Raw genomic sequence first — 71,826 nt, forward strand, 5'->3', positions numbered from 1 at the left:
GATGGATGCTTATTTGCTTTTCTGTTGTACAGCCAAGGTATGCATTGGAAGAAACCTCAGTGTCCTTCGTTCTGGTTTTCTGATTTCTACTGGGTGATCACATTAGAGCTACTTATTCAAAAATTTTAATGTCTTCCATGAAGATATGAAATGTGGCTCCTTGAACCAAATTATGCTTAGGAGGAGTTTGAGGGCTAAAGCAAGCTTTGCTTCTTCTCTTATCTCCTTTGTAACTTGTGTGTACAATTCAGATGCTGCCTGAGACGCTTCAATAAATGCACCCAGGTGTGGTAGTAAAGAAATGGTTTTAGAAGTAACAGTTGACTTACATAGCCGTAGCATGAGTTCTGAAAAATAAATGTTTTTACATAGTTATAATTTGAACATAAAGCAAAGATAACGATTCACTTTTTTTTTTCTTCTGTAACTACATTAAACAACTTGTACTCATTAAAAAGATTCTGAAGTATTCGTTTCCTGGTACACAGTTATTCTGTTACTATCCAAACATAGGAATTTAAAAGTTCAACTATACAGCATCACATTCGTTTAAAAACCAGTGTGACTGGGCTGGGGCAGGGGGTGTCAGAAAGGCTTAAAATAATGTGGAGTTTTGAAGAATCGGATAGAAATGTTTCTTCCCCGTATTCCCAGAATGCAGGGCTGCTCAGTGAAGTTAATAGGTGGTAAGATTCAGGGCCAGGCAGAGGAAGTACTTTGTATGATGGATAATTAAATATGGAAATTCACTGCCACATAATGCAAAGGTGGCAAGCCACTCAAGAGGCTTTAAAAGGAGGCTGGACACATTGGTGGCAGATAAGGCTTCCCAGCATCTGTTAATGAAATGATTGTGGGCAGACACAACGCTTAAAATCAGTTGCACAGCAGTATGAGGACAGAAGGAGCAGACTTATTCTGTTTGCTGGAGTCATCGAAGTACAGTGAACCATTAGTGGGAACACATTAAATCAGCAGTTTTCAGACTTGATCCATTCCTAAGTTTCCTGTATCTTGCAGGACCCATTTGCAGAGTGACGCTACTTTCTCCCCTCCCCGACTGAACCTGCAAGAACCTATCACGTGCTTACCTATCCCACGCTTGGCCAGGGCTGACCACTGTACTTTTATCCCGTCCTGAAGTACTCTTAGCGGCATAGTGGTTCTTCCCTCTCTGTTTTCAATCCATTTCAATACCTTTATTGGCATCCCTTCGAGCAATCAAACGGAGTGTAACCTAGCCACTGTACATCATTTCACCTCGCCTCTTAATTACGGCACCAAGAAATTTAGCCCCTCTCTGTTTTATCCTGTACTGTTTTATTGCAATGAGGTAGGTTGGGAAGGCCGAGAGAGTGCCTAGAGTTCTCAACGGAGTTCTCCACCCTGGGTGCCTGGCTGGGTCTTGTCTACCAATGCTGTGATCCAGGAGGTGATTGTACTAGGCTATGGTGCATCTTCTCTTAGGCAGCCAGCACGGATCGATCCTGTACAATGGTGCTTGTGTGGAAGGCTGAGCCATTCCGAGGGAATAAACAGGAGTCAAAGTGGTGGTGCTGCCTTCTCTTTTCCTGCCATTGTGCTAAGCAGGCCCACGCCTTCATTGTTCCCCTCTGAGTGAAAGGTTGTAAGCCATCCTGCACTACTTCCCCCAATATATTGTATTTTTTGGTAACCCCCAATATAAGGACCACGGTGTTGAAGACTTAACAAACTTGCTGTGGTTTAGGTGTTTGCGCCAGATGTCATTTTGTGAGAGGTGTGAGATTTTGCTGCAGAAGATAGGTGTACGGACCCACGGAAGAAGGGTATTTAGGGCAAAAGGTGTAGTGAGGTGACTAAGGCCCAGCTGCCGAAAAGATAATGGTGCACTAGGTGGCTGAGCAGAGATGAAAATGCAGTCAGAATAGATGTGAAGCCCAGTGGTTGTTGCTGGACATAGCCTGGATGAGTCCTTCAAAAACCAAAACAGCCCTGGAAATGTCCCTGCCTCCTCTCCCTACCTTTTACGGACAGAAACAAAGGCTTGAATGCTGGCAATAATGTGGTTGCTGAAGCATCTACTTTACATGCAGCCTAGCATCTCCCAGTTTTAGTGTTAATGGGGATCTAATACCCTTCTGTTGCCATGCTATAGGGTTAAAACCACTACAAATTAAAATACTGTTTTGTTTTGTTTGGGGGGTGTTGGTATTATGGACCATATGCATCAAATACATGCATATTTCAGAATTATACATACGTGCTGTACTCCCCCTTACATGCAACATGCTTAAGGCAATGGTTAAATAAATAGGCTTGCTCAGGTACTTCATTTGTCTAGCTGCAGCTGTGTACAATAGGATGAGTTCTAGGAAAGCTGGATTATAGAACAAAGTATTTTGGCCTTTAAAAAAACCCAGTACATAATACCAAGAGCCTGCAGTCAAATGAGGTCACCTATTGAATATTTCATGTATTCAAGCACAGAAGATGCTGAGAATTATATAAATTCTGGTGCTCATGACTCCAGAACTTGGCAGAGGAGAGAATCCACAGAGAGGAGGTTCGGTTGTACAAAGCCAAAGATATCTGATGTGCAAAGCATTTCACTGCTACTTACTTAGTGTGGATAACTGTATGCACATTTTAATGAAAAGATGCCTTTAAGACTGGGCTTTTGGCTTTGTCATGGGGAGCATTCCTCAGGAAAAAGGGAACATGCTAACCATGCTTGTGTGACAATTATGCTGCTGGACTATACCACTTCAGAATGCAAGTGGGGATATGAATGCTTTATTTTTAAAGAAAAGCTCCCCCTGTTCAATCAGGATACTTACATGAACCTGGAGGAAACATTTTACATAACAAAATAAAAATCTGCTTGGATAGCACTTGTAATTTTCAGAGCAAACCTGAAGGGGCCCCCGAAAGGGGATTGGAGGCTTGACCCCTGTCCTGGCATCAGTGCTACCTGCCCCGGCTAAATTGGCATTAATGCTGGTGCAGGGCCACTGATGCCAGCACCGGGGAGCCACACAGCAGCACCCCACATGGGCACTGGTTAGGGTTGCCAGGTCCCTCTTTGCCACCGGCGGGAGGTTTTGGGGGTGAAGCCTGAGGAGGGCGGGGTTTGGGGAGGTTAGTGACTTCAATGCCATAGAGTCCAATTGGCAAAGTGGCTGTTTTCTCCAGGTGAACTGATCTCTGTTGGCTGGAGATCCGTTGTAATAGCAGGAGATCTCCAGCTACTACCTGGGGCTTGGCAACCCTGGTGCAGGTGCATTCGGGGCATTCCCGAGAGCAGGACTTACTTTTGTCAGCTCCCTGAAGCCTTTCATCCCAGGAATGCCCCCTTTTTTGCCAGTGCAAACTTGCTCCTGCAAAAAGGGAGGTATAGCCCTGTGAAACTCAATGGAGGAATTTCATGGGGTTTTCTTAAAATTTCATTTTTGGCTTGCTGCACCAAGGCGGCAAGCCGCTCAGGAGGCAGCGCAGCTGTGCCATCCCCAGGCTTGCCCCAACTACCCCCCACCAGATTGCTCCGTAAGAGTCCCTTGTCCTCCTCAGGATGTGCCAGCAGTGCAGCCAGTGGCAAAGGAGGGCCCTATATAATTATCCATGGAGATATGAAGACCACTGAAGAAGTGACCATCCTCATGTCCTATGCCAGCCTAGTTCAGTGGTTGGCATATCAGACTAGGATCTGGGAGAACCAGGTTCTAATCCATACACTTCCATAAAAGTTTGCTGGGGTCACCATAAATCAGTTGGGACTTGACGGTATGTACATATATATCTTAGGTTGGGTTGCCAACCTCCAGGTAGTAGCTGGAGATCTCCTACTATTACAACTGATCTCCAGCCGATACAGATCAGTTCACCTGACGAAAATAGCCACTTTGGCAGTTGGACTATATGTAGGGTTGCCAGGTCCCTCTTCGCAACTGGTGGGAGGTTTTGGGGCGGAGCCGAAGGAGGGTGGGGTTGAAGAGGGGAGGGACTTCCATACCATAGAGTCCAATTGCCAAAGCAGCCATTTTCTCCAGGTGAACTGATCTCTATCGGCTGGAGATCAGTTGTAATAGCAGGAGATTCCAGCTAGAACCTGGGGGTTGGCAACCCTACTTGGTGGGTGACCTTGGGCCAGCCACATACACTCACTCTGCCTAACCTACCTCACAGAGTTGTTGTAAGGAGAAAACGAACGAGAGGAGAAGATGCAAGGCGTTCTTGGTCCCCAATGGAGAGAAAAATAGTATATAGATGTTATTGTTATTGATATTTATTACGGTCAATGACCAGCACAGGTAAACAGTATATAGATGAAGTAAATAAATATGCAATAAAGATCTCCATCTCATGCCCAGCTCAGCATTTGCTAAGGACAGTGACTAAGAATTTGAAATATGCTGTTGAGCTCTGCCACACAGGTCTAGTGCTTGGGAATTTGAGGAAATAAATCTTATCCAAACGTCACGATGTTCCTTAAAAAAAAATCAAATCTGTGTTTCCATTCTGTTAAAATTCTCCTTGTCATCTTGTTTGAGAACAAAGTCTGCAAAGCCCTCAAAAACAGCATTGCTTACAGATGCCCAGATCCAGATTCCCCCCCTCTCCCCATATCTTGGTTTTAAAGAAAGATGGACCGCAGCTGTTCATCCTGAGAGCGTTCTAAATTGCCATCTTCCCGGGCACTATGACAACGGCTGCAGCATAAGAACAGAAGCGCAGTCTGAGGGTCCAGGATTGACAGCAGCGGAAAGCGTGTGCAGAGGAGCAGCCTGCAGCAGAGTGTGCGATGAATAGGACTCCCTCGCTGGCTGTGACAGGGGTAGGAGGGCCTCTTTCCCGGCTCTTAGCAACGCCCCTGCTTTGACCCTCCTCATCTGTGGGGAAAAAATCAAATCAAATCAATACACCCTCCTTCAAATCACGATGCTTCTGCAGCAGCAGTACCGAGAGCAGCAGCACGTTGCAGCAGCCTTGATCTCGTCTTAAATTTTAGCCAACCTTCCTGGCTTCGATGGTCCCTGCATTTCCAGACCTCGATCACTGCTGAGAGAAGCTCACTGCGTCACTGAAAGGATATCTTAAGTCCTCCTGTATAGTCTTTTTTTCCGGTTCTTTAAACCCCCCAAAAATTATACTTCTGGATTTGCAATGTTAACCTGAAATGCTTACATCTCTTCCTAGCAACTGTAGGAACATCGCTTCCAACTTCTGCTAAGCGTTGAGGGGTTTATATATAAACTTAAAAATCTTTGGCATCACGTTAAAAGAAATAATCCTGAGTTGTTGTTGTTTTTTACGCTTGCGACATTTTTGAAAGCTTTTGGGGGCGCTTTAGAATCTTTTTTTCCCAGAGTGTTCTGAATAGATGCTGCATAATGTGCTCCTTACAAATTAAATCAAGTGGTTTTTCTTCTTCCTAGAGATGGCCAACAGGGGACCAAGCTATGGTTTAAGCCGAGAAGTCCAGGAGAAGATTGAACAGAAGTATGACCCCGAATTGGAAAGTCGGTTGGTGGACTGGATTATTGTACAGTGTGGTGAAAATACAGAGCAGCCCCCTCCTGGAAGGCAACATTTTCAGAAATGGCTAATGGATGGAACAGTAAGTAACATCTGATGTTCCAAATGTTTCAAATAGTAATATTTGTATACAATAACACTTGGTCCTTAACTTTCCCCCCTCTTTATTTACACTGGGTAAAGCTAATCAATTAACTCAAGTACTGTACTCCTAAACACATCCCTTGGAAGCAAGAAATATTAGCCCATTCACTTCAGTGGACTTAGAATGGTCCTACATGGATCCTACATAAGATTGCATGGTAAATTATATTTTCAGGAATGGGATATAAACTCAAATTATGCTGCATTGTTGTGAATTTACTCATTCGGTTTTTAGGAATGGGATATAAACTCAAATTATGCTGTATTATTGTGAATTTATTCGTTCGGTTTCTTAACCCTGTATCTCTTATGAGGACTCCAAGCAGACAACAGTTAAAACGTTTAAAACTATGATGTATCATGATCTGGAGATCTTCACAAGAGCAGCAAACATATGCTTCCAGAGACAGATGGATGATTATGTAATATGGTAACTACAGATTACCATTTCTCTGACAATTAGGGCAGATTTTCTTTCAAAAAAAAAACTAAGCTTTTTAATACCAGGCTTATCTTTTTTTGAAACCAATTAATGATATTTATTTAAAAAAAAACATAAGAAAATTGTGCGTGTAATATAGTCCTGATCCAATTTTGGAGACAACAACCATTATAAAGACTTTAAATCATAGTTCATCTGTTTGCCAAATAAGTACCACGATGCAAAGAGTATTCCATTGTGTTTTTTTAAAACAGCAAACCAAGTGATAGTACTTAAGTTGAACTTAGACTAATTTTTGCTCTCCCATGCAACTGTCAATTCTTATGTAACCTTTAGCAAATGATTTGATTTTCTAAGCTCAAGTGCATCCATGCATGTTTTGTCCAGCTGTGGATACAAAAGCTCGGGCTGGGAGTTTTTAACAGGCTTGCTGGAATTATTCTCAATTATATACATTTCTGTTTTTTTATTGTTTTAATTAAAAATTTACTGCTACTAGCGGCATCCGAGTGCCCACTGAGCATAAATTAAAGAACATACATTTGGTCTTCTGTCAACTGGAACTAATTGATTGTTTTTCCCCTTTCAATTCTGCTTCTACCTTCAATGTTCCAGCTGCTGTGCAAGTTAATAAACAGTTTACATCCGAGGGGAAAAGAACCCATTCCAAAGATCTCAGAATCAAAGATGGCTTTCAAACAAATGGAGCAAATTTCTCAGTTCTTGAAAGCTGCAGAAATTTACGGAGTAAGAACAACAGATATTTTCCAGACGGTGGATTTATGGGAAGGTACACCTCTTTGTATATATGAGCCGTCACTGATGTGACAGTTGCATTCTTTGTCTTACGCTACACAGATGGGTGTTAATCATGCATTTCTCTAAGGGGAAAAATTCCCTAATGTCATTATCTTTTTCTCTTGTTTGCCTTGCCTCACTACCATGTTTTTCTAAGTGATTTGTTATCTTCTGTGAAGTATTTTAATTCCCCCCCCCAGTACTTAATAGAATATTTTGTGCTAATTCATGATTAAATTTGATCAGTTTGACAGGAATACACAAAAACCAAGAAGATGGCTGCTGTTGTCTAAATAATTGCTTTGGCATAAACAGCAAAATGTGATAATATGAAAAGTCTGTTTCCAAGGGCTAATGGTTTCTCCTGCGCTCAAGTGGGGCCAATTTGTGCCCATAGTTGGGGAAGGAAAAAAAGGGAATCCATGCACCGATGTCTCCTTTCCTTCTGGGTTGAGTGCCATCTCTATTTGGCCTTATTCCACCTTTTGGGCCTGCATCACAGTTTGATGGTCATAGGATTTCCTGGTTGGGGAGGATACCCTTGGTCCACCTTGGGCTTTTAAAAAGAGGAGTGAGACTTGTGTTCATGTTGTTTTTACACTGCTTTATGTTACTGTTTGTTGTCACAACTGATGCTTTGCTTTGGGTAGGAACTCACCTGTGTCATGCTTAGGTAGGGTTGCCAACCTCCAGGTAGTAGCTGGACATCTCCTGCTGTGACAACTGATCTCCAGCCGATAGAGATCAGTTCACCTGGAGAAAACGGCTGCTTTGGCAATTGGACTCTATGGCATTGAAGTCCCTCCCCAAACCCTGCCCTCCTCAGGCTCCACCTTGAAAACCTCCTGCCGGTTGCAAAGAAGGACCTGGCAGCCCTATGTTTAGGGTTGCCAACCTCCAGGTGGTGGCTGGCGATCTCCAGCTATTACAACTGATCTCCAGCCAACAGAGATCAGGTCACCTGGAGAAAATGGCCACTTTGGAAGGTGGACTCTCTGGCATTGAAGTCCCTCCCCTCCCCAAACCCTGCCCTCCTCAGGCTCCGCCCCCAAAAATCTCCAGATGTATCCCAACCTGGAGCTGGCTACTCTAGTCATTCTTCTGTTGCCAGTTATTCCTCCAACACATGCAGCAGATAAACTGGGGTGGTGTGCAGGCTGCCCTGCAGCTGTTGGGTTCGGCAGATTATGCCTACGTTTCTGCCACTGTACAACATAACGACTGGAAAGATGGTCATTGTGGCCTGCTTATTTGCACAGTTCTCTGTGTTGGCTCCCTTATTTCTTCTACCATTTCAAAAGTGGGCACCAAAATGTGATGTCATTTTAAGGACAAGTAGCCCTGTTCAACTAATGGCTTCCATCTGTGTATCCATTCCTACGCCCTTGTAAAATTTTGTGTTTGTAGAAAACTTTTTTGCTAACCTTCTGCCAGTGTTCACAAGCCTATTTCTAGCAAAACCTATAGGCAACCATAATTAGATGTTGGAACCTTAGCTTATTTAGACTTTAAACCGTCCTAATGGATCCTGTTAGGAGCCCCGTGGCGCAGAGTGGTAAGCTGCAGTACTGCAGTCCAAGCTCTGTTCACGACCTGAGTTCGATCCCAACGGAGGTTGGTTTCAGGTAGCCGGCTCAAGGTTGACTCAGCCTGCCATCCTTCTGAGGTCGGTAAAATGAGGACCCAGCTTGCTGGGGGTTAAGGGAAGATGGCTGGGGAAGGCACTGGCAAATCACCCTGTAAACAAAGTCTGCCTAGTAAAAGTCGGGATTAGGGCTGTCGATTCGGTTCGGCCCGAACCGAAAAACAGCCGAATTTCCCCTGATTCGGCGGTTTTTAGTTCGGGACGAACTGAACTCAAAAATGGCGGGAAAAGGGGGAGCCGAATTCAGCGAGTTCGGGAGTTCACGAATAAATTCGGCAAATTCAGGGCTCAGCAGCATAACCGTCAGTAAGCAGCATTCTCCCCCGGCCAATCAGTGGCCAAGCTGGGTCTTCTTCTGGCCAATCAGTCAGGATTGAGTACTGGAGGAATCAGCTGCTGTGCAGCCTGGCCAGGGAGAGAAAGAGAGAGAAATCTTCGTGGGGGGGGGGTGCGTGTGCACATTCGCTCCTTTCCGTGGCTGCAGGGGGCGCATTTTTGGGGGTAGAGACCCCAAACTCTCAGCAGAGCTTTAGACGAGCCTTCTTAAGAGACCCCACAATTTTTGTAAACATTGGGTCAGGGGGTCCCGAGATATGGGCTCCACCCCTTTTCCCTCCCCCTTTTTCCATTTCCATGGCTGCAGGGAGTGCTTTTTGGGGGGTGCAATTCCCAAACTTTCAGCATAGCTTCAGACAAGACTTCTTAAGAGACCCCACAAGTTTTGTAAAGATGGGTTCAGTGGGGGCAGAAATATGGGCTCCCACCTTTTCTCTTTCCGTGGCTGCAGGGGGCGCATTTTTGGGGGTGCAGCCCCCAAACATTCAGCATAGCTTCAGACGAGCCTTCTAAAGAGACCCCCCAAGTTTTGTAAACATTGGGTCAGGGGGTCCTGAGATATGGGCTCCATCCCTTTTCCCTCCCCCTTTTCCATTTCCGTGGCTGCAGGGGGTGCTTTTTTGGGGGTGCAGCCACCAAACTTTCAGCATAGCTTCAGATGAGCCTTCTTAAGAAACCTCCCAAGTTTTGTAAAGATGGGTTCAGTGGGGGCAGAAATATGGGCTCCCCCCTTTTCTCTTTCCGTGGCTGCAGGGGGCGCATTTTGGGGGTGCAGCCCCCAAACATTCAGCATAGCTTCAGACGAGCCTTCTTAAGAGATCCCCCAAGTTTTGTAAACGTTGGGTCAGGGGGTCCCGAGATATGGGCTTTCCCTTTTTCCCTATTGGGATGAATGGATCACCCGATCCTGTATGCATCTCCAGAGCAGCAAATCCAAGGCAAAACCTCCCGTGCTTAAATAGAATCGTATTGGATTACCCAGTCCTCCCAGCCCCTCCTGATGGAACAGAAGACAGCCACAGTAAGACCCCTTTGGGGGCTTTAATCTATAATTTTTCTCCTGTGTGTGTGTGTGTGTGGGGGAAAGCAGAGTCTGTGTGTGTGTGGGGAGGGAGCAGTTTCTGTGGGTGGGTGGGGGGAAGCCAAAGGGGGCTTTCGCCCGTTCTGCCTGGGGTGTGTGTGCCCCCTTGAGTCTCTCTCTCCCTGGTTTGAGGGGGGGGCTTCAGTTGTGTGTCCTCAGGTTTTCCCTCATTCATAAGATCGGTTAGGTCTATTTTGATGCTTGCTCAAAACTGGTTTTCAAATGGTGACTTAAAGAATGCATTTGCCTGGTCCCGACTCAAGTCTGATGCAAAAGGGGAAATTCCACCCCCTCCTGCTCATTATGCATAGCTAGCTGCCTCTGTCCCTTTCCATGGTTTGCAAACTCCCAGGTGTCAGGTGTTGCTTTGCATGGTTGCAAACGTGTTGCTTTGCATGGTTGTGTTGCTTTGCAGTTGTGTTGCTTTGCAAACTTCTTCGCACCTGCCCCGCCCTTGCTCCCCGCAGCTCAGCTGTTTGTCGGGGCTGGGAGCTTTGTGCGTGGGTGCTCAGAGCTGCACATTAAGGGTGGGGGACCCCTTTCAGGGCCCATATCTCAGCCCCCCCTGACCCAATCTTTACAAAACTTGGGGGGTCTTGCAAGAAGGGTCCTTTGAAGCTCTGCTGAAAGTTTGGGACCTCTACCCCAAAAAATGCCCCCCCTGGAGCCGTGGAAAGGCGCAGTTGTGTTTTTAATGGCTTTATTCGGCCGAATTTTTTTCCCGAACTTTGAATTCGCGCCAGATTGCACGGACCCAAAACGGGGGAGTTCAGACTTCGGCATATCCCGAATCCAGAAGGGCCGAATTCGGCCAAATCCGAACTATACCGAATTTTTTTTCAACAGCTCTAGTCGGGATGTGACGTCACCCCATGGGTCAGGAATGACCTGGTGCTTGCACAGGGGACCTTTACCTTTAATGGATCCTGTATGTGAATGCTGTACTTAATGTTGGGAAAAACCTGGGGATTTTGAGGTTGGAGCCTGAGGAGGGCAGGATTTGGAGAGGAGAGGGACTTCAATGCCACAGAGTCCAACTGCCAAAGCGGCCATTTTCTCCAGGCAAAATGATCTCGGTCGCCTGGAGATTAGTTGTAATAGCAGAAGATCTCCAGTCACTACCTGTAGGTTGTTATAAATATATCAAGAAAGTGTAACAAGACACAGCTTGTATACAAAATACAATTATATACGAAATACAAAAGTACAAAAATACAAAATGTCCACGGAATATGATCCTTTTAGTTCACAGTGTGAACCTGGTAAAGGTGCCTGCAAGACTATCCACTTTGTTTGCTATGTAGCATTAATTCTTGGACATAAAGAGCTGCTGTAGAGTTCCCTTGACCTGTATCAAGAGTGTAGGAATACAGGGATCCGGTAATCTTCCTGTTTCGATGATTACCGGTAATCTTCCTCAGAATAGGCTATATATTAAGGGAACATAGCATAAGGACTACTATGTAACATGTAGTCTGCCAAAGAAAAATTTTTAACACCAGAAGATTTTTAACACAAATTATTTTATCATATTAAGTATATTTTAAACATTTTTAGATATAAAAAGTTCATTTGACAACAGTGTTATTGTATATTAGTATATATTTAAAAGATAATACTAACACGTGGACTGCTCAGTGGCTAGTTAACACGTCAGAATGAGAGAAGTTCTCTAATACAATTTTGTGGAGGGACTAGAAATAGCATTGAAGTACAGTAACAGCTGAAGGTGCTTATTGGATGTTAATTACCAGTAGGGGTAAGTTAAAGGAATAATACCTAAATAAAACAAGATAAGTCCCAAGATGTATTTAATCCTTTGGGGTATTAAGACTGAAAAATATGGACAAACTTCGCTTCCTGCTGGAGGAGTAGTCTGTCAACATCAACCTGATTATATCTATGTTTTTCATACCTCCAAATGACAAAAAAGTCATATCTCCAAATTTTACATCTCCAGTTAATTTTTCCAGCTCAACCCAAAACACCTACTTGTTTGTAGAACATTTCCTAGCAAAGTGTATGTAGTGCGATGTATGTTTATATATTGCAATGGTCAGGCTGTTTTACCTAACTGTTGCACCATGGGTAGTGAGAATGTATCCAACATACTCCTGTGACTACACATTGCAGGGAAGTATCAATAGTGGTGGGCTAACAGTCTTCCACAAGCTCATCTGCCATTACAGATCTCCTCAATGAGTAACCTATGATAAGCTTTCAAGGATTCCCAGGGTTGTTGAGATAGACGATGAAAACCATTGATCTAAAGCATTCACTTCCCCAACAGATTCATGCCCAGTTGCCCAATTGCCTTCAATACATTTTGTCAATTTGCTGCTCTGCAGTATTTCCACCTTGTCCATATATTTCTGAAATAAGGAATATCCATTTATTTCTACATCTGTGTTGTGATACAGAATGAAACACATTCCATGAAGGACATCTATCATGCTTCTAGAGACATCTGGTAACCCTGAATGGAAGCCAAAATATCCACATTGGAAATGGCAACTGTCAAAATACAGGCCTTCTTTCAACATCTTATGGATGGGCCACTTAGCTCTGTTCCTGGCATTATGAGTTAACAGGAATAGAGCTAAGTGGCCCATCCATAAGAGGTTATTTAAGTCCAGTATGTTTTGAGGGTTCACAATGCCTATCCAATAAATTATCACATTATAATTCAGAAAATCATAGCCAAACTGGACATGGTAGGGGAATCCACATATTTATTCACGAGTCTATTTGTTCATGTATATAGTAGGGGTTGGTAGTGTATTTTTCAATTAAAATGGTGCCATCAGGTAAGGAACACTGAACTCAGCCCCATTCCCCTCGTCCTTACGATCAGTGCAAACCTAAACAGAGTTAACTTTTCTAAGCCCATTGCCTTCAATGAACTTGGAAGGGTGTAACTCTGCTTAACATTGCACTGAATGTTTTAGTTTGAAGCATTTTTCTCCCAGCCTGTCTCCACCACCGTCAGTCAAGCTAGATGAAAAATGCCTAAAACAACAGAGTGCGAATAGCTAAGAAGGGACGGAGGAAAGGATTCGTTTTCTTCATCTTCATGCTCCATTTTCTGTTAAAAATAGACAGCAACCCTGCTTATACAGGAATAGGCAGACACGTAAATAAATATAAACAGATATCTCCCTGCAACATTTACCTTGGTCATCAGGGAGTGGTAAAGGATAGAAATTGTACGTGGCCTTGTTCTGTAGTTTAGGAAGAATCCTTGTCCACCTTCCAAAGCAGCCATTTTCTCCAGGTGAACTGATCTCTGATGGCTGGAGATCAGCTATAAAAGCGGAAGATCTCCAGCCACTGCCTGGAGGTTTGCAATCCTATTCTTTGTGGCTGCTTTTTAAAGATAATGTGAGGATGTCCAAATGCAGATTCTCCTACTTAACTTGATGTGTGGCCATTTGGTTTGAATGGGGCTATGGCTCAGTGGTAAAGTATCTGCTTCACCAAGTTCAGTCCCCAGCATCTGCAGTTAAAAGGATCAGGTAGTGAGTGATGTGAAAGGCCTCTGTTTAAGATGCTGGAGATATGCTGCCAATCAGAGCAGACAATACTACCCTCTGATAGACCAATAGTATTACTTAGTGTAAGGCAGCTGTATGGGTATGGTGAAATGCTGAACTGAGGGAAGAAGGAATTGAGAATAAAACTGCTGATATCATACTGCCCTTGTACAAATCTATGGTGAGACCACACGTGGAATACTGTGTACAATTCTTGTCACCACACCTAAAAAAGGATATTACAGAGATTGAGAAGGTGCAGAAAAGAGCAACCAAAATGATTAGAGGACTAGAGCAACTGCCCTATGAGGAGCGGTTAAAACGCTTAGGGCTGTTTAGCTTGGAAAGAAGGCAGCTGAGGGGAGACATGATAGAGGTCTATAAAATTATGCATGGTTTGGAGAGAGTGGACAGGGAGACGTTTTTCTCCCTCTCCCATAATACTAGAACACGGGGCCATCTGCTGAAGCTGGAGGGTGACAGATTAAAAACAGATCAAAGGAAGTATTTCTTCACACAATGCATAGTTAAATTGTGGAACTCCCTGCCCCAAAATGTGGTGATGGCTGCCAACTTGGAAGGCTTTAAGAGGGGAGTGGACATGTTCATGGAGGAAAGGGGTATTCATGGCTACTAGTTAAAATGGATACTAGTCATGATGCATACCTATTATCTCCAGGATCAGAGGAGCATGCCTATTATCTTAGGTGCTGTGGAACACAGGCAGGATGGTGCTGCTGCAGCCGTCTTGTTTGTGGGCTTCTTAGAGGCACCTGGTTGGCCACTGTGTGAACAGACTGCTGGACTTGATGGGCCTTGGTCTGATCCAGCAGGGCTTTTCTTATGTTCTTATGTTCTTAACAGAAAAGAGCAAGAGTCCAGTAGCACCTTAAAGACTTACAAAATATCTGGCAGGGTATGAGCTTTGGTGAGCCACAGCTTACTTCTTCAGATACCCGAGGAAAGAATAAACATTCAGGGTATTTTGTATTTCAGTTGGTATTCTTTCTTGTTTGGTTTTCTGAAAACAAGTCTGCAGCATCTTTCATTTTCAAAATACTCTACTGGTACAATCCTATTTGGACAATCAGCCAGACGATATGGTGTCTCACTTTATCTTTAATTTGGTTTCCTGTGTTGGCCTTTCCCCTCCCTTCACCATTATGTAGGGTCAAATTACACAATCATTTTAATCCACTGCATGGTGAATTATTTCAAATACCCTGTACTGAATAGTTATGAACATCTTTCAGAAAAGTAGCCACATTAAGGCCCATTTCACGCATGACATTTTTCTCACACCCCACTAATCTCCATGTAGAGGAAAAGCATGTGTGCAGCAGCTGTCTAATCTGTGTAGTTGAGTCAGAATAAACTCTTGCAGCCCACCACAAAACAAAAACTAGCTCCTATAGCCCATGCAAGCCCTCTTCCTTATTTGTGATTATTTTCTATTCTTATTTTTGCCCAGTGTTCAGTTTAGTATCTTCCTCACTCTTCCTGTCTAATTTTGCGTTTTAAATTAGACTGTCAGCCTGTGGGCTTGTTCGTTCACTTATCTTCATGTCTTGTACAGTTTAGTCACTTTTGCAGATATTCAATTATGATGGGCATGGAGGAGCGAGAGAGTTCTAGCCAAAGGCTTCATGCCTCAGCAGGTGTGAAACAACCTCTCCTTCCTCACGAAAATAATGTCTGCTTTGCCCCCATGGAGCGGTTGAGGCAGGAGATGAATCAGTAATCCTCAGGGAAACAAGAAATGCTGCTCAATAACTGCTCCATGGAGGAAAAGAACAAGCAGAAATAGCAGATGTTTGATATACCGATTCACTTTCATTTGATTAGGAGTTTTGAGTTTGTGGATTGGAATGAAGCAAACAACACTGATAGCCATTTTCAACTGTCAGAGATGGTTGTGCTGTGCTGTATGTTATATAAAAGAGGTGGGAAACTAGAGTTAGGAATTATCTTTGCCTGTTACCTTGACCAGCAAGTCTCCAGCACAGACAGGACTGGGCCCAATTTACCCAGTATAAGGAAGATGCTTATATTAGATTGCATGACCTGGATGGTGATGGCTTTGTCAATAATAGGGAGAAGGCCAAGGTCATCCATAATATGTTGAAGGACCCCACTTAGGAAAATAAGAATTCATTTTAACACCGTGTTTGGCATTTCTAGAGTACTTTTACAGTGCAGTCCTAAACCCATCGAAAAGAAGTGTAGCTCTGCTTGGGATTGTACTGGTAGAACAGTTAAAACGCTTAGGGCTGTTTCAGATTGGAAAGAAGGTGGTTAAGGGGAGACATGATAGAGGTCTATAAAATTATGCATGGTTTGGAGAGGGTGGACAGGGAGAAGCTTTTCTCCCTCTCTCATAATACTAGAATGCGGGGTCATCTGCTGAAGCTGGAGGGTGACAGATTCAAAACTGATAAAAGGAAGTATTTCTTCACATAGCACATAGTTAAACTGTGGAACTCCCTGCCCCAGGATGTGGTGATGGCTGCCAACTTGGAAGGCTTTAAGAGGGGAGTGGACATGTTCATGATGGATAGGGCTATCCATGGCTACTAGTCAATGATGCATACCTAATCTCTTTAAGATCAGAGGAGCATGCATATAATATTAGGTGCTGTGGAACACAGGCAGGATGCTTCTGCAGTCGTCTTGTTTGTGGGCTTTCTAGAGGCACCTGGTTGGCTCCTGGACTTGATGGGCCTTGGTCTGATCCAGCACGGTTTTTCTTGTGTACTTATTTTGATTTTGAGATTGTTGCACTGTTTATTAGTGTACTTGAAGTAATCTTTCTCCCAGCCGGAAAAATAGCAAATGTAAGGTGTGGTCTGAAGTCAGGAAAACAGCATCAGGGAAAAGAGACAAATTACCGTGTTCTCTTCCCCATGTCATATATCTGACCTATATTAACCCCTAGTGGAAGCTATGTAGCTATAAAAATGCTTGTGAATGCCAATCAGAGATCTAGTGTTCTTCCTATTTTGACTCTAAACCTAACTATACATTACATTTTTCCCAGGTCCACGTATTGTATTGCTCATCAGGGACACCTAGTTTACCTCCTCAATGCATGTGGAGCCCCTAGGGCTGCCAAATCCCTCTTTGCCACCAGTGGGAGATTTGGGGGGGGGGGGGAAGCCTGAGGAGGGCGGGGTTTGGGGAGGAACTTCCAGGCCATAGCAGCTATTTTCTCCAGGTGAACTGGTCTCTATCGGCTGGAGATCAGTTATAATAGCAGGAGATCTCTAGCTAGTACCTGGAGGTTGGCAACCCTAGGAGCCCCCAGTGGGGCAAATAGCTCCCTGGGATCATTTCAGGTTGGCAGAACTGCACAGGGAAGAAGACATAAGCAACCTCTCCCTGTGCACCATGGTCCCAATCCAAATCAGGACTGTCGATTTCAGGTTCCTAGCATGGAACCAGGAGTACTTTGACAGCTTTGCATAGATTAGCATTTGTATTGTGGTAGCTAATAAAAATACCTTGCTATTTAGGAAACAAAGGGGAACAAGGAAATAATGGAGAACCATTATAAACTGATGTTATAGATAGCACAAAGGAGCATGCAGTCTTAGAGGTAGTGGAAGAATGTTTATTGGGCCTGAAGCAGGAGGCAGGGAACTTTTGCAACAGTCCTTTATGACCCAAAGACCAGGGATCACTGAAGAGTGTAACAATGGGCAGTCATGGACCTGCGTAATTTTAATTGACTTATCTCTTTACCTGTTTTCTCCCTGCGGGTTATGCTGGTTGCTTTATGCCCAGTTATTATGGTGATTTCCACTGCTAGTTTAACTGGTTGCTGTTTCAAAATTTTGAGGCTATATTTTATTGCTGATGGTTTGAATGCTTTTGTTTATATATATACAAATATTTCAAATAAGACAATAGGCGATACAGAAGGGTTGCTAGCTCCAGGTTGAGAAAAACCTGGAGGTTTTGGGGGTGGAGCCTGAGGAAGGTGGGGTTTGGAGAGGAGAGGGACTTCAATAGCATATAATTGTGAGGGGCTGTGGCTCAGTGGTAGAGCTTCATACAGTATGTGGCATACAGAAGGTCCTACATTCAATCCCCGGCATCTCCAGTTAAAGGGACTAGGCAGGTATTTGTATTGTGTATTTGTATTCTGTTGCCCCAGAAGGTCGGACCAGAACCAATGGGTTGAAATTAAATCAAAAGAGTTTCTGTCTAGACATTAAGAAGAATTTTCTAACAGTTAGAGCGGTTCCTCAGTGTAACAGGCTTTCTCGGGAGGTGGTAAGCACTCCTTCCCTGGAGGTTTATAAGCAGAAGCTAGATGGCCATCTGTCAGCAATGCTGATTCTATGACCTTAGGCAGATCATGAGAGGGAGGGCATCTTGGCCATCTTCTGGACATGGAGTAGGAGTCACTGGGTGTGTGTGTGGGAGGTAGTTGTGAATTTCCTGCATTGTGCAGTGGGTTGGACTAGATGACCCTTGTGGTCTCTTCCAACTCTATGATTCTAGGTAGGTGACGTGAAAGACCCCTGCCTGAGGCCCTGGAGAGCCGCTGCCGATCTGAGTAGACAGTACTGACTTTGATGGACCAAGGGTCTGATTCAGTATAAGGCAGGTTCATATGTTCATAATTTCTTCAGGGAACTGTTCTCTGTCACCTGGAGATCTTTTGTAACAGTGGGAGATCTCCAGCTACCACCTGAATGTTGGCAACCCTAAGATACAGGCAGGGGGCTTTCATGCCTGCCACCTGTGTTGGTCTGGCCCTTTAAGGAGACACATTTTGTCTCCGATGCCAGCTTGAGGATGGGCCATCCAGCCCACATTTGGCCTCTTGCAGAGGCTGGTCCCCACTGTGAGGGACAGGCTTGCCCTACTGGGCAGGTGTGTCTACAGAGTTGGACTTATAAGAGGCCAGCAAGAGAAGGGGAAGCTAAACTCTGTCATTTCAGGAGGGCCTAGAGAAAGAGAAGTGGCAGCCTAGGATGAGTGAAAAACTCTGAGGCCACCTGAAGGCCTGAGGCTAGAGCATGGTGCTGAAGGGCACGCTGGCCCAGATCCCCAAAGCTGAGGCCCTAGCCCCACAAAACAGGATATACAATTTTAAACAAAATGATTACAATTGGGAACCGATTTCAATGGAGAGAGCCAAGAGCAAGGAGATGTGGCAAACATAGGGTTGCCAACCTCCAGGTACTAGCTGGAGATCTGCTATTACAACTTATCTCCAGTTAATAGAGATTAGTTCACCTGGAGATAGGGCTGCCAACCTCCAGGTACTAGCTGGAGATCTACTGCTATTACAACTGATCTCCAGCCGATAGAGATCAGTTCACCTGGAGAAAATGGCCACTTTGGCAATTGGACTCTATGGCATTGAAGTCCCTCCCCTCCCCAAACCCTGCCTTCCTCAGGCTCCACCCTAAAAACCTCCTGCCGGTTGCAAAGGGGGACCTGGCAACCCTACCTGGAGAAAATGGCCACTCTGCCAATTGGATTCAATGGCATTGAAGTCTCTCCCCTCCCCAAACCATGCCTTCCTCAGGTTCCGCCCCAAAAACCTCCCGTCGGTGGCAAAGAGGGACCTGGCAACCCTAGGCAAACAGCTCAGTTTCCCAAATGCCCTGACACTGTCTGCTTCGCCAGCTTCAGGGGCACCATGTGACTCCGGGAAAACAATGGAGTGCTTTGCCAGGTTGAGGTGGGAAATGTGGCTGTGGGCTAAGAGCTTCCTGATGTTGCACTTCAAGATACAGAAAATAAAGAAGTGAAAAGCTTTGGGATTAAATTGACATTCACAGTACTGCTGAATATAGAACTGAATAATTTAAAAGTCAACAATGTATTTTTATACATTTGCAGGAAAAGACATGGCGGCTGTGCAAAGAACTTTACTGGCTTTGGGCAGTGAGGCTGTAACGAGGGATGATGGATGTTATAGAGGGGATCCATCCTGGTTTCACAGGTAAGGATCATACCTTTCCATTCCCTGATAACAGTTTTAGGACACATGTTAAAGATGTTATTTTAAAGAAATTGGTTTCAACCTTATGGCACAAAGTGGATTTAGGACATTTTGCCAGGAATATTTTCAGATATTGTCTAAGTGTCCTAGATGCTCTATTTAAAACAGATTTAATGAGATGCAGTGGTTTGTTTCTAGATATTTTCAAGATTAAAATGGGGAAAACCCCAAATCAATCTATTTTGAAAACATTTGGTGTAATTATTTTTGTTTTTACATATGTGAAACACTCACCTTAACAAAAAGCATTAAAAAGATTTGTACCACATGTTTAGTTACTCTTCTACCTCCTTTAGTATCACCTATGGTTACCATTTGCTCCATGGCAGTGGGCAATCTCCTACCCCCCTCTCACCTTATCCTTGATCACTTGAGGAGCAGGGGAAAAAATGGGGGAAAGGTGTGGTCAATAGTGCCACTCTAGAAATTTACCCAATCTCTGTAATAAAGACAATAGAGATTGAGGAGAATCCTAGAACATTACCCAGACATCCATCAACCCTTCCCCCAGAAGTGATGTCACATCCTCCAAACTACTCTCAGAATTTTCCAATCACTGTTGGAAAGACCATAATGATTGTGGAAATTCTTAGAGCATCACCTGGAAATGCTATAACATTGCCCTGAAACTCCACTGACTCCAGGCTCTGCCCCCCAAACCTCCCAGCATTTGCTGATGAAGGGCTGGCATCACTAGTATCATCCTGATTTCCTGTAGCACATCCTGAGCCTGTATGCCTTTATGACTAGACTCTTAATACCAACCAGTGTGTTCATTTATCATTTAAACTATAGTGGTAAGCATCAATCTTGAGGACAAATCAGTTGTCTGAACTGGGAGAGAATAACTATGAACCAAAGTGAGTTTGCTAGCTACTTAGATCCCACAGAGTTTTTTTTCTTTTTTGCCAGAGTCACAGCTTATGGTGACCCTACAGGGTTTTCAAGGCAAACGACGTGCGGAGGTGGTTTGCCGTTGCCTGCTTCCTCATCAAGATTCTGGTATTCCTTGGAGGTCTCCCATCCAAATGGGCTGAGCATGTGTGACGGGCCCAAGGTCACCCAGCAAGCTTCCAGGGTGCGAGTGGGGATTTGAACCTGGGATTCCCAAGTCTGACACCTTAACCACTATACCATGCTGGCTCTCCTAGAGTTATTTACAGCACTCTATATCTCATGTGAAAAAGATTCTAAGCAATGGGAAGATTTATCATTTTGTTCTTCTCTAAACGTTTTAAGCTGAGTGAAAACTTTACAGATGTGGGCATGAATATTTCCTGGGCTTGTTTCAAAGGGCCTTTCAAAGTATGTGCCCTCTGCACTTAAGCTTTTGCATATTAATGTCAATTTCTTTTTAGTGGAGAACAGGAAATGAGAAGGGAAAATCAGTGACAGAGCACATGTTTTCATGCAGAGGTTTCCAGGTTACCTTCCTGGTGCTGCCTTCTTCTTCTTCTTTTGCCATTCAGGCAAGCAGCAAACTGAAGGCTATTGTGGCCACTGTTTATTAAGGAAATTGTGCTGGAGATCCAATCATGGTTTTTCTAGCACCTTGCCTGTTTTGACCCATATTCCACTATGATTTCAAAGTTTCAAGAGGTTAAGGATTTTTATGACAAGATGAAGTTTTTCAAAGGATGAGAAAAATGTTGGAAATTGGCATATGTGACCGGAAGCCACTAAATGGTACCAGCAGGCTTTGTGATGTGGTTAAGAGTGGTGGTTTGGAGTGGTGGACTCTGATCTGGAGAACCGGGTTTGATTCCCCACTCATCCACCTGAGCGGTGGAGGCTAATTCAGTGAACTGGATTTGTTTCCCCACTCCTGCACACGAAGCCAGCTGGGTGACCTTGGACTTGTCACACTCTCTCAGCCTCACCTACCTCACAGGGTGTCTGTTGTGGGGAGGGGAAGGGAAGGAGATTGTAAGCTGGTTTGATTCTCCCTTAAGTGATAAAGTTGGCATATAAAAACCAACTCTTCTTCTTCTCTTCTGCCATTGGCTCAAAATAAAGCAGCAGCCACTAGCCATCAAATGGCCTCCTTTATAATCCTTTGGATTCAGAGCCATCTCTTTACAGAGCCTACACATTTCAAAACCTTTCTTTGCAACCGTTAAACCTAAGGAAGTATCCTCTCTACCCACACTGAATGAAAATGAGAAAAGATCCAGAGTGCTGTGGCAGGCTTTGGGGTCTGTGGACACGAATGGAAAACTGGAAATTCAAGTGATGAAACTATTTTCTTAGGCAAAATCCAACAAGCCATTTACATTCATCTAGGATTCTTCAAAGAAGCCTTGTATCCAACACAGTTATTGTATGTGTTGATTTTAAAAGCAGAGCCCCTCCACAATGGGATACTCTGTTATCTGACTGGAATACATTGTCTCTAAAGAATACAAACCCTGGAATAAGAGGAATATAGCTCAATTTTTTGTGCTGGTTATTTTATGATGGTAAAAGATCAGTTTCTAGAACAATGGTGTTCAGTCTTGCACATTCTCGTCTTAATCTAGCAGATCATTTGGGCAGCCATTTAAGTGTTTTGCTGGATGGTAGCCAGACTACATAAGACCTCAGCCCCTGGAAAAGCTTTCTATCGATTTGACTATAATAAAAGAGCATTTCTCCCTCTATTTTGTGGGTCTGTCTAATGTATCAACAATAGCATTCCAAGGTGATCTGATATTCTGATCTTTTGAATGGGTGGGAACCATTCCTGAAAGAGATCAGAACATTACTGAATTGCCGGGGAAGTTTTACTTGTCCTTGCATTCGGGTAATGGGGAATAACCATGAGCATAGAACTACAAATGGTCAAGTTACAGCATAGTACTTATGTATTTGCATAACAGGCCAATTTCCCTCCAAATTCACCAGATTATCAGGGTGAGGGGAGCACATAGCCTGAAAATGGTCAGGAATCTTTTTGTGACTAAAAGAGGTATTTTGCTTTATTTAATTTTTATATCATTTTAGTTGCTTGTACAAATGTGCTGAGCACTCAAAGCAATACAGAAAGATTTTAAGTAATAATATACACGTTACCTGTATGAGAGTCAGCGTGCTGTAGTGGCTAAGAACAGTGGTTTGGAGCAGTGGACTCTGATCTGGAGAACCAGGTTTGATTCCCCACTCCTCCACATAAGTGGCAGACTCTAGTCTGGTGAACCGGGTTGGTTTCCCCACTCCTCCACATGAAGCCAGCTGGGTGACCTCGGGCTAGTAGTCACACTCTCTCAGACTCACCAACCTCACACGGTGTCTGTTGTGGGGAGGGTAATGGAAGGTGATTGTAAGCCAGGTTGATTCTTCCTTAAGTGGTAGAGAAAGTCAGCATATAAAAACCAACTCTTCTTCTTCTTTACAGGAAAGCACAGAAGTACCGGCGAGGGTTTTCAGAAGAGCAACTTCGTCAAGGACAAAATGTCATTGGCCTGCAAATGGGGAGCAACAAGGGAGCCTCTCAATCTGGGATGACAGGATATGGCATGCCAAGACAGATCATATAACTCAGTCCTCACGCGCACACAAGGCACACAACAGCATGGCCTGACTGGGAAAAATTAGCTAGTTACCGTTCATGCTAAACTCTGCTTCTAAATTTCACCATTTGAGATTTTTGGATATATTTTTTCAGCTGCAACCTTTTGGTCTCAAATGTGGATCTGTGTGTTTGTTGTGTGCCAGTTCACACAGCACACTGGTGCCACACGATGTTCAGTTTTGAACTATGCAAATACACTGATTTTCTGTATTTATTTGCAATTTGTTACCTTCTGTATATGTGTCTGATTGGACTTGCTTTTGTCTCCTTGATTATCTTGTTCTCCACTCTAATTATGATATCTGTTCTTCTAAAAATAAAAAATCAATTTAAAAAGAGCCACAAAGGTGTATTCTGTACACAACCCTTGCTGAGAAGCAAGCATACTCTGAATAAGTTGTTCTGTAAGGGAAAATTGAATAAGAAGAACACACCTCACCAGACTTGATAGAGGATTTAGTCCATTCATTGCCACCTATCCACAAAGAACAAGCAAGAGTATAATGTTAAAAGATTTAAATCAGGTGAATTGTATCAGCAAAAAATCATATTTAAATAAGAGTCCACTCAATGCCAACCATAAACACACATGACCAAATGAAGCTGCCTTATACCGAATCAGACCCTTGGTCCATCGAAGTCAGTATTGTCTACTCCAGGGGTCGGCAAAGTGTGGCTCCCGAGTCGCAAGTGGCTCTTTGGGCCCCTGAGTGCGGCTCTTCCCACGTGGGGGCGCGCAGGTCACGAATGTCGGTCGAGACGGGGGGTGGGGGGGAACGAGACGAATACCAGCATGGCAGTACCAAAAGGGGGCGGGAGAGAGTCTACACAGGAGGCTCTCGCATGACAAAAGAGCGACAACGTGCTGCTGATGCTGGTGGGCCTGCTGTGGGGAGACAGTCTGTGCAGGAGGAACTCGTGTGATGAAGCAGCGACCGCATGCCGCTGATGCTGGCAGGCCTTCTGTGGGGATTGGGGTTTTTTAAAGCAGCGGAGGGAGCGGCCGCCGTGTCAATATTTGTACGGTAAGCCCAAGTTTTCTTTTGGGATTGGGAGGGGTTGTGACGGAGCATCCCAGCCTCTAATTCGCATTGCGCCAAAGGACGCGCGTTGCCCGGACGAGGAAGCTCTGCGCGGCTCCTTTCTCTCCACTCTTGAGGCTGCCTGCAGCCCGGAGGGGAGGGGGAGGCAGAGAGCGAGCTGCCCCGGCGGCCGCCACCTCCCCTTTTCCTGCCGCGCGGGCCCTCCTTCCTCCCGGGCTGGCAAGGGGAGCGCCAGGGTGCGGCGCTCCCTTCAGTGTAGAGGGGGGCTTGCCAATGATGGAGGGGCCTAAGCCCCGAAGCGCCCTCCCTGGCCCCTCGGCCAGTTCACAGCACAAGTGGTCTGCTTTGAAAGACCTGGAGAAGGAAGACATGTTGATTTTTAACACCTGGAATAGTATTCTTGACTCATATGATCAGTTGAAAAAACTAGCGTTTGCTGTTCTTTCCCTTTTCAGTTCTACATATTCATGCGAGCAAGCTTTTTCAAGCATGAACCTTATCAAGAGTAAATTGAGAAGTCGTCTGATTGATGAGAACCTGGAATTGTGCCTAAAATTAAAAACAATAACATACAAACCTGACTTACCCAAACTTTCCAAGGAGATGCAAGGCCATTGTTCACATTAAGTGTTTGTCAGTCATTGTCATGATTTAATTTTTATCAATAAATAAGATCATTATTAAGTATGATGTCAAGTTTTATTCAGTGTACCTATAGTTTAATTAAGACTTAAAACTTTAATTAAAGTTTATTAAGTTAATAAACAGTGTACCTACCTATATATTTAAAGTTTAAAAAATTTGGCTCTCAAAAGAGGACGCTCTTAAACAGGCCTGCTCATAACCTTGCTGAAGTCAACTCAATCAGGCTTACTTCCAGGAAAGGGTTCTTAGGATGGCACTGCTAGACTTGATAAAATGTGAACATCCAAACAAGCACAAATCAAGAGAGACTGAATGAAAAGTCAGCTGCTGTCTCATGCACTCTCATTGCAGTCCCCTGCAATGCAGCATAAAAAAACATAATTACACCATACCTGAAGAGAGCCATACACCAAACAATATCTCAAGAGAGCGAGAGAAGGGAACCACACACCAAACCAGGAGAGGCCAGGATGCCCTTTCAGTAGCCTTTCTCACTCCCTGCTGTATCCTGGGACCATTGTCGAGAGAAGACTATCATTATGCTGTATCTCAAGAGAGCTGGGAGGGAATCAAAATTGCATGTTAAAGCGAGAGGCCTAATTGCGAGATACGATTAACTCTCAAAGGGAATAACAGTTTCCTAAATGCTCCTGCTTGTAGATTTATTGCCACGTTGCAGCCTGGAGAATTCTTGTCTCTTCTTAGCATCCTAGCAGCCATGAAGAAGAAAGTTATTTTCCAGTTGTAAGTATCCATACCTACCAGATGAAAAAGGTTATAGCCAGAACTTAATATCCAATTACGTTTTTATTTACTGTTTGCATCTCATGAATGTGGGGGGCTACATTAAAACTTTATCATTTCTATATTGTACATATTTCCCTGATCTGCTATGCATAATTAGCTGCAAGTAAATCAATGATATAGGATTACAACCACATTGCTATTATTTCATGTTTATTTCCATTGATCTGGGAGACCAATTAGTGTGAGAGAACAGTGATTTGCCCAAGGGTGAAGCTTAGCAGTAATCTGAATGTGGGTCGCCCATATCTAAACATCCTATTCTATATATTACACCATACTTGATCTAACTTTGTAAGAGTTCATACTTCTTCCAAGCACTGATATGGTGCCATAATGAGAAGTGCAGAGGAAAGCTGAAAACTTTAGCTAGAAGTGGTGTATTTCTATGGATGCCAGCTTCCAGGTGGGACCTGGGGATCTCTTGGAATTACAGCTCATCTCTGGACTAAAGAGAGAGTTTCTCCTGTAGAAAATGGCTGCTTTGGAAGATGGGTTCTATGGCATTGTACCCCATTGAGGTCCCTGTCCTCCCCAGGCTCCATCCCCAAATCCCTAGGAGTTTCCCAACTTGGCTCTACCTCCCTACCCCACTATATCCCACCGGTGGCCTGTGGGGGGGAGGGAACCTGGCAACCCTATGTATTTCTTATGCTTTTGCTAAATGTGCATTTCAGTATGTCCCTCACTGATCACTTATAAAGTAATAGACAGAATATCCTACGCAGAACGTCGCATGTTGTCTAAAGACTGTAGCTCTGTAATTTAGCTATGGTCAGAGGGCATTTTCCAGCAAGAACAAACACTGACACTGCTTTGCTTGGACTGCTCTGAGCTGAATGCATTAGCTCAAGTTTAGCGCTAATAGCAGGAAATATAATAAACAAACTCAGGGTATCCATTTTAGTCATCACAATTGAATTAGTGTTCAAGGACATTAGGCTAATACACTATAACAAGCTTTACGTGACAAACAAAGAGAAAACACTCCACACAGCAGGAGCTGGTCATTAGTAAATGTGGCTGGTTGGTTGTGAAACTCAGTTGTTTCTCTCTTTCACTGTTATTAAAGAAGTGAGAGAATGCAAGTATTAAAATAAACATCTCCGGGCATTTCTCATTCACTGCATAGCACCTCATCTCCTTCCCTCGCCATCCCATCTTAGCATATATGGTAAATTTTATCCTGATGGCCAAGAAGCCTTCCCAGATTTTAGACTTTCATTCAAGATTCTAAGACAGCAGCGTATTGCTGATGCCAGGGAGCTGATAGTTCCGAGTTCTATTGACCATTATCATTTTATAAGGTTGCATAGTAGTCTGCTCAACTAAATGAACAGCTTTCCTTTGGTGAAAAGAGCTTTCCTCCAGAGGAAGACCCCTTGTTCTAGGGCTGTCGATTTGGTTCGGCCCGAACTGAAAAACAGCCAAATTTCCCCTGATTCGGCGGTTTTTAGTTCGGGACGAACTGAACTCAAAAATGGCGGGAAACCGGGGAAGCCGAATTCAGCGAGTTTGGGAGTTCACGAATAAATTCGGCAAATTCGGGGCGTCAGTAAGCAGCATAACCGTCAGTAAGCAGCATTCTCCTCCCCCGGCCAATCGGTGGCCAAGCTGGGTGGTCTTCTGGCCAATCAGGATTGAGTACTGGAGGAATCAGCTGCTGCGCGGCCCGGCCGGGGAGAGAGAGAGAGTGAGAGAAATCCTCGTGGGGGGGTGCTTGTGCATATTAGCTCCTTTCCGTGGCTGCAGGGGGCGCATTTTTTGGGGTAGAAACCCCAAACTTTCAGAGGAGCTTCAGACGAGCCTTCTTAAGAGACCCCCCAAGTTTTGTAAGCATTGGGTCAGGGCCCCCCGAGATATGGGCTCCACCCTTTTTCCCTCCACCCTTTTCCATTTCCGTGGCTGCAGGGGGTGCTTTTTTGGGGGTGCAGCCCCCAAAAATTCAGCATAGCTTCAGACGAGCCTTCTTAAGAGACCCCCCCCAAGTTTTGTAAAGATGGGTTCAGTGGGGGCAGAAATATGGGCTCCCCCCCTTTTCTCTTTCCGTGGCTGCAGGGGGTGCATTTTTGGGGGTGCAGCCCCCAAACATTCAGCATAGCTTCAGACGAGCCTTCTTAAGAGACCCTCCAAGTTTTGTAAACATTGGGTCAGGGGGTCCCGAGATATGGACTTTCCCCTTTTCCCTATTGGGATGAATGGATCACCCGATCCTGTATGCATCTCCAGAGCGGCAAATCCAAGGCAAACCTCCCGTGCTTAAATAGAATCATATTGGATTACCCAGTCCTCCCAGCCCCTCCTGATGGAACAGAAGACAGCCACAGTAAGACCCCTTTGGGGGCTTTAATCTATAATTTTTCTCCTGTGTGTGTGTGGGGGGAGGGAGCAGTTTCTGTGGGTGGGGGGGAAAGCCAAAGGGGGCTTTCGCCCGTTCTGTCTGGGGTGTGTGTGCCCCCTCGAGTCTCTCTCTCCCTGGTTTGAGGGGGGGCTTCAGTTGTGTGTCCTCAGGTTTTCCCTCAGGTGACTTAAAGAATGCATTTTCCTGGTCCTGAGTCCTATGCAAAAGGGGAAATTCCACCCCCTCCTGCTCATTATGCATAGCTAGCTGCCTCTGTCCCTTTCCATGGTTTGCAAACTCCCAGGTGTCAGGTGTTGCTTTGCATGTTTGCAAAGGTGTTGCTTTGCAGTTGTGTTTCTTTGCAGTGTTGCTTTGCAGTTGTGTTGCTTTGCAAACTTCTTAGCACCTGCCCCGCCCTTTGCATGTTTGCAAAGGTGTTGCTTTGCAGTTGTGTTGTTTTGCAGTTGTGTTGCTTTGCAGTTGTGTTGCTTTGCAAACTTCTTCGCACCTGCCCCGCCCTTGCTCCTCGCAGCTCAGCTCTTTGTTGGGGCTGGGAGCTTTGTGCGTGGGCGGCAAGCTCTGCTCAGAGAAGCACATTAAGGGGGGGACCCCTTTCAGGGCCCATATCTCAGCTCCCCCGACCCAATCTTTACAAAACTTGGGGGGTCTTGCAAGAAGGGTCCTTTGAAGCTCCGCTGAAAGTTTGGGACCTCTACCCCCAAAAATGCCCCCTGGAGCTGCGGAAAGGCGTGGTTGTGTTTTTAATGGCTTTATTCGGCCGAATTTTCCCCCCGAACTTTGAATTCAAGAATTGCACGGACCCGAAGCGAGGGAGTTCGGACTTCGGCATATCCCGAATCCAGACGGGCCGAATTCGGCTGAATCCGAACTAGACCGAATTTTTTTCCCCAACAGCCCTACCTTGTTCTGCCAGAGGAAGACTGCACATACATGGAACAGCGTTGTAGTATTAGAAAAGAGTAAGATCCCAAAAGCACCTTAAAGGTAGTTTATGCATGGGAGTTTTACCTGAGATTCGTTTCTCGCTTCACCCACACCTTTCTGTTGGGAATCTATGCACTAGCAGTCTCCAAGCTCAAATCAAGTCCCCGCCCCTTTAAATGCTTTAAATTTCATAAGTCACAGCTCACTTCTTCAGATACAGCTAGAATGGACTACTAAAGGATAGTAGAAAAGAGTGAATTAGCTGTGATATGCAGAGGGGTAGTAGGTGTAGTATAGTACTCATTATCTATTGTTTCTGTTGCTTCAGTGTATAGTTTTGTTGAATTGTAACCCACCTTGGTCCAACACATGGAGAATGGAATTGATAACTTTTTACCTGATGTGAGCGTAGGTTTGCCAACCTCCAGTTACTAGCTGGAGATCTCCTGCTATTACAACTTATCTCCAGCTGATAGAGATCAGTTCCCTCCCCAAACCCCGCCCTCCTCAGACTCCACCCCAAAAACCTCCTGCCGGTTGCAAAGAGGGACCTGGCAACCCTGTGTTAGCAGGAAGGATGGGTTTCAATGAAAATATAGCTCTGTGCCTTTCAAATCTGCTTTATTCTATAGGAACACTAGAGATATACCAAACCTCAGGTAGGATAACAAGTTGCAGCCATCTTGGGCCACAGATGAGTATGTCATGGGCCATGTTCAAAATGGCAGCAGCCCTGGAAGCCTTGAGAATGAGATGTTCAAGAGTCTCCTATTTGCCTAAATCAGATGAGATTTTATTTTTGTGAGAATCCATCACATGTTTTATTCAGAGGGGCAAAACAGATAATATACACTGGCTATTAGCTTCTCAGAATACTTATTTGAAGGATGGAAATAAATATTTTAGCACTTAAAATCTAAATGATCAGAGAAGAGAAAATAGCTTCACACTCTTGTGCATATTGAAAATGACATTTTCTTTTCCCCTTTATGTACCTATGCAAAAATGCATCAGTGGGAACTAAGCCAGTTATCTATTATTCTATGAGAAAAATTCTAATATAGCTACTCAATTTCAAAAGATGTCTTAGATTTCCATGCTTTGGAAAATTCTTATCTAAGATTGTAGCCAGCCTTAGCATGACGGGGAACAAGCATATGCTTAGCCATAGATATTTTTACTAGACCCAGTCTACTAGGTAAACAGGAAAGACAGTTTAGAAAGGAAAACCAGCTAGCCTGTGTTCCGCTGTATAAATGGAAACACTAAAAAGTTTTAAGAACATCTCTAGCTATAGATGTTCCTCTCTGCCACTCCCACTGTAGCTGATTAGTGTTGTAGTCTCTGTCTTTGTAAATACATCATCTGTAAGTTGTAACCTTAAATAAAATTGTAAAATAAAGACCTAATGCTGAGTCAGAGCAGCAGTAATAAATACAGCTGCAGTTTTAATTAATGTAATAGTCTATGCTGGTTACATGACCTTTGTTTCTGATGAGATTTCTTGGAATGACTCCCTTGATATAACTTCTCTCTAGCTGCTGTATGATGTATAAGTAGCAGATGAGGCCTGTAACAATAATGCAGGCAGACTAACAAAGACTACAGTCAACAATATCCATGCAGATTAGCTTTGGATTTCACACATTAACAGATCACTTCAGGATACAATGGTTCCATATTAACATACCACACCCTCATTAGCACATTACCTTTGTTACTTTTTGCAGGACAATGATTCAGCTCAAACCCAACCCCTTTCTGACTATATATTACTCTTCCTACACACTTGACACTGAGAGACACTGTACTTCAGTGTTACTCCTCTGAAGATGCCGGCCACAGCTGCTGGCGAAACGTCAGAAAGAAAAGACCAAGACCACGGTTACACAGCCCGGATAACCTACGAGAACCAATTAACTCTGACTGTGAAAGCCTTCGACAATATTTTGAATGCAGGCAGAATTTCAACCTAAAGAGGACTCTAACATAGATAGGGTTGACAGGCCCCTCTTCACCACTGGTAGGAGGTTTGGGGGGCAGAGCCTGAGGAGGGCGGGGTTTGGGGAAGGGATTTCAATGCCACAGAGTCCAATGGCCAAAGTGGCCATTTTCTCCAGGTGAACGGATCTCTGTCGGCTGTAGATCAGTCGTAATAACAATAGAAAGAAAATGGGTATTGTTCAAAATGAAGTGAATGCAGTCCTCAAGTCCACTGAAATCAACAGTAAATGCAGTGCTGGCCCATCTCTTAGGTGGCTCTGTGTGATTGTCATGGGCACCAGAGACGGATGGGTGTCAGACAGCCCTGTGCCACTCTGCCCATGCAGAATCTGGCTCTCCTATGGCAAGCAGCAGCCCAGGAGGCACTTCCTGTCCCCTGTCCATGGCCTAGGGTTGCCACTAGGATCCTTACCTGTAATGGATGGTATCCTTCTACTTACCTCTGTTGGGGAAGTATAGTATATTTTATTCATAAATGGGTTATTCGGTTGAAACCTGAGACTATGGATGATGATGAATAATTGCACGCAATATAATCTTGAAGAACTGAGGAAGAATTGGGCTGTGTGCCTTGAAACGATCGTCGTCTCCTGCAATTAATCAACTGCTGCAAAGAAAAGAAGTACATCTTTAAAGACATTTCAATTGACTTTATTCCATACTTACCTTACATAGGAATTGTTGTGAACTTGTGCTTTGGGGAAATTTTACATGGAAAAGAAATAAATACATATGCTTGTTGGGAATATATGTCATTGGTGGGTATATTACCACGTACTGTGAATATATAGCCAGAATATTGTTGGCATTGCTCATAGCTATTCCTATACTGAATTTCTCATCTTATGATAAGTGTATAGAGGTGTCTGATTTGGTTTTCAACCTACAGGTAATGGCAGAAGATCTCCTGCTATCACAACTGATCTCCAGCCGATAGAGATCAGTTCCCCTGGAGAAAACGGCCGCTTTGGCCATTGGAGTCTGTGGCATTTAAGTCCCTCCCCTCCCAAACCCCGCCCTCCTCAGGCTCCATCCCTAAAACCTCCCGCCGGTGGCGAAGAGGGACCTGGCAACCCTAGCAGGAGCAGGGATGCACTTGGCTCCCTTCCGTCTTCCTTTGCTGCCTTGCCACCACACTAGAGGAAGGGGATGGTGGTTGGCAACTGTGGGAGTGGGGAGAATGGGCAGGGCCTGCCTTATTGCTAGGTTGCAGTGGGAGCTTAGGATGGCAGGCACTACCATGTCGCTGCCGCTCACCTCTTTCCTGTCTTGCCTAGGGTTGCCAGCTCCAGGGTGGAGCCCGAGGAGGGCGGTGTTTGGGGAGGGGAGGGAGTTCAATGCCATAGAGTCCAATGGCTAAGGCAGCCATTTTCTATCTCCTGGAGATCACTTGTAATAGCGAGAGATCTCCAGCCACCACCTGGAGGCTGGCAACCCTAGTCCTGCTTGAGCAAGAAAGGAGAGAACTGTACGGTTCATCACCTCAGCTCACAGGGCAGATGAGAGGGCAAGTTTCCCTCCCCTCCCCAAACCCCATCCTCCTCAGGCTCCGCCCCCAAAACCTCCCGCCGGTGGCAAAGAGGGACCTGGCAACCCTATATGTGTGGATCTCTTTGCAGGAAGAATTTTCATTCAGTAAAGCAAAGTATATCAAGGAAGCAATTGCAATGTGTTAAAATATTATATTCACTGTGAATTTACAGATAAGGGATATAACAATCTATTTATATGCTTTTATGCATTTTTGTCACCAGCACAGTGAACTATAAACCAATTAGTGTACAGGCCATTTTCTAGAAGCCACTTGCTGAGTTCTTTAAACCTTCTCTGGCTGATGAGTTTGTTCAGTAATGTGTGAAATGCCATTAAATGTGATGGCTTTGCACATGGATGTTTTCCACTGATGGTTAAAGGTAAATGTGCAGGCGCAACTAGATAAATGGTGATTTGATTTGTGTTTATGACCAAGCCTTTGGGGATTGTTAGACTATTATAGGTAGACCTGCAATTATTTCAAATGCTTTGATACAGTTAGGGACAAGTGACAAATTGGAGGAATTATTTTTCTCCATGTTTTCTCTGGTCAGTTTCTTAGGGATGAGCATCAGAGAATCTTGGTTCCAACAAGTATTTCTGTGTGTTCTGGCTGTGCACCAGTTCATGCTGTGCTGCCTAGTTGATAGATTTGATCGTTTGGATGTTTTTAGAATGCGGCCTCCACTTCCATACCTTCCTGTCCCTGTGGATCTGCTTATCTCATTCCCAGGGGTCACTTCCAGGCATGGCCTACACCAAGTTCTCAAGCATGCGGGGAGGAGGGGTTTGGAATAAGAACATTTTACTTGGGCTTGAGGGTCCAGAAGTACCTGGCCTCACCTGCAAATCACCACTGGTGGGAGATTTTTTGGGCGGAACCTGAGGAGTGCGGGGTTTGGGGAGGGGAGGGACTTCAATGCCCTAGAGACCAATTGCCAAAGCAGCCATTTTCTCCAGGTGAAGTGAGCTCTATCGCCTGGAGACCAGTTGTAATAGCAGGAGATCTCCAGCTAGTACCTGGAGGCTGGCAACCCTACCTGCAAGTCTGTCTGTCTGTCCGCCATTTATCATTGTATTTCTGTCATTTCAGAAATAAAATAGGTAACATCTCTGATAACAGGGATGAGAAAAGGTTTGTGTGTGTGTGTGTGGGGGGGAAACCAAAATTCCAGTAAGGGCCTGGTCACTCTGGATTCCCATGAAAGCAGCCAGTCATGTGATTTGCTTTCATATAATATTTAGGCAGGGTTTGGGTTGTGTGGTTCCAGAGGCACTTTTTTTCTATGATCCTGTGGTTATTCTTGGTGCCCTTTGTTGACAGGGATTTTCTAGAAATGACAATGTCATCATTTACAAGGACTCTCTAGGCAACTACTTTTCCTCACCAGGCCTGCATTGTACTTAGAGCCAATGAGAACCCACACTCTAGAAACAACAATGGTGGAGAAAGGTATCTTTGAGTACAGTCACTTCCCTCACTTCCCTCATTTCCATTATGCTGAAGCTCAAGAATGGCTTTTGGGCACATTTGACTCACCGCAATGAAAACAGTTTGGCATGAAAAGGTGAAAATATTAAGGGAATACAGATGGCATCACGTTTGCTCATGCAAGAATTAAGAAGGCTTGAAGCAAAAGGGTAAAGTTTTATGAGACTGCAGATGGTTTGTGAAAAGGTTAAGTATAAAGTGTGTATAACCGTCCGTTCCTGTGAATGAATTTCTTAAAAAAATGAAGGAATCAAAAAGAACTGCTAGAATTTTTAGACCATGATTCGGAAGTAACCAAATGTCAATATTCCACTTGAATTCCATGTTCTTCATTTCTGGATGTTAGTGGCAAGCCTGACTGAAACATCTAAAGGATCTGATCTCTATGAAATGCTGAGCTAGTATGTCTCTGACTTAAAGCACTGGGAATTTCTTCAGAAAAATATTGAGAATTAGATTAAGCATGTTAAACAGATGTGGTTGCCAACTTCTTTGGCATCCTCATGCCTGGAATGGGTTCAGCTGCTGAATTTCTGCTTGCTGTGCAACTGTTAAAGGCACAGGAACCCTGCCAAAAAAATAGTGGCAAGCTCCACTGAGTCATGGCCCTACCAAATCAGAACCCCCACCCCCAGTGTGAAGACTATGCATTGTCTTCCGCCTTAGAAAGACACCCTTAAAATTCTCCACTGCTCCAAATTTGTGTCCTCTTAGCAGCAAAACACAAGCAATTTGTAGGGTTGCCAACTACCAGGTAGTAGCTGGAGATCTCCCGCTATTACAACTGATCTCCAGCCGATAGGGATCAGTTAACTTTGAGAAAATGGCAGCTTTGGCAATTGGACTCTAAGGCAATATTGGGGAGGTCAGCCTCAGGGAGATATTTGGCCCATATCTCACCAAAATCCTCTTCTAAATGTTCTTTTTTTAAAAAAGATAACTCTTTTCCCTTTCTGACTGGTGTTGTGGTATAAATATACGACTACTGTGATAAGAAATATTGTTAAATATCCTATTAAATGCTGTCACTAGATACTTTTGGTTCTCATGGCTAAAGTATGAATGTCTTTATGTGTATATGGCTTCAAAATAATGACATATTTGTTTCTGTAACTTACCTTTTTGTAATAAAAAGAAGGTTGTCATATCCAGGTGCTGAGAGGACTGTTTACCTGTAAGAGTTGTTTAGAAGGGAAATTTCATTATGGCAGAAAAGCTGACCAGAGAAGTCTTGCTTTTTCTGGAACTGGAAACTCTAACCAAAAATAAAAATTCAAGGTCTTTCGCTGCAAACCAACAATCTTGAGGCATTAGCTTTTATGATCTAGAGCCCAATTCCTTAGAGGGGTAGACATCCAAAATTCCTTACAGGGGTAGGCATCCAAGAGAATGAGGTAGAAGAACAGGCCAAATATCAAAGTGAAGCCATAACATTAAAAATGTACTTTCCGAATATGGCCTGCTTCTTAAAGAGAAAAGAAATCTTACCCCCTTTTTTTGACATATGGCTTCCCTATTCCCAGAGAACAATCATGGAGTCGTTCTTTTGGCCTAAGAGATGTCTCTTAAATGGACTCTTGCACATAGGATCCATAACAAGCATGAATTCTGACCAAGTTCTATAGAAGTCTGTATGCCATTGTAAAATTGTCATGTCACTCCCGTAAACGTCACCAGACCCCCTCCCTCACAAAAGGCTGTGCTGTGAGAGCTGCCTCGGTGTAAGATGAGGAGTGCCTTAAGAATCTGATCCCGCGGTTTCCTCTACCTGGAGCTCTCACAGGAATACGGTTGGTGCAGACAAATTGGATTGTTGGATGTGGATAAAAGTGCATTTCATTAAAGCAACGAGAGCTCCAGTTTGCTTCAGCTGAATAAAAGTTGTTATAGAGATTCATATAATAGGAAACTAACATATTGCTTTATGGTATTGCTGAAATTGTATCTACAGTTAGTCAAATCTGGTTTGCGGATCTGGCAAACTGCTTTCACAGCTTTACAGGATTTTTCCTCATAATGTACTTTCCTAGATTCTGAAGTGATTATTCCACCTCATACGTATCAGACAGCTGGTTTAGATATTGCGGTAATGACATGGGGACTGTTCAGACCTCTTCTTTGCTCCCCATTAAGGCCTGGCACCTTTTTAAAGTGAAGTTACCTTAAATGGATATTTTCAATGGCCTGGGAACAATCTTCCACATGACTGTGCCAATTTAAAGCAATGTATGTGTAGATTTAAGATTCCTGTCATTTTATATATGAAAGGTCCAGAAAGGTCTTTTGATAAGGTCAAAACAAATATAGGGTTGCCAACCTCCAGGTGGTAGCTGGAGATCTCCTGGGATTACAACTGATCTCCAGGTGACAGAAATCAGTTCACCTGGGGAAACGGCCTTTTTGGCAATTGGACTCTATGGCATTATACCCCATTGAAGTCCCTCCCCTCTCCAAACCCCACCCTACTCAGGCTTCACTTCCAAAATCTCCAGGTATTTCTCAACCCGGAGTTGGCAACCCTAGGTGCAGCCATCATCAAGTGCACAAAACATGCATGTTCGAACCTTCACAAGTGAGGTAGATTAGGCTGAGAAAGGGAGTGACGGGTCCAACGTGTATCCATCAAGCTTCATGGCAGAGTGGGAATTGGGCCTGCTACATCTTAGAAGGACTCTCTAACAACTACACCGCATAGGATCTTTCCCCCATACATCATAATTACTGGAGTGTCTTGTAGGGACCATGATCACTCTAGTCTTGTTCCATCTATATTGCCCCCCAATTTGCTTCCATGCCCAATTCAAGGTGTTGGTATTGACCATTGAAGCTCAATACAGCTTGGGGACAACATACCTAAAGGGCCACCTACTCCCATATGAAACTCGATGTCCAGTAAAATATAGATGTGTGCGTGTGTGTGGAGAAGTAAAATATCAGGGATTAGACTATTTTAATGGAAATCAAATAACTGTGTTTACTTCCTCATCCTAAAATAACCTATTGAACGAATTACTAAGCTTTCTTTAAAGCCTCTCTTCCAAACGGCCTAATCACCTGACATATATTTTTCTTGAGCGTGGATGAAATTATGGATTGGTTGAAGAAAGTGAGGACACTGTACTTAGCTCATCTTTGCCTTTTTGAGAATGATGTATGTACTGGATTGTATAAGGGACCTATACAGAGAATAACTTGAGTAGACTTCCTCTAGAATAAAAATAATTGAATAAAATGAAGAGTCTCTGAAAGTTCATAAGAATTTTTCAGTGCTATCTTAAGAATACTTTCCTGAGTAAGCCCTGTGAAATAGACTTGAGCAGGATTCTGAGTAGACCAATGTAGGATTGCTCTTTTAAAAGACTCAGACCAAGGACGACATCCCACACTTGTTGTTCATTCCTAGTATCAGGTCTTCCAAGAAATATGACTTCTGAACATGGATATTCAATTAAGGCTGCAGTGCTGCTCTTGTGCGAGTATGCCCCGTTGAATAGATCCATTGATAGATCATTCATGAATGATTTTAAGAACATAAAACAAAAAAACGGAGCAATCTGAAAAGAAGGGTGGGGGGAGAGAAATCCAAGCCTCGACTTAAAAAGCCTTTCTTCTGCTCAGAAAGAGCACTGAGGAAACAGGAAGCAGGAAGTATATGAATCCCCATCTCTGGACATGCTGCTTTGTAATTGGCTGCGAATGAAACTCAAGAAAACTTTTCTCCCTCCCCTCTCCCGCTGCTGTCCATTGATCTCCCTGAAATGCTGCAGTTTGGGAGGGGGGCAGAGACCATTTATCATAGAGTTTTGGGTGAATCCTAGAGTGTTGCACTGATGCAATGGCATCACTTCAGGGTTTGCAGCAGAAGTGATGTTGGGGTATTGGTGCAATGCTGATTCCCATTCCCATTTTGTTCCCATTGTTCCATGAAGCAGGCATGGGAGGTGCCAAGCGGGATGCCAAGATGGCCCGCCATCCCTAGCTCTCACTTTGGTTACTGCTTACCTGGGACTAAATTTGTGGTCTTCCCAGCACAAGATAAACACTTATTCTTACATAGTGTTTGGCGATTGGTTTTTCTTTTCCCCCTTATGAGTTCTGCTTTCAGTCAGCTGTTTTTATTGCTACTATTTTGTTGGTCAACCTTCATTTGATGTTTTATTTGTCTATGCACAGTGTTTTTAAAAAATGTTTTTACTATTATGATTTTAATTGTTTTTAATTATGATGTTAGCTACCCTGACAGGAACCAGTTTTTTCTTCAAAAAAAGATGAGGGGCAGGGAATAACTGCTTATAAGTAATAACAAGAACTAATTTTATTGGAGGAATGGCAGGCTGCATTTGCAGCAGGTGCAGGGCTGAGAGTGGTTGAGTTTGGCCATGCTGAATCATTTCCTATTTTCCAGGCAGTTTATGACGCACCCCGCTTCCAACCACTTCAATATCCCACTCACTCAGCCCAGCCGTATATGCTGAGGGGAAAAGGCGTTGGCCTGAGTATATTTGTGAGGAGAATTATTTTCCTTCTTCTCCTCCAGTCCCACACCCGTATTTACCTCAGTGAGAAATAGGAGACAAGAGGCTTTTCAACTTAAACAGAGATAACAGGGAAGTTCATTAAAGAGAACTTACAGAGATTGGTTTTTTAAGAAAAGGCAGAAATTTTGGAGGGAAAACTCAGAGTTAGATTGATACAAGCAAGATTACTTCAGAGAAATAGCTTAGATGTTCCCTTTACTCAAGTTACTTCCAGTTCTCAGTTCTCAAGCTTAGTTCTACCTCACAGAACTATTATTCAGACGTTCAGACTCTCAGTCTGTCATTCAGCTTCAGACTCTCAGTCTCTGTTCCCAGCCTAGCTCTCTCTGACTACCCCCACCTTAGTGGTGGTAATCCTCCACACCTTCCTGCTGCTGGAATAGCTCTACCTCAGAGACTAATTCCCCTTGTGACCTGAGAATGGGCCCTCTCTAACCCAGTTCTCACTCCTGTCACTACCACAGGTTGTGTGTGTGTCAATAGCTTTGGCTTTCACAGAACCCACAGGTTCACAGAGTATAAGTACGGGTTCCCACCTAAACGGGAGCCATTTTGCTGCCCCGGGTGGAGGAGGAAAGCCGAAAGCATGGAGGGGGGGAGGGAGATCGGGCTGGCCGACCTGTGCATTTGCGCGTGCATGTGAGGCTCATGCCTGGCCCAGTCTGCCCGGTAACAGCCTCCTCATTGGTTGGAGCCGGGAGGCTCTGAACCAATTAGGACGGAGGGTGGGAGCTGGGCTGGGGCATGGCTAGTCCCGCCCCCAAAAGTATATAAGGGGGAGCGGGCCCCGCCCCCAGCTCACTCCGTCTTTCTTGCGAACCCACCCGCCCACCCTAATTTTAGTTGCTTTAATTAATGTCACAACTTGGGGCAGTTTGGCATGGTGATGTGTCACGTTGGGGGAAGCGCATGGAAATGTGGTCGCTTCCCAGGTTCGGGAATCCCAGTTTGGGGTTTTGGGAGAGGCTTCCAGGACATGTCCTTGCAGCAGGGCAGGTTGTCCGCCTCTTCCCATGTGGTGGGGGATAACACCCAGTGGCGCTCGTCCTGGTGTCTTCCTGGCACTGCCATCCCGGTTGCCCACAGCGGGAGCGCTGTGGGCAGGTGCTACGTCATGGCCATGGGGGAACGGCCTTGGCACCTGACACATCACACTACATGCTGCGCCACAAGGGGTCGCAGCTGTTCGCCATTCCAAGTTGTGGCCCAATTTATTCCAATTCTTTCTAATTATTACAGTTAAATATTAATAATGTTGTTGTTTAATAAAGTTGTTTTATAATAAAATTGTTAACTAAGAAAGTGTCTTTAACTTTATATAGAGCGTCGGCATTCCTTATCCAATGAACCCTGGGTTGCTGCTGGTTAACCCCTTATCCGTCACACAGTTATATTTTGGTTTTATACACACACACACACACACACACATATACACACATACATACATGCATATATGTATGTATATATGTATGTATATATATGTGTGTGTATATATGTGTATACACACACACACACACACACACACATATATATACACACATACATACATACATATATGTATGTATATATGTGTGTGTGTGTGTGTGTGTGTGTGTGTGTGTGTGTATATATATATATATATATATATATATATATATATATATATATATATACACACACACACACACACACACGAGTTTGCTGCTAATCACATTAGTGGGAGGAAAAGCTGATGGGCGTATTTAGTTGCTAGCTTTGATGGAAGGCTAATGAGGCAAAAATGTTAGCTAAGAGAAATTGCTGCCTCTTTCTGTGTCCTTAAAATGTCACTGGGAAATGAATGGCTGATTAGGCAGGCTCTGTGCTCAGCTACCCTTTTTAATAAATAATAATGTAGAAATAGGCAAGCTACATTTCCTCATCTGCCTAAGATCAGGTCAGTGGCTCTGGATCACGCTGATGGAATTGAGTTATGAAAACAGTGTTGTCTTCCAGCAGGTCTCTTAATGACAGTTATGTATGGAGTCTGGCTCCGCAAGGACCATAAAAATGCCTTCAATTCTACTTTTTCATAGCAGTGTTTAATCAATGAACTCCAATTAAAAGCCAGAGGTTTAAATTGGGGGAAAAAAATTACTCTGTCGACAGTCGTAACTGTAGTACATATATACATCAGAGAGGTCAACATGTCTGAAAGTGAGAAATGTCCCTGGAAGAGGGAGTTGAAATCCAGTGGAAAAGACAGACATGTCCTCTTATAGGTCAAGAACAGGATAAGAAGAAAGACACAATGGCATAGGAATAAACTGGCAGTTTTCACCACATGAAGCCCAGACTGACAATCTGTTCTGTTCAATATTTGGTCTCTGTGGTACCCCTTTGTGGTAACCCTCCTGATTCTAGAACCATCTAGACTGCCCTTTCCATTAGCCATGACAGGTTATGTTTGCGGCCAGTTTTAGACAAATGTCTCTTAGTTCCTGCAAATCCACTAAATATTGAGAAGCAGGACTTCTAAAAGGGTAGCGGAACATTTTAAAACAGGCCAGGCCCTGTGCTGCTCATCTTTCACTTTCAGGAAGATGGACAGGAGCTTGCTGATCATTTCTGCACTTGTGCATGTGGAATTTTTGCCAGTTCCCTTATCCTATATCAGACGTCTGACTCCCTTACCCTTTTTGTTCCTCGTAATCTTCTATCCCCCAGCAGCAGATTTTTTTGGGGGGGGGGTCAGTTGGGGTTGCAGCAGGAGAAGGAGATGGAGAAATTGTGCTCTGCTGACAGAAATCTTACAGTTGGCAGAGCTTTTCAGCACAATCCAAGTGTATAACCTTTTCCATTTTAAAAAATAATAGAATTTTCCTGGCTTTGCCTTAGCTACTGCTCAATTCTGCTAGTTTGCATTGTTTCACAGAGAAGGGCTCATACCATATTGATGGCACATCAGTAGTATAGAATGGCAAAAGGCACAAAAATGAGTATCTGGCTCATATATGCCTCCCACTATTTGTATAACATCGCATGTGGGACACATAAAGAATGCCTTGCATTCATTCCCATATTGTTCAAAGCCTGCATTATATGGACAGAGTGAACTGATCAACTAGTGTAGCTTATCAGATTCTGTTTTTCTTGGCGAAAATGATAACTGTCTCATGTGGCAAGCAGGACAAGGTGGTTTACCTTTCTCATCTACTACAACATTTTATGTAGCATTTACTTTATGGTAATACTTGAAATGCCTTTTAAGCATTTCTAGTTTTTCTTAGCCAGTGCGAACAGACATGATGTTAGTATCCCTGGAAGACTATGTAATAGGTAACAGAAAATTAATTCCTTTTTAAATAAAATTAATGGGTTTCTTACAGCCTATTTACATTAAAAATGCAAATCAAATTTATATAATTTAAACTGTCATGGCTTCCTCCATGAGAATGAGCGTGGTGTAGTTGTTAAGAGTGGTGGTTTGGAGCGGTGGACTCTAATCCGGAGAACCAGGATTGATTCCACCACTCCTCCACATGAGTGGCGGACTCTAATCTGGTGAACCAGGTTGGTTTCCCCGCTTCTCCACATGAAGCCAGCTGGGTGACCTTGGGCTAGTCACAGCTCTCTTTGAGCTCTCTCAGCCTCACCTACCTCACAAGGTGTCTGTTGTTGGGAGGGGAAGGGAAGGTTATTGTAAGCTGGTTTGATTTTTTCTTAAGTGGTAGAGAAAGTCAGCATATAAAAACCAACTCTTCTCCTCCTCCTCCTCCTCCTCCTCCTCCTCCTGAGGTTTACAGCTTGGTGAGAGAGCCAGTGTGGCATAGTGGTTAGAGGATCAGGAGACGGAGGTTAGAGTCCCCACTCTGCTGTGAAAGCTTGCTGGGTGACCTTCAGCCAAGTTGGGTGACCTTCAACCACACACACACTCAGCCTAAGCCATCTCACAAGGTTGTTGTGAAGGTAAAATGTAGAACATGAGAAAATGTAGAAAATGTAGAAATGAGCTGTTTGGGATCCCCATTGAGGAGAAAGGCAGTGTATAAATGAGGTAAATAAATAAATACTAAGAATTCTTTCTTAGTATCCCTAGGCCATTCTTACTAGAGTTGCCAGGCAGAGCAAATTATTATTAAACCTGTATAGGTATGCCTGCAGACCATTGTACAACATTGGGTGCCCGGTTTAATTTAAATGAAGCAAGGCATAAAACTCCATGTAGAAGCAAAGACCACAGATGGCAAGGAGAAATATTTAGCTGTGATCAAGGTGTGTGCCAAACTTGATTTCAGCACACAGTTCTGACACACAAGGTGTACAGAATTCTGCTGCAGAGTTGATGTCCGCCATAGCTAATACCTGATGACATCCCATGTAGTAATGTATACACAGCTTGATGCCCTAGAATCCTTTTGTGAATGATGAGATGCACTCAGGACAAACAATTCAAGAGGCAACACAAGAGGTGACTGCTTTCAAGATCAAGAATGGGTGACTAGTGGAGATAGGGTTGCCAGATCCCTCTTCGCCACCAGCGAGAGATTTTTGGGGCAGAGCCTGAGGAGGGAGGGGTTTGGGGGAGAGGAGGGACTTCCATGCCATAGAGTCCAATTGCCAAGGTGGCCTTTTTCTTCAGGTGAACTGATCTCTATCGGCTGGAGATCAGTTGAATTAACAGGAGATCTCCTGCTACTACCTGGAGGTTGGCAACCCTAAGTAGAGAGGAGAGGTGTTGTATTTTGTTCCTTCTCAGTTGGAATAGCTCCTCTGAATATTAGCTCTGTTGGTGAGAATCTTTCAAATGCTTATTATAATCATCTTTTTCTCAGGCAGAATAAATGGCAACTTCAAAGGAGGTATTTAAATCCTTCCCTGATCTTCAAAGCAATTGCCTAATTGGCCTGCAAACAAACATGTCTGTGTGTAAAGTGCTGTACTTATGGCAACCTTTAGGATTTTCAAGGCAAGAGACTAACAGAGGTGGTCTGCCATTACCTTCCTCTGCATAGCAACCTTGGTATTCCTTGGTGATTTCCCATTCAAATACTAACCTAGGCTGACCCTCCTTAGCTTCCAAGATCTGACGAGATAGAGCTAGCCTGGAACATCCAGATCAGGGCACAAACAAACTTGGAAGATCCTAATCACATTTTTTTCCTTCTTTTTTTGCTACTTATATAGTTTGACACTGGTTCTTTGAATTGAGGCATCTGTTTTTACCAAGTTACAAATGCAGTCTCTTGGGAGTAAGGACAAACTTGGATATTACACAAATCGTGGATCTCTGTTCTTCATCAAAGGCAAGTTGTAAGTGTGCCTGGCCCTAATTCAGATCAGGGGAGCATTGGGAAAGGATCTAACTATTCACCCCTACTCAGCTTAATGGAAACAATTCCCTTCCCACTTTCAAGCAATTTTTTTTTTTAAGGACTCCTCTTTTCTCCCCTCAAAGTTATAATAACTTTTCAGAGAAGTGGTCTTGATTAGTGTCCAAAGCAGGACAACGCAAACTTGTAGTTTTTCTTCTGAACATCTGTTTTGGCCCTAAGACCAAATTCAGTTATATGTAGTTCAAATTCAGTGATATGTATTTCAAAGTAAAGGTGCTTAAGACCAGGTTGCAAGGGACTGATGCTTTTAATTCAAAGTTCTTTCAACTTTCCCTTACAGTACTTGTTGACTATCGGCCTTATGCCGGTATTTAGCCTTAGATGTAGTTTACCACCCTCTTTGGGCTGCATTCGACCCGGTTCTAAGGCTCACTGAATTCAGTGGTACGTCTTTCAAAGTGAAAGGGCTCAGGACCAGGTTGCCAGAGACGGCTGCTTTTAATTCCGCTATGAGTTTTGAAACGTAAACCATTAAAGCAATCATTTAAGAAAACAATTCCCACATCCCAAATGTGCTGCCCTGTGGTACTCGATAATGGCTTTGAAAAGTAAATAAATATCCAGAGCAACAGAAAGACTGGGCAGATGAAATTACCAATGGAAATTCTTAGTGTAAAATGATGCCTTCCCCAGCAGGTCTGCTTCGGCCGTTTAACCAGTCCCACTTGGGCAATAGCTCCTAATAGTCTTCAGTAGTAGCTCCTTTGTTTGAGACTTTTACAGTGTCTGGAGTGAATTTTGTTTGATCTTAAAAAAAAGGAATTCTTGTACAATGGATGAACAAACCAGTGACAAACCAGCCAATCCTGAAGATGAATTAAGTGTAAGTAAGCAAATTTAAGGATGCATTGAAGCATTATGCCTGATTCCACACGAATGTGTTTCAGTGTATCATGTATTTATTGAGCATGTGAAAGTGAAATCAATTTCTGAGAAGCAACTGCCACTAGCATACTGCAGTAAATTTTACTAGATGCTCAGATGAAAATATATTGTGTATTTCTTGTGTGAATCTTGTGTATTTAATCACACACAACTAATAAAACACAATTATACACAAGAGTTTATGGCAGCTGATCTTTGTTAAGAGCTAGAATGTATTTCTATTAAACTAATTTCATCCCTCATACGCAAAAAAAAGTGAGTCTAAATATAGTCCACATGCAGCTAGTTGGCATAGTAACTACAGCTATCCTGGAGACCTGACATGTGGTAAAAAAGAGAAAAGGATTTAAATAATTTAGTGTTCTGTGATACTTAAATTGCTGTACTAGTGGAAATGACTTCTGCAATAATTAGAATCAGCATAAGAAAAAAGAAAAAAAACATTGTTCTAAGAGACTACAAATATTTTGGGATATTTACATTGTAATAGTCCTTAAATTTGCTGCTCCAGAGAAGACAGTCATGTGGAAAATTCATTGTTCTGCTGGTGGTACCCATACTAATAGTTTCCTGGAACATAAAGAAAGAGACTGAAGAGATTTGATACACTAGACCAGTGATGGCGAACCTTTTAGAGACCAAGTGCCCAAACTGCAACCAAAAACCCACTTATTTATCGCCGAGTGCCAATGCGGCAATTTAACCTGAATACCACCCCCAGAGGGGGCCCAGAGGGAGAGGCTAGGGTTGCCAAGTTCCTCTTCACCATGAGTGGGAGGTTTTTGGGGTGGCACCTGAGGAGGGCGGGGTTTGGGGAAGGACTTCAGTGCCATAGAGTCCAATTGCCAAAGTGGCAATTTTTTCCAGGGGAACTGATCTCTATTGGTTGGAGATCACTTGTAATAGCAGGAGATCTCCAGCTAGTACCTGGAGATTGGCAACCAGTTCCTTAGTGTTTTCTCTCTACATATCAAGACAAATGGAAAGGTGTTTGAAGGATGGCTTGTGGGCACTTCAAAGGTGGAATAGGACTGCACACCCCTCCGCCCGCACAGACCCAGAGGGCGCTGGAGAAGCCGCTGGAGGGAAAGAAGGAAGGAAGGAAAGAAGGGAAGGGAGAAGGAAAGGGAAGGAAGGGAGGGAGAGAAAGAAAGAAAGAAAAAGAGAGCGAAAGGGAGAAGGAAATGGAGCAAGGGAGAGAAAGAAAAGTAGGGAAAGAAAAGGAGACAAAAAGAAAGAGGCCATTTATGCATGGGAGGTTTTGCCTTGGATTTGCCACTCAGTGGGGCGTGGCAGCGGCGGCAGGCTTGTGAGAGGCGAGCAGGGTAGGGCAGAGGACGCCTCCTTCGCACCCACCGGCCAGCCACGCCCCTCCACCCGCACAGAGGGCGCCGGAGAAGCTGCCGGCCATGCCGAGTGTGGGCGCTCGGCTTCTGTTCCCCGCTCTCCCACCCACCTGGCCGGCCACGCACGCTCCAGTGGCAGCAATGGCGGCAGCTTCTGTGGGAGAGTCCGGGGGCCACCGCCAATGATGTCGGAGGTTCCCCACCCCTGGGCTACAGCCTCCCACATCCGGGGCAGGGCAGAGCCGGAAAGGCCAGCGGCTTGGAGGAACCACGTGTGCCGGCAGAGAGGGCTACGAGTGCCGGAAGTGGCACCCGTGCCATAGGTTCGCCAACACGGCACTAGACCCAAAAGACCACATGGTATTTTAAGGAAGAAAGAACTGACAAGAAGGATCTTAAATGTAAACAGATACAAATCCATTAAATATAGTTGTACACATCCTCCTTGGAGATGGGGAATGACCTGTAGGGTTTTGTCCAGTTAAACAGCTAAGGGGGATTCTTTAATTGGCACCGATAGCCTGAAGAAGCACTATAAATGTTCACTAATGACTTTTGATGGTTTGGTGGATCTTGCTGACTACACACATCTGACCTGCTTAGGCAATGCTGGAGATAAATGGTTGTAAATGTAAGCAGCAAAGCAAACAGATCTAAATTTGCAGCCGGCTGGTAAGAAGAAGCCTTGGGCAGCACTAAGAACATGTTTGCTTGAGGGAAAATGTCCAGTATCTAGGTGTTATCCTATGCTCAGCACCTTTATATATTAATAAACGTATGTTACAAAAAATATTCCCAATACTGTAACATTCCAGAATTCTCTCCTCACAAGGAAACAGATCCTGTCAAAACATTTCCCCTGTAATGGGCTAGGTGGGAAGCACATAGTTCTAGGTTTTGAGCCAGAGAAAACAATCGACATGGTAATCATGTTTGTAGACGTAGATCTGCCATGATGGTGCTCAACAACAGCTTGCCTGTGTGCCTGGCACAGCCGTCCCAGAGGACACTGCCTTGGCACCTCCAACAGTAGTAAGTGTTGTTAGCATCATGGAGGCCAGACCTCCATGCAGATATTTGACTAGGGTTGCCAACCTCCAGGTACTAGCTGGAGATCTCATGCTATTACAACTGTTATCCGGCCAATAGCGATCCGTTCACCTGGAGAAAATGGCCAATTTGGCCATTGGACTCTATGGCATTGAAGTCCCTCCCCTCCCCAAACCCCACCCTCCTCAGGCTCCGCTCCAAAAACCTTCCACCGGTGGCAAAAAGGGACCAGGCAACCCTATACTCGCCTGAATATGTGAAGCCTGAGGGGAGAGCCAGCAGGAGCAGTCCTACTTCCCAACGTGAACATAGTGTATGCACAACTGAAGGTTTGCCCGGGACAGTGAAAATGCAACTGCACTGGATGCATTAAAAGAGGCTGCGAATTTGTGGTTCTTTCCCCCCTTTGATTTAGGTTTCAAATGTATCACTGCAAATGGCCGAAATAGAAGCAAAGTGGGAAAGGCTTGCACAAAAACATACGAAAGCAAAGAGGAAATCGAAAAGAAAGTCTATCTGGAATTTTCAAAACATAATCATCTTGTTTACAGTGGTGCTGTTTGTTATAGGAGTTATAACATGGACACTACTGTGGCTCTTTATTGGTGAGTTTTTGCATATCTGTTTAGGCAATGCTTCTGGTGGGGTTTTCTACACATATATGAAAGGGTCCCAAGCCCACCTTTTGTTTTCAAAGCCATAGAAGCACTATTTGCCAACGTTTATTATGACACATTGCTTTAGGAAAAAAGGGAATCCGTCTCAGTTTACATGTGTGCATAGGTTATTTTTACCCCCACCCCAGAAGATGTGAATGTTGGGACATGCCTCTTAACCTTTCAGGGTTAAAACCAAAGCAAAGCCTCATGGCACTTTCAAGGGTAACACTATTATTGTAACATTATCTTTCATAGGTTTGTTCACTCCCTCCCCCAAATACTATGCCACAAGATTAGAGTTACCAGCTCCTGGTTGGGAAATACTTGGAGATTTTTTGGGGTGGAGTCTGAGGAAGGCGAGGTTTGGGGTGGGGACAGGGGAGAGACTTCAATGACATGGAGTCCAATTGCCATAGCGGCCATTTTCTCCAGGGGAACTGATCTCTATTGACTGGAGATCAGTTGTAATAGCAGGAGATCTCCAGCTATTACCTGGAGGTTGGCAACCCTACACAAGATTCTGATTTTGGTTTTGCTGCAATGAACTAACATGCCTGTCTCACTAGAATTTGTAACTTTCTGAGTTAATGGTTTACAAAAGAGATGCTGGAGATAGTCTGTTTGGGAAAAAACCCGAAGACTGTTAGATACTGGAAGGTTTGGAAAATGTTCCCCTGATCTTCAGAACCCATATTATAACCTGGGAGAAGTCTTAATGATATTCCCCCCTAAGGATGCAGGCCTAAAACTCTGCTGCCATCAGCTTTCCGTCAGCTGCTATGCTTCTTACCAAAGCCGCCCTCCCCCATAGAAAAGCCCAGATGGCAGATTTTTGCGATTTGCCCTGAAAATCTTGCCTTTTTCCCCCCCTTCAAGATTGACCTTTTTTTTAAAAAAGCTCTGTTCTTCATCACATATGAACAAAATGTTGCCATTTAATCTGTGGGTGAAGACAGATATAACATTTAAAAATAATAATAATATGCACATAAATTCTTCTGTGCTGGGGTTTCCAGAGTATTGGGAGAAGGCTTGGTGTAGCTGAAGAACTATTGCCTGGGACATCATCAACTAATGCTTCCCCCTCTTCCTGTTCCCTGGAATAAAAACAAAAGTCATGTGATACTTTTTGTTAATTACACATTTGAGATGGTCTTAATGAAAGTATTATATTGCTTTTTTATTTTGCCATGGTCTGATGCAGCTACCTACGTTCTTTCCCTGGAATAGTCATGCAGCAGATTTTCAAGCATAGATGAATTTTGGGGTTAACATGCTAATGTGCCTGAGTCATGGGGAGAGGGTTGAGACCGGATCCAGCATTAAAGCTATGAGACTTGTATGTATGCAAAACATGTTGCAAATGTGGGTTCAAATTGCAGGTGAGCAGCTTAACACTGGTGTGAATTTAATTTAGAATGTTGTGTCTGTCTTTAACCATCTTCTCAAGTTTCTGGAAGTAACTGTATTAAGATTCTCGTCGACTTATTATTTCCATAATGAAATAGAAAACAAGGTAACTTTCCTCATGTGCTTTACAGTTCAGGCTGAAAGCAAGGATGCTTTGTACTTCGTTGGATTGTTTCGTATTGCCAATATTGAGTTTCTCCCAGAGTATCGGCAGAAGGAGTCAAGGGAGTTCCTCTCTGTGGCCCAGAATGTGCAGCGAGTGGTAAGGAAAATAATAATAATAATCTTCGGTGTTATCTGCTAATAGTATGAAATGGATATCCATTAGATGAGACAGATTCAGCAAACCCTAGTCCTTTGACAGTGAGTGATGCATAGTGCCAGCACTATGTTTAGTGCAGTTGGAGCTGTGTACCTTGGCTTCTTCTTCAGGCTAATAAATAGGGGAGGCTCGGCTCAAAAGGCCTAGATACAAGCTTGATACAGCCGTTCACCTTGCCCTAGGGTTGCCAGCTCCAGGTTGGGAAATACCTGGAGGAGGGCAGGGTTTGGGGGGGGGGAGGGACTTCAATGGGGTGTAGAGTCCACCTTCCAAAGCGGCCATTTTCTCCAGGTGAACTGATCTCTCTTGCCTGGAGATCAGTTGTAATAGCAGGAGATCTTCAGCTACCACCTGGAGGTTTGCAGTCCTACCCACTGAGGCCCCTCCTCTCCCCAAACCCTGCCCTCCTCAGACTCAGCCAGTAGGGTTGCCAGCTCTGGGTTGGGAAATACCTGGAGATTTTTGGGGCGGAGCCTGAGGAGGGCGGGGTTTGGGGAGGGGAGGGACTTCACTGCCATAGGGTCCAATTGCCAAAGTGGCCACTTTCTTGAGGTGAACTGATCTCTATCGGCTGGAGATCAGTTGTAATAGCGGGAGATCTCCAGCTAGTACCAGCAGGTTGACAGCCCTATCAGCCAGCAGCCACAAAGTCAGTAAGCACAGATTTGCCTATTGATTCTTCTGAAGGTTGGGTCTGTGCCGAATGGCTCCTAAGGTACAACCAGCACCCCTCGAACTCAGCTTTGTTTGCCCCTGGCTACTAACAGCACCCAAGGGCAGTGGGCCACTGTTCTGGTAAGACTAAAGGCTAATCTGCATCTGCTGAAAGGGTTTCATTTCCCTTTTCAGAGGAGTGAGAGGAGGTCTAGAGCTAGAAGGGAAGCTGCACTTTCAGGAAACTCCTGACATCTACCCTGCCCTTCTGCCACTGTTCTCATCGCGGCCATTTGTAAAGAGAAGAAGACATAATAAATTATCAAGATATTATTAATCTCACCCAGCAAAGGGAATTGCTCCACTAAACACTGTCTTTGGTCATCCTGTTACGGATATGTTGTGCAACATAACTAAACCAAATGTTGTTGATTATAAAAACAAACAAACAGGGCAGTTAAATCTCTTATGAACGTGGTTACCTTGCTAATATAGTCAATCCTTTTACAGTTTTTTTTTTTTTTTGGTCAATAATATCTTTTCTAGGACTGCAAAACCATTCTGTGGCTTCTGTCTTTCAGATGAACCTCGTTTATACACGTTCTGCTTTCTCCAAATTTTATAAGCAGTCCATTGTCTCAGATGTCAGGTGGGACATGTTTTGTGTTTCTTTTTGGGTTGTTCTCCTTTGAGGGAAGTAATCTCACGTAAATAGTCTTGGCCAGCTGTGTACAAGGAGTTTCTTTTGTTGCAAAATGCAGGCCACACCAAACGTGACAAAATTCCCCTACAGAAAGCAGTTCCATGCCCAGCAACAAATAGTGATCCACCCAAAAGCTCTTGCAAAACGTTTTCTCTGTGTTCTGAGCTAAGAAATGCTAGGGGATAATTTGCTCTTATATTTGTTTTCAGTAATAACAATCATGGGGGCCTCCTTGTCCATTTCTGGATTGTGTTTGTGGTGCCACAGGCAAAAGGGCAAGTATTTTGTGAAGACTGTATAGCTGCTATTTTAAAGGACTCTATTCAGACAAGCATCACCAATCGAACATCGATAGGGAGTCTTCAAGGCCTGGCTGTCGATATGGACTCCATCGTGCTTAGTGGTTGGTATTTCTTCTGAATCTTGAATGCAATGTATACAGTGTTTAGCTATGAAGAATAAGTATAACAATTACTCGAGTACGTCTCCCTTATAATGTAAATACACTGAGATTGCTCCCCTCCTCAAATCCTGCACTTCCCAGCCTCCCCCCCTCCAAATCTCCAGGAATTTTCCATTCTGGAGTTGGCAATCCTAGGTTTGTCTTCATGATGGTATCAGCACTTGCATATGTTGAGCCATTTTGGAAGGAGGAGGATATGCATGTGTCCAATAATTTGGTCTTCAAATTGAAGTGATACCTCCTAGTAGCAGGTGCATCGCATGGAATTTATGTTCTTATGCTTCATCTCTTAGGCAGCACACGAGATAGGGAAAATTACAACGCTGCCAAGAATTGCCCTTTGGGGACTGGGAATAGTGAAAGTTTTGACACTTAGGAAAACTGTGACTCGCTACCACTTGACTATTTTAAAAAGATTTCCGAAATGCAGAGAATCACAAGAATCAGAGAATGCTCAAAATCCATCAAAATGTCACATTAGATGCTTCCTTCTTTTCCATGCAATGTGACTTGGTTCTTCTTTTCCTGTTCTGAATCAATAGTTTAAACAGTAAAATGCTATGTTCACATGGTGTCTGCTGAAGTCATTTATTAGAAGCGTTGTTAAAATATGGATAGGTTTATTTGTCTTTTTCTCCAATGTAGTTGGACTCCGTTCAGATTACTCCTCAACAACAGGAGCAGGTACACAACTGTCCTTGTCTTTTTAAAGCTTTCTTCTTTCACTTTAAAGGGGGGGAAGTGCTTATTTCCACTATTTTGTGCGACAAGTATTTAATTTCTGCCTCTATCTGTGTATCAGCTTATACTGAAGTCAATATGATTCTTGCTTGCCAAATGTGAGATTTATCTGTGCTCAGCAGCATGTTTTTAATGTCGTTTTGTGGCTGAAATGTATGAACGTGGCAGTTCAGCATTGTCTATTCTTACTGGTAGAGGATCTCAGTATCTCAGGCGTTGAAGGATATTTAATGGAACCTGCTACTTGAGACTGGAGATGACGAGGATCGAACTTGGGATGCTTTAAATGCAAAGCTCCTTCAATGCTACTGAGTCACATCCTTTTCATCTGTAGAATTCCATTGGTAGAAAGAGATGATCTCTTCGTATGTGACTTCCCTCTGTAAAACCATGTCCACTCCAACTACATGGAAATCCAGTCAAACTAGGCTCTAGCTGCACAAGTAGACATTTGTTGATTTCCCCCCCTTGAAATTCATTGTACTTGGCACAAACAGAAAATTACAATCTAAATTACAATCTAAATTACAGTCTAACAAATATGACACACAGGGGGCTGAAGGGAAATTGATGCTACTCTCCTCACCCCCCCACCCCATCTTATTAAAAATGAATAGCCACTTTTTAGATTAATCATTGAAATTTCATTTATTTATGTAATTCTGACCCCTGAATGAAGTTGTAAATGTGCACAGCATAAATTCTCTTTGTTGCAGACCTTAGAAAAACACCCTTTCATCTGTCTGTACAACTAGATTTGTGCCTTTTTTGCAAGTACGGTAATCTCAGTACTACTGACTAGAGTTGGAAATGAACTATTTCCACAGGTTCAAACTGCATGTATGACCTGTATGCAGATCGTCTTCATCAGCACTTTCCTTTGGACTTTTCTGTAACACCAGGAAAGATGATCTGCTATTTCAAATTGATTGCATTGGTGGGATACCTAATTCGCCTCTCCATAGCATCCATTCAGATTGAAGCTGACAATTGCATCACTGACTCATTGACCATTTATGATTCCCTGTTGCCAATCAAAAGTAAGATTCTGTATCGGTAGGTATGCCTTTGAATGAGATTTCTTTAGATGTACCATCTGTTGAATAGAGGGGAATCATGTAATATACAAGAATTAGACAATATCTCACCCTTCTCCTCACAGACACATGCAGCATTTTTAGTAACATGATTAATAAAACTTTCTGTCTACTAATAGCTAGAGCTAATTGTTTTCTTGAAAGATGGACACATAGACTTGAATGAGTAGAGAGATATTTTGGTAAACAGAATCCCATATAACATATTATACTGGGTGATCAGCAGCGAAGTCATTCCATGAGCATGGGAGAACCAGCACTGATGATCTGGTTGGATCTAGATTCTACCAGAAGCTCCCAATGGAGGAAATCATGGCAGCTGTTTTTGAACTGTATACAAACTTAATCACCCCTGACAATGGACAGCAAAGGTTTGGATCCTGAGCAGATGAAGGTAACTCCCCTGCCTCTTGTTTCCCACTGCAGGTTTCTGTGTCCCCTAAACTGTGCTCATGTGGTCAGTGCACCAACAGGAACTGTATGGAGGCTGGCACACTCGGGTGGGGTTGAATTGGTAGAAACAGCCCTTCCCTACTCCACCAATGGAAATACTACTCTTATCACTGGGACTGTTGCTAACACTGACAAAGCAACAATGTAGAATCCAAGCCAAGATCCCTATATTTAAATTTATTTTAGTGTGTATGATTAGTTGCTGGTGGTGATTGTATTTTTACATGTATATTACTTGTTGCATTCTTTTTGCAATACAAATATTTCTATAATCGCACTTGTTTTGGTTCCTATTAGCTGGGTGAACTTTCTATATGGTGGTTTTCACCAATGAGCCCACTTTTTCTCCATCAAAGTAAGCAGAGAGTGGCAGTGTCCCTGATTTGTAGCTTTGGAGTGAATCTGAAGCTCATAATCCACTGAATTATGCAAGATTTTGTTTTCTTTCTGATTCAGAAAGGTTTAGTGAGATGTATAGACTAACATGAACTAAGCAGGGATCTTGGCCCATTTCATTGTACTGAGAGATAATGTGTGTATATATATATATATATATATATATATATATATATATATATATATATATATATATATATATAATCTCCAAAAGAAAATATTTCATTCAGTTGGATACCAAGAAAAATATTTATTCTAATATGGCTAATAATGGCTAATAAATTTCAGCTTATATGTTAAAAAGTTAAAGTCTTCCATTTGTTTCAGAATTTGTGAGCCAACCAACTCCCTTATATCTTTTGTCTCTACGAATAATATGATGCTGGTCACCCTGAAGTCTACGCAAGTGCACAAAGTGAAAGAAATCCATGGCTATTTTGAAGTGATTCCACAAGAAAGTACGTGACAGTCATAGCAGAGTTATAAAGGTTGAGTTCCACATTTGAAATTCTCACACATTCTTCATTAATCAAAGCATGTCAAGCACTTTTTAAAAATCTTCTCTGACAATCTTTTTCCATTTCTCCAACAGTTTCCTATTTGCCACCGATTACCTACCTTCCTAGAGTGTTATTTGCTTTTACAGATTCATTGGTACTCATACCTGAACTTGGGACAGAAAGCATTGCTTACATGCCAGTGAAGAAGTATATGTTTTTAGAAGTACATCTTCTATGAAGTATCTTCAGTGACAGTACAATGGATTCTGGGGTGTACATATTAGATCGTAGGGTTGGATCCCATAGATCTGTTCTGCTAGTGATGCCACTTTCCTCCAGCTCCTTGTACCAGAAGAAAACACCACCTTAGCAGAATGGATCTGCAGGATCCAACCCAGGCAGCACAGCTGCTTGGGATGGGAAATGTCTTGGCCCAACTAAAATGGAGCCATTAGGACATAAAACAAAAGTAATTGCTGTGGCCTACCATTGCAGTGATAACAAATGGGCCTCATGCTCCATTATGCCAGTAGATGGAGTAGTTGTGACACGCACCCACAGAGACAGTAATGTATGTAAGGTTTAAAAACGCATCGTTTACATTCATGTCAAGAAACTATTCTTAAATATCCTGATGAGGGCACCCCAGAGTAGTGAAGCAGATCGTAGGGCTGCTCTGCCAGATGGACAGAAAGTCACACTCCTGTCTCGTCCACCACTGTACCAATATCATACTAACAGGCCCTGAGCTAGGAAATCAGGGGACATGATGAGATTAACCAAAAATAATGCTATTTTTTTTGCAGAGGCATTTCCGATGTCTGAGCACTGTTCTGAGATTTGCTGTGTTCTGGATTTTCTAGTTTTCTGTTTCCATTCAATCCCCCCCTCCCAATAATGCTGGCATACAGCACAGTACAGCTTTTATTTTGGGGACTGACTCTTGGTTTATTTCCAGATTATATAATACCATAATAATAATACTATAATATTTCTTTCTTTTGTTGTTGTTGTTAGAATGTGGCAAAGCTATCCTGGCATTAGGAAGTACTGGCTTGGAAGGGAGAGTCGCAAGTCCGTATTACCCAAGCTATTACCCTCCAAAATGCATTTGTTCATGGAATTTTCAGGTAACGCTCCCCGCCCCTCGGATATATCATAGAAACTATGGTCCTGTTCAATGTGAAGTAATAGCACATTTCATAGCATTTCCTATACCCTTTTGGACTGCAGCTGGGAAGCATGTGTTTGAATGTTCTTCTTTTTCAAAAAAACCTCCATGCTCATGGAACATAATATTTTAGAAACATAAGCCTCTCCTGATGTTCCAGTGTGGTATAGTGGTTAAGAGTGGTGGACTCTGATCTGGAGAACCAGGTTTAATTCCCCACTCCTCCACATGAGCAGTGGACTCTAATCTGGTGAACTGGGTTGGTTTCCCCACTCCTACATATGAAGCCTGCTGGGTGACCTTGGGCTAGTCACAGTTCTCTCCAAACTCTCTCATCCCCACCTACCTCACAAGGTAGGTCTGCTGTGGGGAGGGGAAGGGAAGGTTTGTAAGCTGCTTTGAGATTCCTTAAAAGGTAGAGAAAATTGGGGTATAAAAACCATCTCTTCTTCTTCTTCATCTTCATATTCTTCCATTACCAATAGTTTTAAATATATTTAGAATTATTACCCATTACATTTTTATTCCAACCTTACAAAGGAGGCTCTGACCTATTTTATCTTCACAATGACCCTGTGAGGAAGGGTAAGCTGAGAGACAGTGTCTGGCCACAGGTCACCCAGTAAACTTTATGGGTGAATGAAGTTTGAACCTGGCTTTTAGTTCTAGTACTGCATTCTAGCTGCTGTACCACACCAGTTACTTTTTCAGACAGGACACATTCAAACTACTATCTCCCATCAGCATCCCTAAGCAGAACAGTTCCAAGAGGTATCACATAACCCATCTGAAGATGTAGATAAGCATGTCTTTGAGTAGTTATCCATATCCAATGTAAAGAATGTGGTATTCTTTTCATCAGCACAGGCCTTAGACTCATTGTGATGCCTGAAGGAGAAACTATAAACGGCTTCAAACATGCTAATACTTCAAAGCACCACAATGGTACTTTCCAACAGCCATTTGTGATGATAAACTCTACAATTCTATTTCTCACCATTGTCAACATGTTAAACCAGAAGGGGCAGCCACAAGGGCTTTGCAAGGTACTCCCTCACCATTGTAGCTGCTGTATCCTGTCTCATGTGCCTCTCACTCCCAGAGGGGCTGAGTACCTGCCGATGAGCTCCATCTCCAAGATCATCTTGGCAGTTGCTGGGGATGGGGGACACTGTCTATCAGGGGAGGTGGGAGATGAACAGTAGTGGAGCTCTTTTCACACATACACACACACACTTCCGCTGCTTGTGCCAATGGCCTGCATGCACTCATCTCACCAGGAAAGATCATCTCTCCAGTGAATGAGCTTGTCAGCCTGCACGGCTATCCTGCCCTTGATGCACAGGTCACACATGGTCACCAATATGTAGACGTTCTGCTGAGTGAGAGGCTGAAGGTGGGACTCAGTGCTCTCTTATAGCCTTTGCATCAGTACGTGCACTGCTGGAAGCAAGTCTGCACGTTTGGCAGCTGGCCCCAGAAAGGCGGCCATCTTTTCACGAGCTGTTTGGATCATGGGAATGACCAGAGCCATGGTTGTCATGTCAGACGAGAGCTATTGCATGCAGTCCTTAAAGGGGTTAAGGACTTCCACAGTTTGAGAGATAAAGTTTTATAAAGTTCTCAATACTAAAAAAAATATCCCATATTTAATTAGTGTTCTTTTTTCTAAAGCTTTTATTTAGATCAGCTGGAATTGAATAGTGAAGTGAAATGATATGATATGATATGATGCAAAACAAGATTTTGAGCTATATACCCTGTAAACCCATCTGAAATGCAGTGTGTCCTTGTGCATCTGACGAAGTGGGCCCTGGTTATAATGTGTCTCTGCTCCACAGTTGCTAGCCTAAGCCATCAATCCAAGACCCAAGACGTCCCTAATACTAGACAGGGCCATAGAGTAAGTCTCTTGCCCTTTGACTCACTCAGCTTTTTCAAAAGGACCTGAAAAAAGAGAGAGGCAGATGATCACCAGGTGTTTCTGAGTTGACCAAGGCTCCCAGATTCTTTCACACACCCCTCCCATCAAGGGATGTAAGTGCATGTGTGAAATGATCTAGTATATAGGTGTGAAGGAAGGGGGGTCTGGACAGATTCTGACAGCACTTGCACTCCTTAATCTTTGTTTTGATGCTTCCTTGTCACATCCCTTCTGTTCCTTTTCTGGAAATAGATTGTTCACTCAGATTGTAGCTAGGAACAAATAAATATACTCTTGCAGTTTTTGTTATTGTTAATTGTATTTTTTTTAAGTCTCATTGCAGAGGAGCTTCACAACTTCACTTTAGTGTCTTTGGCATCAATCAGAAATCTCTCTCTCTCTCTCTCTCTCTCTCTCTCATTTGAGATGAAATTGCAAGACTCTGAGTTCTTTGATCTCGAAACAAAGCCTGAATGGCGCTCTCTCTCTCTTTTTCTCTCTCTCTCTGGTCAAGTAGCTGTAGTGGGAAATGAAAGGTTTCCTTGTAAGGGGGTGGAAAGCTGCACCTACTCTTGGCCTGCGCCAGCCTCTCTGATGCACCAGGCTCTCTGATGTGCTGGCAGCTGAGCTGTGGCAACCACTGTTGCTCCTTGAGGTCTGGCACATAGAGCCCAGCAACTGCTCCTGGACTGGCTGTCTATGGGTAATTTCTTAGATGCTGGGGCCCTAGCTCGCTTATCAACCACTGATCTGGATGCTTTCTTTCTTGTCCCTGCTATGATGTGATGTAAGCATCAGAGCTGTATAAGTTTGCTCAGAGTGGAAGAAAAGGCACTCGGCATCTGCTCAGATGTACCCTGTTCTTTATTATTACTGCCCCCACCCTGATTCCAAAACTGAGTTCAAGTCAACACCGTGTGTAAGTGTTGTCAAGTTGCTTCTGACTCATGGTGAACCTATGAATCAATGTCGTCCAAAATGTACTATCATTAAAAGCCTTGCTCAGGTCTTACAAATTGAGGGCCTTGGCTTCCTTTATTAAGATCTCTTGTTGGGACTTCCTCCTTTCCTGCTGCCTTTTCCTCCCGATATTGTCTTTTCCGGTGACTCTTGTCTTCACATAATGACCAAAGTACAAGAGCCTCAGTTTAGTCATTTTACCTTCTAGGGTCAGTTTGAGCAATGATTTGATTTCTCACTAATTTGTCTTTTTGGCAATCCACAGTATCCATAATACTCTCCTCCACAACATTTCAAAGGAATCTACTTTCTTCATGTCAGCTTTCTTCATTGTCCAACTTTCACACCCATACATAGTAACAGTACTATGGCATGAAGTAACCTGACTTTGGTTGCCAGTGACACATCCTTACACTTAAGAATCTTTTCTAGCTCCTTCATGGCTGCCCTTCCCAGTCTCAATCTCCTTCTGATTTCTTGGCTGCAGTCTCCTTTTTGGTTGATGATGAAGCCAAGGAATAGAAAGTCTTGAACAATTTCAGTTTCCTCATTGTCAACCTTAAAGTTGATTAATTCACCAGTAGCCATTACTTTTATCTTCTTGATGTTCAACTCCAGTCCTACTCTGGCACTTTCTGCTTTAACTTTCACCAGCAGTCATTTCAAGTCTTCCCTATTTTCTGCCAGTAATGCGGTATCATCAGCATTTCTCAAATTGTTAATATTCCTTCCACCAATTTTCAAACTTCCTTCATCTAAATCTAATCTAGATTTCCTTATGACATGTTTTGCATATAGAATGAACAGGTAGGGAGAGAAAATACATCCTTGTCTGACACCTTTGCCAACTGGAAACCATTCTGTTTCTTTGCATTCTGTCCTAACATTAGCCTCTTGGCCAGAGTACAGGTTGCACATCAAAAAAAGATGCTTTGGCACACCCATTTCCTTTAAAATCAGCCATAGCTTTTCATGACCCACAGTCAAAAGCTTTGCTGTAATCTATGAAACACAAGCTGATTTTCTTCTGAAATTATCTCGTATGCTCCAGTAACCAATATAAATTTGCAATATGTTCTCTAGTGCCTCTTCCTTTTCTGAATCCAGCTTGAACATCACACATTTCTTGTTTCATATATGGTAACAGTCTTAGTTGTAAGATTTTGAGCATAACTTTACTTGTGTGAGAAATTAATGTGATGGTCTGATGGTTGCTGCAGTTTTTGCCTTCTCTCTTTTTTGGGAACTGGAATGTAAATTGACTGTGAACTTAGGTGAACTCTAGTGTTGATTAAACCCTGGCAGTCACAGATGAAGGGTGGGTAAAATATGCTGAAACTGAATCCAGGCTAGACAGTGGTGATGGTGGTTATTGAAAGTGATGTGCTGGAGAGGATTGGCTTGCCCATTTTAGATGGGATCAGGGCATCTCTGATTGGTCAGTAGATCAACTTTTAGAGCTTTCCATGGAGAATGGTGAGCTCACACTTGTGAAAAACTTTCATTGTCAGTTGCATCTGAACTGGAAGATTGTTTCTCTTCTGCACCTGGCTGATCTGGCTATGCTGATCTATGCCCTTGTAACAGATAGACTGAGTTATTGCCATGCACACTTTGTGGGGAAGCCCCTCTGGAACTCTGAAAAGCATTAGTCAGGGTAAAATGTTGCAGTTTGTCTGTTGACAGAGCCAAATTAATATTATATCAATTCCAAAACAATGGCATTAGCTGCCTACATGCTTCCAGGTTCAATTTAGGTGCTTGTTCTTGCATTTAAAGCCTTTTGCAACCTGCAGTTCATGTACCTGATGGACACCTTGCATGGTATGAACCTGTGCACCTCTTGGAACTGCTCCATGGGTTCTCCGGACTGTTCCCTCCTTGTGCTTAATAGATACTGCCTCTGTGAAAAACTGGGCATTGTCTTGTATTGGTCCACAATTCTGAAACAGCATTATCAGAGGGTGTGCACCAGACCCCATCCCTGCTAGCCTTTAGGACATTTTTATTTCAGAGCGCATTTGGTTGATAAGATTTGACTTTTTGTTAGTAGATTGCCATTTTTTGCTTACCAGTTGTGTGATTTTCTAAAATTCATTCCCCAGAGCTGCTGTGTGGCTGCAGGAAACCCGAGATGGTTTTTAACCCAACATGTTAAAAACCTGAACATGTGCTACTACTACTATGACGACAACTACTACTATTACTACATTAAATTAAACCTGTGTAACTGAATTGTATTTAGTCGTCACAAATTTAAATTTATTTCCTCCATACAGACTCCTCAGAAGAACCTTGGTATAGCTTTGAAATTTCATAACTATACAATCAATGAAAAGAGCATTAAAGGCTGTGAGCATGGATGGTGGAAAATTAATGAACGCATGTAAGTATCTAACTACAATCCTAAGAATAGTTTCTTGGGGATTAAATCCCACTGTGCAACACTGAGTAGGATTCTGATTCTCCCCCCCTTGTGCTGCTTGTATGTGTGTATTCCCACCCTCTTCCTCTTGTTTGTGCATGGGTACTTGGGTCTACCTCCCGTGGCAGCCCTTCTGGAGTGGCGCCTGTCACCCGCCCTCAAAATTCCAAAAGTGCCCACAGGATCAAAAAAGCTTTGGGAAATCAGGCCTTGTGTAACTGACGGACATGGCTACCTCTTAGTATTTAACTTGTTTAAACCATATGATTCTATATTGCTGTCAGCCCTCTTGAACCGCGTTTGCTGTGGGAGAGACAGGATATACATTTGAAAAGAAAATAAATAAGATGACCAAGGAGGAAAGGGATAGCAGACCTGTTTACAGGATCCTAGCTCCTTCTCCCGTGAATGTTAGGGAGGATCCAAGTGAAAAAACCTTTTATTTGTATGAATTTAGCCAATCACAGGTTCTGTCTTCACAATGGCCCTGCCCACTTTCATGAAGCATATGGTGGGCACCCAGGGAAGTGGCCACAGTACCTAGTACCCAGAGGTGCCACATTACCTAAAGGTGTCACAATAGGAAATATTACAAGTTATTCAGCTGCCTGGAGTGGAGCCAATGTGGGGAGGGCAGCATATTCAGTAAAATTTATGGCAGCCATGAGAAGATAAAAATTTTCAAAAGAGAGACTAAACCAACATTGTATAATAATTTTGTTTTTTCATTCCTTAAAGCTAAAGGTAGTCCTTTTATCATGTTGGGGATCCCCCCCTCTAAAACGGTGTGTGTGTGTGTGTGTGTGTGTGTGTGTGTAGATTTCAGATTTTTCTGCAAACCTTGGGGTTTTTCTCAGGTTTGTAGAAAGATCCATCTTGTCTATCCATGGCCTCAGTCTCCAGATACAAGTATCCACAGATGGGACCAAGTAGAGAATTAGTTATATTGATGATGATATGCTTGGTCATATGTTGGGAAAGATGTTCTACATCACATGTCAACACTGATTCATCTTGTAGGTACTGTGGCTATTACATTGATCATCAGACAATATTCCGTGTTGCAAGCTTTGTGGCTAATGTCGAGTTCCAATGTAGTTCCAAGCTTTCAGAGAGGCCACTTCTGGTGGAATATGCAAGCTACAACATCAGCCAACGTAAGATCAGTTTTAAATTTCCTTTGCACTGTATGAAAAAAAAGATTAATGCAACTTTAAATGACAACATCAGAAGCTATTATGAAAATGTAGGGTAATGCCATGTTCGGTGCATGGAGGCAGTTTTTAAAATCGAAGAGGTTCCCCCCGCCTTTTCCTGTGTTTTGTTTAATAGCTTCGGAAAGTTGATGGGATTACTTTTTTTCCATAAACCTTGTATTGCAGCCCCAATCCACATTTCTCCCACCACTGAGTTGTTTTTTTAAGAAAACCATTGAGAGATCTAATCTTGTAATTCTCATATCTCTTGTTGCTGTACACTGGCTCTTAGACATGTCTACACCAAAATCCTTTTGTGCTATTCAGGTTGTTTTGGTTTTGTTGGATGCATCCTTTGTCATTTCTCTTGTCCTGCATTTGTTCCTGCACTTCTCTTTGTGTGTTTACACATGCAAGCATCAACAGAGTAATAAATGCAAACAATGAGCAGGATGTGAAATTTTACCCAATGACTGGGGCATGCTTAGTTAGATTTTTCATCTTTTCTCTGGATTGGTAGACCATCCTCTCACCATCATATCGCAGTCTGCTTATGAAAAACTCCTCAGAAGAAAGAGGTTTTATGTGTGACATTGTAGTGTGTATGTTTTTTTGGGGGAGGGGGGTTTCAAGCAACACAGGTTCAGACCTCCATTGGACACACAGAGGTAATCACACAGTTTTTTGGATCCAGGCGTTTTAAAAATTATTCAAAATATCCCACCATTCAGTTGAAAGAAAGTCCAAGTATAAAATTACCGTAAAACTAAAACCAGAATAAGTGACTCCAGAAAAAAAGCAGTAGCAAACATATCAATTTGTTAAAAACACAAGAAAACAAATCAGCATTATCTGATGTCTGAAGGATAGCCAGAAGATGTCTGGTAAGTATCTTTGGAGAGCTGTTCTGTAAGTAGAATGCCCTCACCTAAAAGGGCACGTCTTCTGTGTTACCTATACAGAACTCAATGGGGTTTTGAAGATAATCTGAAAGGGCCAAGGTACTTGGGAGGAGATGCACCATCTTACTTTAAAGGAAGGAGCAATGTTCCCCACAGTGTCTAGCCAGAATTGGGAATTGCCCAAAATCTCTCTTCTATTCCCCGTGGACCAAAAAGCTGTTCTGTTGGAAGAGCAGCTGCTGCTGGAACCAGTAGAACAGCACCTTATGATCCAAGCCATTGGTAGCTCATCAGGTTTGCACTTTCGTGTAAGGAATTCAGAAGTACCCTAATTAGGGACACTGTGACTGGGCAGACTAATCTTTCCACACTGTGTTCCAGGACATTTCATGGGCAAACACCTGGTTCAGATATGTCCTTTGCACATGGCCTTTGATACATTGGCATGCCGGCTTTGTACAGAGTTTTTTTTTCTGATCGCTGCTGATGGCTGACAGACTTTTAATTACAATTTTTGACCAACTCTAGAAATAATATTTTTTATGAAAGCTGTTCATTGCACACCATTTTCCAGGAGGTTTTGCCTGTGTGAGTCCCATTGGAATAAATGGGAGTATCTGGCACAGCTTGCATTAATTTCAACATGGCACATGCGAGAGAGCATCCAGGCAAGTTGTGTTAAATCCTAATAGAGAGGAAGCTAGAACTTACCACCCTTCCTTGTCTTGCCTTCAGCTTGTCCTCTTGGCTCTTTTGAATGCTACACTGGATTGTGTGTTCGCCAGGCTCAGCGCTGTGACGGGATCAATGACTGCTTTGATGAAAGCGATGAGCTCTTCTGTGGTTAGTACCTGCCCGTATGAAAAAGCAAAACAAAACATGAATATGGAATTATTTGTTTAAATCCATGTCTACTGTCACATCCCTTAGAGATCTGCTGATTCTCCCCTCCTTCCTTGTTTTAGATGTGTCCAAACAAAGCTGCAACACCAGCTTCTTAACACAGCAACATTCCCTTTTCTGTGATGGGATAATTGACTGTGAAGATGGCCAAGATGAACAAGGCTGCACCCAAAGTGAGATTTCCGTCCCCATAAGCACATGTGGCAATTCGACTCATCTGATGTTTGCCTCTCTGTCATAGTTAATCTTGCCTGAATCATGACTTCCCTGGGTGCCCTTAGCAAGCCAGTAGTCCTTTCAATCACATTAGGGTGTATCCTCACAGTGCCGTTAAAATACTATGAACAAATAACAAAGAGAAATGACAGAGCATTGTTATTTTCATTTCCTGGATGGAAATTGCTAATTGGGAATACAGAGAATATTAATTTTGGGGCTGTTTGCTTTCAGGCGTTCCCTGCACCAACAACACTTTTAAATGCAATAATAATATTTGCTTCAGAAAAAGAAATGCAAAATGTGATGGGATAGTGGACTGCTTCGACAGAAGTGATGAAAGCAACTGTAGTAAGTCTTCCTTATATACAGTCCTAATCATTGCCTTATAATAAATGAGCATGTTATTTTTCACATGGGTATGTCAGTCAATCAGAACCTGTCAAATAAAATCACTACCTTGCTTTGAAATCATTGATTAAAAGGAACAAGGATGTCAACTCAGACAGCACTGAGAATAGTCGGAAGGAATCTTAACTAAATTAAAAAGGCTGCCATCCCAGAAAACTGTATACATGCATATATAAAATAATAGTGTTTAGAAAGATCATCCAGCTGAATAGACAGGACGCGTTTTCATTTCAAGCCAACTTGCCTGTTCAGGTGGGAGATTGGCTATGGCAGAAGCTCTCTATAGTACATCTGGTATGCATTCACTTCCCCGCACCCATGTGAAGATTCACAGCTTTGGGCAGTAGCATATTTTACATGGCAAATCCTTTAATCATTGGCAAATCATTTAAAACCCTACTTGCACTGAAATCCTAACATAGTTGAAAACTCCTCATGGACTATGAATTGTGTGTGTGTATGTGTGTTATTATGTGTTGTCAAGTCACTTCTGACTTATGGCGACCCTATGAATTAATGACCTCCAAAACAGCATATCATTAACAGCCTTGCTTAGGTCTTTCAAACTGAAAGCCATGTCTTCCTTCATTGAGTCAATCCATCTCATGTTGGTTCTTCCTCTTTTCCTGCTGTTTCAACTTTTATTGCACTCTAGCATTATTGTTGTTTCCAGTGCGTCTTGTCTTCTCATAATGTGACCAAAGTATGATAGCCTCAGTTTAGTCATTTTAGCTTCTAGAAGAGTTCAGGCTTGGTTTGATCAAGAACCCCCCTTTTTTTCTTTTTTGCTTTTTGGCAGTACATGGTATCTATAAACCTCTCCTCCAGTATGCATTAATCTGTACATCTAAAGATCTCGTCACTTGAGGCAGCACTTTGCCCAATTTGGGTAACAACGAGGCCAACCCATAATATTTGGCATCTTTAGCCAAAGAGGCCCAAGCCAGTGCTCACCTGAGTCACATAGCCCCATTCCTGTGCTCAGTCTAGCCCAACAAATCTTGAAGAATTATGAGCTGCAGAACTCCCACAAAAACAGTCTTTCTCCACAGGCTTTTCTTATTGCTGCCAGCCACAAGCTTACATGAAAATGATAAGTGTAGTGGGATGTTGGCCATGGTCTGGTGGATAATGTCATGTAGTGTTCTCTGCACATGCAGTGGGGCATTATTTCTCTGAACATCAGCTGTGGATCCCACTAGAAGAGTTCCTTGAAACTTGGGGAGAGGTTTAAAAGTGGTGTGTAATGCCCTGCACAGAAGTGGTGTAAAGAAACACAAGTCAGATACTTTGCTGTTTATGCATAAACCCTTACACATGCCTAAAGGAACTCTTTGAATCATGCCTGCTGTCCGTTATTTCTTGGGCCTCCTCTCCTCTGTGGTCAGTCAGTGCTCATGTAGAAAATATGAGATTCCGTCTATGAGTTCTTCAAGCTTCCCAGTCATGGCTCTTGAGTCATTTGGCGTCAAAGCAAAGGTACCGTTTTTGAATGCCACAGCTCCATCCATACTCCAAACAAGTAACAACAGCCAGGTACAAAATGGGTGAGATTTATCAGGATAGGGTGGTTGCTGGAGGCTGTCCAGATGCCATCCAATGGATATCAGAACCTGTGTGAGTTCTGGATTGGGGTGGTTATCTTAGACCCCTGAGATCGAACCAAAAATTACTGAGTTACATTTAACAGGCATGATTACTTTATGTCTGTATTGTCTGAATAATCTCTAGACCATTATAGCTCCTTACTACTGCAAGAACCATATTAAATTGTTGTCCTCTTTTAAGGTTGTGGCAGTACAAAATACAGCCATAAACTGCACCGGATTGTGGGGGGTTCCGATTCGCAAGAAGGTGAATGGCCGTGGCAAGTCAGCCTCCTTTATGGTGGAGTTGCTTATTGTGGCGCGTCGGTCATATCAAAAGAATGGCTTCTCTCAGCTGCTCATTGTTTTCAGGGGAACAGGTCAGTAATTAACCTGGGCTTATTCAGGGCCTGTCCTTTCATAAGTTGATGGTATTGCCATGGGATAGACATGGAGCACAAAGGTTTTCCTGTTGTTCCATTAATTTGTTAACGGTCAGCTAAGCAATGCAATCATGCAATTTCCAATACCCATTTAGGAAAATAGTTTGCTTTTCTTTGCATATGCTAAGGGCCAATGCACGAGATTGCCCCACACCTGGCAGATACTTGCCTCTCATGTGCCCATAGTATTCCCCTGTTCATGCCTTGTGGGTCCTTTGATTTGTCTGGCACAAAGAGAAGCTGCTCTTTTGGCAAGCGATGGCTCCGTCCACATCCCACAGAGGCAGGGTACTCTCACAGAAAGAAAAAAAGAGGAAGGTCAGCCAGCACTGGATAGCCACCTGTGTCAGAAGAAGGAGTTGGTTTTATACCCCACATTTCTCTACATTTAAGAAGCGGCTTACAATCGCCTTCCCTTTGCCTCCCCATAAAAGACACCTTGTGATGTAGGTGGGGCTGAGAGAGTTCAGAGAGAACTGTGACTAGCCCAAGGTCACCAGCAGACTTCATGTGTAGGTGTGGGGAAACAAACAAGAAGAAGACGAAGAAGAAGACAATGACAAAGAAGAAGAGTTGGTTTTTATATGCTGACATTCTCTACCACTTAAGGAAGAATCAAACCTGCTTACAATCACCTTCCCTTCCCTTCCCCACAACAGACACCCTGTGAGGTAGGTGGGACTGAGAGAGCTCTGTGACTAGCCCAAGGTCACCCAGCTGGCTCCATGTGCAGGAGTGGGGAAACCAACCCGGTTCACCAGATTAGTGTCCGCCACTCATGTGGAGGAGTGGGGAATCAAACCTGGTTCTCCAGATTAGAGTTCACAGTATCTACCTTCTGCTCATAATGAGTGCCTGCATATCGCTCTTTGGCTCCTGGTTTATTTCAGCCCAAATACATACAATAGAATGTGAAGAAAATACAGTATCACTAACACATCAATCCTATGCAGAATTATTCCAGTCTAAATCCATTGAAATCAATGATTTTAGACTGGCTTGCACTGTCTAAGTACTGTACTAAGTACTGGCTTGCTCTGTAAAGTAATTAAATGTAACAAAATTATCACTGATAACAATGAAAAAGTCCTAGGAACAATGATACAGGTTTTTTTTGTTGTCTGTTAAACCCCCTCATCAGCATAGAAAAGGGGATTTCAAACTTTTTGAAGTTTGGCCCCCATCTAAACTTTCTCTGCCTCCCAGTTGCTCCTCTGCATCTTCTTTGGACTGAACTTCAACTAATTGGCCTTTATCCAACTCATTACTTCAATGAGATACCAGTACATCCACCATCGCACCTGGCTGTGCTGAAAAGAGATTGGTTATCATCAGTGCTGATGATATTTCTCTCCAAAGGTCTTGACACATTGATGTTAAGCAGCATAGGGGGTAAGATGGAACCTTGTGGAACCCATAGCACAAATCCCATGGAGATGGGTGTCCCCTAGCACCATCTTTGAGCATTGGTGGGCAGGGCAAGATTGGAACCTCCAGAGTGTGGTGATCCCACATTTCTCTGGCTTTTATCTAAAAAATAATTAAAAAAATTAGAGCTCTCCTGCCAGGTCCCAGAGTTTACTATGGATTATTACCTATTAATTTGTTTTTGATTAGGTTATCAGACCCCAGAACCTGGATAGCTCATTTGGGTATGCGCACTAAAGGGAAAGCCAAATTCATCTCTACTGTGCGAAGAATCATTGTCCATGAGTATTATAACAGTAGGAATTATGACTATGACATTGCCCTGCTACAGCTAAGCACACCATGGCTTGACACAATGAGATGGCTAATTCAACCGATATGTATACCACCTACCACATACAGAGTGCACACTGGGGAGAAGTGCTGGGTCACAGGCTGGGGACAAAAGCAAGAAGCAGGTGAGATCATGTCTCAGAACAGGCATAAAGTGTTGGTTTCCTCAATAAAGAATTATATATATATATATATAAAGTACAAAGAACATACAGCTATCTATAATGGTAAGGTGCCACTAGACTCCTAGTTATTTTTACTGCAACAGACTAATATCGCTATCCTACAGTTGTCAACCTCCAGGTGGTGGCAGGAAAACCACCTGGGTGACCTTTTGTCAAGGGTACTGATGGAAGTAAAGCTGGATAATCAGAACTGGATGGTCAGCGGATAATGAATACATTCTTATCCTAAACACAGCTAAAGTGTAGAGTGAGTGAGAGACTCTGAACTGGGACGACCCTGGTATAAATATCAGTGTATGTGCAACTGAGTGAGTTCGGAAAGAACATGGGGGAATAACTGAGGGACATTGGAAAAAATAGATGAAGCAGGAACAGCTCAGCCTCTAGGAGAGTCAGATGGTTCAGGAGTTACAAGCGGATATGTTTAATGAAAGACTTTTCCATGTTACTCTTGCCTGACCCTCAACTAATTGCTTTCCCACTTGAAGTACCCCATTCTACTGTGAACTCAGTATGTGGTCACTTTCTAACCTTCTTTCCAATTTGCAGTACCAGTCTTCCATAGAGGGTTGAAATCATTAAGTAATCTAAAGCACAAAACCCATTAGTGTTGTTATGAAATGCCCCTGGATGAAAGTTCCTATAGATTTCAGTGGAATATTCTTCCACGTAAAGAGTTTGCAAGTTTACTGTGCTTTGAGAAGAACCACAATTGCATTGTTATTCAGGATATTATCAAGAGTGGCAAATAATGATTTACGACTGGAAATTATCTTCTTGCTTTCATTATTAAGCTTAATTTTTCTTTTCAGACAATAAAGGATCAGCAGTACTACAAAAAGCAGAAGTAGAAATTGTGGACCAAACACTGTGTCATTCAACTTATGGGCTTATCACAGCACGGATGCTGTGTGCTGGGGTGATGTCTGGGAAAAGGGATAGTTGTAAAGTAAGTAGTTGCTGCCTCATCTACACACATTTGTTAGCAAGCGGTTCTGTACTGCTTATTTCATAATCACAGAAAATGTCAGTCCAGTAATGAGAAACTCTGTTGAAAAACCTAATGGTGTCAGTGCAATGAACTGCAGTTAGCACTAGGGGTGTGCACCATCCCTTCCCCCAGTATTTTTTGGGTTCGGGTGTAATAGACCTAATTTTTTAAAAAGATCCGAAAACGCCAATCCCCGATACCGGTATGGGTTTTTTTCTGGCTTTTTTCAAAATTAAAAAACACGAAATTTTTCAAAAATGCAGGTCTATTAAGCCCGGACCCAAAACATTTCATGCCACCAAGAGTTGTTTTTTTATATGCCAAGTTTCTCTACCACTTAAGGAAGAATCAAGCTGGCTTACAATCACTTTTCCTTCCCCTCCCCACAACAGACACCCTGTGAGTTAGGTGGGGCTGAGAGAGTGTGACTAGCCCAAGGTCACCCAGCTGGCTTCATGTGTAGGAGTGGAAAAACCAACCCAGTTCATCAGATTAGCCTCCGCCGCTCATGTGGAGGAGTGGGGAATCAAACCTGGTTCTCCAGATCAAAGTCCACTGCTCCAACCACCACTCTTATCCACTACACCACACTGGCTCTCCATGAGCTCTTCCCCCCCCCCCCACATTAGGGTGCATTCAATAATATGAGGCTCCCACTTTTAAACTGGTGGTACAGCCCCTGGGTACCCAAGGTTGGGTAGAAATATATATATGTGTGTGTGTGTGTGTGTGTGTAAATACTGAAAATATAATTTATTAGAAGCGCTATGTAATGGTTAAAAATATTTAAAAACATTAAAATAGCACAATGGCATTTCCTAGGGTTGATATCTGTAACCACATACCAAACACGTTGAAAAACCATGTCTTTTTTCTAGGGAGATTCTGGAGGACCTCTATCATGTCGAAGCAAAGGTGATGGAAAGTGGTTTTTGATTGGCATTGTCAGCTGGGGTTACGGCTGTGGAAGAGCCAATTTTCCTGGAGTATACACAAGGGTGTCAAATTTTGCTACGTGGATCCACAAATACGTGCCTTCAGTTTTTTAATTTAGCAACAATCAAACACAGAGTCAACGATGAAGTATTTCCATTAAAATCAAACTTATTAAGCAATTGGCTATGCTTTCCATTTGTCATTCTGTATGTTACACCACAGGTTTGCAAATCAATTGTATGCCCTGGGTTTATTGTGACAAACACAAACACAAACAGAGGTTTTGAAAGACTGAAGTCCCATCTGTTTTAACCTCAGATATCATGAAAACACCCTGTACTATATCTAATCTTTGCGGCTTGGATTGTGCCAAAAACTCTGCTGACAGAAGGTCTTTGTCATCATAGAGTGATGTTTTCCCCCTCCCTCTCCCACTGCAACCCCAAATGTCCTCAAATGTTGCTTCTATTTTTATTTATTTATTTTATTGGATTTCTAGTCCACGCTCCCTAACCAGGTCAGGCTCTGGGTGGCTTACAACCATTAAAACAATGTCATACAATCTCTAAAATTAACAATTACTATATGCTCGATAAAATCAATATGGGATAGGAGACCCCCCTAAAGAACAGCATAATTGGAATTCTGCTGCAGGAGGAGGGACTTGGCAAAAGCAGCCTCCTTCCATCAGTAGAAATCCTTTGTGGGATCCAAACAATGTATTTTTTCACAAGTATTTCAGAAAATGTTTGGGGGAAAATGAATTTTATGATAAAAAAATAAAATTATGTGTTATTCAAATTACATGTCATTACAAATAATATAAATGAAGTTATGTTCTATATATAGAGGGTACTAAGTTTGATTCCCTTGTATTTCCAGTTAAAAGATTCCAGTGCAGGCAAAGGCTTATGCTTCAGACCTTGGAGAACTTCTGCCAGTGGGAGCACACTGATCTGTCCCAGTATGAAGGCCAAAATAGATATTATCTTGGCATGAAAAGTAGAAATTAAAATGAAAGAGAGTGGATAGGTTGTCAGCAAAAGAGAGCCAGGTTCAAATTTCCACTTTTTCATGACACTCATTGTGTGGGCTTGGACAAGGCACTGGGTTTCAGCCTAACTTACGTAACAGGGTTGTGTGTAACAAAATAGGACAGAGAGGGGAAGGACAGATGAACTGCACACATTGCTTTGAACTCATTGGAGAAATGGAAACAGGATAAAAATGGCATACATACTAACAGTGATCTTAATTAATGCTTTGCATCTAACCCCACATGGTTCTAATCCAATGCTTACTGAGGGCCAAAAGACATGTTAAGTTGTTTAGTGTTAGGGTTGCCAGCTATGGGTTGGGAAATACCTGAGAAT

General features: G+C 43.2%; 2 protein-coding genes across 3 annotated transcripts; both read left to right on the top strand.

Annotated features, from left to right (window-relative positions):
• The first annotated feature begins 4,819 nt into the window (after window positions 1–4,819).
• Window positions 4,820–23,031, top strand: TAGLN3 (transgelin 3). 2 transcript variants are annotated; one of them, XM_056858380.1, is made up of 5 exons: window positions 4,820–5,076; window positions 5,415–5,596; window positions 6,716–6,890; window positions 19,353–19,455; window positions 22,889–23,031. In XM_056858380.1, the coding sequence occupies exons 2-5, from the start codon at window positions 5,417–5,419 to the stop codon at window positions 23,028–23,030; spliced, it is 600 nt and encodes a 199-aa protein (XP_056714358.1). In that variant the 5' UTR covers window positions 4,820–5,076; window positions 5,415–5,416; the 3' UTR covers window position 23,031. The 2 variants fall into 2 exon arrangements, with proteins under 2 accessions (XP_056714358.1, XP_056714357.1); XM_056858379.1 differs by having other exon boundaries at window positions 4,821–5,084.
• A 21,505-nt stretch (window positions 23,032–44,536) lies between these two features.
• Window positions 44,537–70,622, top strand: TMPRSS7 (transmembrane serine protease 7). Its single transcript, XM_056858184.1, has 18 exons — window positions 44,537–44,587; window positions 47,461–47,650; window positions 49,246–49,376; window positions 50,672–50,739; window positions 51,003–51,196; window positions 51,902–51,940; window positions 52,825–53,053; window positions 54,271–54,401; window positions 55,461–55,573; window positions 60,778–60,884; window positions 61,944–62,080; window positions 63,757–63,864; window positions 63,987–64,097; window positions 64,375–64,491; window positions 66,340–66,517; window positions 68,198–68,466; window positions 69,339–69,475; window positions 70,396–70,622. Exons 1-18 carry the CDS (start codon window positions 44,537–44,539, stop codon window positions 70,564–70,566), a joined length of 2,481 nt encoding a protein of 826 aa, XP_056714162.1. The 3' UTR covers window positions 70,567–70,622.
• The last annotated feature ends 1,204 nt before the right edge of the window (window positions 70,623–71,826 follow it).

The sequence above is a fragment of the Euleptes europaea genome, chromosome 12 (assembly GCF_029931775.1).
Source record: "Euleptes europaea isolate rEulEur1 chromosome 12, rEulEur1.hap1, whole genome shotgun sequence".
NCBI lineage: Eukaryota > Metazoa > Chordata > Lepidosauria > Squamata > Sphaerodactylidae > Euleptes > Euleptes europaea.

What these genes read in the sequence shown, in the direction of transcription:
- TAGLN3 (XM_056858380.1), top strand. Translation starts at nt 5,417, where the DNA reads ATGGCCAACAGGGGACCAAGCTATGGTTTAAGCCGAGAAGTCCAGGAG. An exon ending in GACGGTGGATTTATGGGAAG is followed by an intron (nt 6,891 to 19,352) that starts GTACACCTCTTT and finishes ATACATTTGCAG; the next exon opens with GAAAAGACATGGCGGCTGTG. An exon ending in GATCCATCCTGGTTTCACAG is followed by an intron (nt 19,456 to 22,888) that starts GTAAGGATCATA and finishes TCTTCTTTACAG; the next exon opens with GAAAGCACAGAAGTACCGGC.
- TMPRSS7 (XM_056858184.1), top strand. Translation starts at nt 44,537, where the DNA reads ATGGATGAACAAACCAGTGACAAACCAGCCAATCCTGAAGATGAATTA. An exon ending in ATCCTGAAGATGAATTAAGT is followed by an intron (nt 44,588 to 47,460) that starts GTAAGTAAGCAA and finishes CCTTTGATTTAG; the next exon opens with GTTTCAAATGTATCACTGCA. An exon ending in GGAAAAGGGATAGTTGTAAA is followed by an intron (nt 69,476 to 70,395) that starts GTAAGTAGTTGC and finishes TCTTTTTTCTAG; the next exon opens with GGAGATTCTGGAGGACCTCT.